The following is a 70,969-nucleotide window of genomic DNA, read 5'->3' on the forward strand; positions in this document are numbered from 1 at the left end:
TCTACCTTGTTGTATAATCGTAAAAAAAAAATAAATAAATAAAACAAAACAAAAAAAAAAAAAAAAACAAACAAACAAACAAACAAACAAATAAGCAAATAAAAATAAAGTTGAAAAAGTCAATTTTAGAATAGATGCAAGAAGTTAGTGCAAAGTGAAAGAGAACAATTTAGAATAAAGAACATAATTTATGTTGAATTCATGGAAATCTAATTTAAAGTGAGTGCGCTATTCTTCCACTACCATGATAGACCCAGCTTGTGTAGAATATCATTCCACAACAGTGTGTAGAGATCCACAAAAAAAGCTCCAATCTTCTCGAATTAGAATTAGAATGTAGAATTAAAACTCCAACCTTCTCAAAAAAATATGCTTGTTTCTTAAAGTTGAGCACATCATAACTCATATTCCATTGTCTACACACATAGTCATATGATCATCAACTTTTCACATCTATTCTAGAACTTCTAGTATTTATTTTGGAATTGTACATTGGGAGAATAAGATTTTTGCCTACGCACACAATTATATACTCATAAACCATCAAATGCGATCAAAACCATCAAATGCAATTGAACCGCAATTCCAACTTGAGGCTTCACACTGCTTATCTACTCTCAACAATAGACAATCTTCACATCACATACCTCATGCTCATAATCTACATTCAAATCTTGTACATTGAAGCCTATCACATAATCAACCAAGCCACACTTGAGGAGGTAAGCTATTGTAAGCAAAAGCCATCAAATGCATGCGATGGAATTTGATCACATCAATGGGCGGAGGGGATACCTGTGCCAAAGGCAATCATGAAATAAGTGGAGAGAGGAGCACCATCGCTACAGTCTACTTCTTACTTAACAAAGTGATTAGCTTTTGATAAACTATAAAAGGGATTGTAAACTCCACAAATTATGAAGTTTTTTCATGAAAACAAAGAAAAAAGTATGCACTAAAGGAGAACCACTACTTGTCTTTTTGAGCAATATTTCCTTGAATGATCTTAATATATAGATATGAAATGTTCTAATGTAAGTTATTGTAACTTGACACAAATTACTAAGGCTAGAAGCATCATATAAAATCCAAATAAAATAAATATGCTTAACAATAAAATAAATATGATGCTTTTAGTATTAGTAATTTATGTTAAGCATATTCATTTTATTAACAAAAAGAATAAAATCTCTTAAAAATAATAATATATGATTGTAATTTTTTTATTCCTAAAAAAATTAATATATAATTTTAATAATTATATAATCAATTTATAATGCAATTTATTTAAATCATTTTTAAAAATATATAAATATAAATATAGTTATGTATAGTGACAACTAAGGTATAAGATAAAGACTTAAAGAAATCTTCTCATTGGCCAAACATGGATGGATGGCAATGCCAAAAATTGTGGTGCCCAACAACACAGGTTTTTGCTAGATTTAAATAACATGAGAGCAATGTGATTTTACACAACCAATCTTTATATTGACTATGTATGTAGTACACAGTGAGACATCTTTAATTTAATTAATTTCTGTTGCTGAAGTTTGTAATAGTTTATTATAAAGAAAAAAAACTTTCTTTAACTGAAACTTCAAACATCTCATTTATAGTTATTCTACAAAATTTCTTTAATTAAAAAAAAAAAAAAAAAAAATCAATCCATCAATCATTCAATCATCCACAAAGAAGTCATCTTGCTTTGTTTTTTTTCAAGGAGAAGTAGGTTCTCCTTTAAGGCAACAATCACACATTCCAAAAGTAGAGGCTGAAAAATTAATATAGAAAAGAGTTGGTAAACAAAATTAGGTTTTCGATGCCCACAAGTCCACGCTATATCATCAACCGTTACACTGTGAAAGCCAATGTCATCACTATCTTGCACAGCCAAAAGGGCCTGAGAACCACAAATCCTGTATACAGTTCCAGTATACAGGGCTGCGGTGGGGTTACTCCAAGCCTTAGAGGTGGCCTTCGCCTACACGATTTCCACGCGCAGAATTGATCAGCCGTTGTTTTGGCTTCTTCGTCTTCCCAATTCGCCATCGCCATCGTTCTGCAACCTGCAGATGCTCAGTAGGTTTCTGTCCTTCTCTAGTACTTTTCATCTTTCTACGTCCTGTCTCGGTTAGTTTCCGATTCGATTCTTTGTTCAGGTTACCTCGAACTGAGCCCAGCATGTGGTGGTTGGTGGTTGGATGTCTGTCGATTGCGCCTTACATATTGTTGAGCTCTTTGCAGCCGAGGGTCTGGTTTTCTATGCATTTGGTTCCTATCACTGTACTTCTACGTTTTGGTCGTTTAGGGTACAATTTGGTAAATTGAGAATGTGAGTAATTGCGTAGGTTGATTCATGTTTTAGTAATTGTATATTGTGTTTGTATATTTTGTATGTATGTATACATGTATATTTTTTTTCATTAATAAATTTGATGAGTTAAGAATTGGATTTTGCGGTCGTATATGCTGTATTTGTTATAAGGTGGGGAGCTGGGATTGTGATGAGATTGATGTTCCATGGGTTGTTCTCAGCAGCTGCTGAAACGCTTCCAAATCACACTGGGTTATTATGTTCAAGTTTTATGGGGGTGGAGTGCGGATTGTCGTTGTTTCCTCGGTTGAACTTTTCCGGAGCTTTCAAATTGCGTTGTCGTTAATCAGAATACCTGAAGCACTTCATCACTATCTCGTATAATTTATTGGTACTACCGTGCTTGACAATTGATTCCAGGGGGTTTGACAGCTTCTAAGATGATTCCTTTCAAGGGTATGCAATCAAGGATATGCAAAGAACATCCTTAACAAGAAAGAGATACAACTGGACAGATGGGTTGGAGGTTAAGCAGGTTGTTCCGCAAACACCATCCAATTAGTTCATTGCCTTCACGGAAATGCGATCTTTTGGGTTTTTCTAAATTCCTGAAGTTGTGAATCACTGGCTATATATATTAGACCTGACTTTGTTCAAATAGGCGCTTTACAAGATGGAGTTTTCAGGATATTTCTCTAAATTAGCTTTGGCAAATCAGACAGACGTGCCATGAACATGACTTGTATCTCCCTATAATCCATTGTTGACAGCAGCAATTTATCTCTGCAGTTAGCAATGGACATTAATCAGGACGAGAAGATGAAGGACAAGGTCTTTGAAGGGTACGACTTGGACCTCGGAGTCCCGTTGCTGAGTGATTCTGAGATCATAGATAAGCCCAACGACCAAGAGGATATTACGGAAGGAACTGTTTCAGACTGCCATAATGCCTCACAGCCTTCGGTCGTGCCTATGGCTGCTGCTCTTGTTGAGCAGGCACGAAATCTCCAAGCACATGACCTGAGCTCTTTGTCCTATGTATCTGATTTCTTTCTCATATTGGTTTTCTTATTTGCATTTGAGTCAACCAACGATTTCACTGTGTGGTTGAGTACTTGAAATTATCTTTGATGGTGCTGAAATTCATTTATTCCAGGCGATGCAAGGACGTTGGATGCCTGTGGAAGTGGTTCAGCACAGAAACTTTGCTAGAGCCAAACAGTCATTTCTTCTGTACCATAGACTTTACCCACTCCGGGCGGTTTCCATTTTTGTGCTGTTGGTTTTGCCCTGTTTTGAGGTAATTGATGTCCTGTATTTATTCTATGATGCATATGATGTATTTATTCTATGCGGTGAAGTCGGTGCTTGCAAGACTTTTGCAAAGCTTGCATTATTAGTAAATTGAACTCACAGATGTAGTTATAAGTTTTTCTCGTGAAATTGTTTTTGTGCGCGCAACGTGGACCCTAGTTCTGAGCAATTTAAGACCAGTATATCTACACTAAGGGTTATGAATCACGCTAGATTTTCCCTAGAAGTCACAAGTTAACTTACCAGGAATGTACGTTGAGATCATCAAGTGATTCTTGCTCACCGAGTTCCCGTGGAGTTCTCCAGATCCCAGTATGGTGTCAGGGACAACTTCCATATCCTTGTGGAGACCCGATGAAGTACCAACTTAGCGGCCTCCCCTATATTGAACGATGGCAATCATTGTTGGTTGAGGTACGAACAAGGAAGGGTATTTTCTCCTTTGCATGCCACTGCGGTTGCAACTAGTGTAATTGTTAGGCATTATTTTTTGGGGTCTAACAGTCCATTTTGATTCTTATTTCTGATGACGAAGTGCGAGTTCATACTCAAGCGAGAGTATCTGCTCTGGTGACAAAGTCATTCCATTTGTATATCTGTGCAGACATTGTCTAATAGAAGTATAATTGAAGGATTGCAACATAAGATCATCAAGTTTCGTTGTGAAGTGATGGTTTCAGTCATAGTTGACTCCTGAAAATGTTGAGTGATGAAACGTTATAGCAGCTACGCTCATTAGAGTATTTAAGCCGAAGGCTTGGACATGTGAGAGCCGTACAATAATCTTAGATCAAAACACGTTTAGTCTTTGCCAATATTGGGGATCTTCCAACATACACATTAGTATGTTGCAAAGTTAATGATTGTTAATATAGTTTTCATTAATCGAAAAAATTACTTCGGGTGGTTCTACGCAGGGTTTGTGTTTAGCGATGCTGACGTGTTCAGTGGCGTTGCAATTCTACTACATGGGTTCCAGTTTCTGGAATTATAGTTCAGCGACCTTCAAGGTGTGTTTCTTCGGAATTCGTTTTGGTAAAACTTTTGGAGGAAACTGCCGTTCTTTACTTGTTTCTGTTCTGTATCTGAGGATGGCTTTGGAGAATATATTGCACTATGAACGTTAAATCATCTTATTTTGCTGAGTCAGCTCAAATTTTATGACGTGGCGATGTTTTTGAAGCTTTAGTGTGAAGAATAATTTTGGTTCGCATGCTTAATTACTCTGTTGATCATTAGCTGCTACCACCTGTACTGTATCAGATGGTATTGTTAAGTGCATTGATCCTCAGTGCAGCCGCCACTGCTGTAGGAGAGCTTGAAGTTTTTCAATTGTCCATGTATTTACGTGTTCTCGTACCAATTGTCTTTACGAGGTAATGTATTGAAAAAAGTATTAAAAGCATTACGAGGTAATGCATTGAAAAAAGCATTGTACACAGCATGGTCTAGTCTCTTTTCTCTTTTCATAGCATATTCTTCCATTGCCACATCCTGGAGTAGTTTTTCCTTGAATATGATTGTGTGCACGACTTGATCAGAATGTTAATTTTAAGGTCAAATTGAATGGTTATAACATCTTTGCCATTGACTTATCTGCATCTTTAGGTTTATGTCGGAATTGCCTGAAAAGCATTAATCTTTGTTTTGCTGGACTGAGTAGTAACTTTTTTCTATTTGAATTCTGACAGGTCTCTGAGAGTTTGCTTCCGCATGACGATACGCATCATGCATACATTCGCTGACATTGCTGTACGTTCTTCGCAACAATACCTGCTTTCCGAATTTCAGAGCTGCTGGTCATTACTTGTAATTGCTACAGAAGGCAATGCCTGCCGCTTTGATATGTCCATAATAAAGTAACAAGCTGGAGACATTTCTATACTTGCCAGATGCTGTTAGGGTTGTTTGTGCTGCTCTCAGCATATCTTGCGACCTTGATATTTCGAGATACTATCTCCGAGTATGAAGACTATCGAACTGCTTTACTTAATTTATTCGTACTCCTTACCACTGCCAACAATCCGAACGTTTGGGCTGGTGCTTACACCTTCGATCGCCGAGCATTCTTCTTCTTCTTCACGTATCTGGTGGTTGGCTTGTTTTTTCTCATGAATCTTGTCTTTACTGTTATCTACAGCAACTACAAGGCTCAGGTATCAGAATTTGATTACCAGTCACTTTGATGATATTACATGAGCCGAAATACCCGCATGACTTAATGGCATAAATTTCTCATTTTTACGATCTTGTTCTGGAAATTAACTGTGGCTTGTAATTGATGGAACTATGCAGATGGTCAATGAGGTCGAGAAACGGACTACAGCACGCCAACAATGTTTGAGAGCAGCCTTTAGGATATTGGACGTGCGGCAACAGAACTGGATTGACGGTGCTACTATGACTGCGCTTTTACATGCGATGAGTAGTTACAGGTTTGTATTAAATGTCTTGTCGACTCATTCCTTCTGCAAGCATAATTTGTACCAAGATTATTGCTTTTCTGTTCGTAGGAACGAGATGTCTTCGTTGCATTAGATCAAATAATTTCTAGAAGTTCTTCCTCACAGACAATAAAGAAGATTTTCTATCTAAGACTCCTAATTTCTGTTCCTTGTATATCTTGAGGTATGTTGGTAGGAGAAGCTCATTCGTCACTATTTTAGGCATGTAAAAACCTGCTTTTCACTTAATAACTTTTATGGTGGAAGAATATTTCATTGCCTCAAAACGTTCACTCTCCCGCAGTCAGATTCCCGACTTCCGTAACAACACTCATGAGGTCTTTTTAGCTCTCGACAAACGAGGTGACTTTAGGATATGGCAAGATGAGTTTGAGGGTCTCTGTGACGTGATTGCCATTGAAATCGAACGTAAAAGTCGCAAGCACCGAATGCCACGAAGCAGAGTTGCAGAGCTATCCCGCGTGATCACTGAAACACGACTCATTTCAGAACCAGTCCATGATCTCATATTTTGGATTCTTACCCTTGCCTCTGTACTGGTTGCCTTTTTTGGAAGTCAGGTACATTGGTGCGACTTGCCACTAATAATTTGTTTTGTCTTTATCAGTTTTTGGGCAGCGAGCTCCTTTTGCATCACTTTACTTGTATCACTTTATAGAGAAGTAGAAACCTGCTGAAGTTGGACCTTGTTGTATAATTGTGCGTGATTGTGTGTGTGTGTGTGTTGCAGGTGGTCTCTAGTCACATCAAGAACCAATTAATAGTTTCTGAAATCGTATTGGGTAAGTTTCATACTCACTCGTGCTTTATCAGACTATCTTCAGTACACTGAGATTGGCAGCGAAAGTGCGGCATTTTTCCTAATCATCTCTTGAAAAGAACAAGGTGTTATTGAAAGTTACTATACTGATTTGTGTGGGTTTCAGTGTGCGTCTTTATGGTCGATGCATTCCTTAAAATATTTTCTGAAGGCTGGACTTCGTATTGGCGCAAATCTTTGAATCAATATGACTTTCTCCTGACATGCTCAACGACTATTATTCAAACCGCTGCCTACTTTCACCTGGTTGAGCAGCATTGGTGATTTCTCTACCCTATTATACTGAAATAGCTGTTGATATAAGGAATACTTTGCTCAGGATCGGGTTGTAAATGACTCCACCACCTTAATGCTCATTACTCAGGTTATTTAATTAGTTGAGTCTAAGATTTGATGAAATTAAAACTACAAAGTTTTAACCTGCGGCTGCACTGGTGATATGTTTGCAGGGTCTCCATCCTCCTCCTTGCACGAGGCCTTCGGCTTTTCTGTTTCATGAGATTCGTGTCACGCTGGAATCTCATGATACAGACTATTATCCACTTGATTCCGGCTACAGCTCCGGTTGTTGCCCTTCAGCTCATTGTGTGTACTCTCTTCTCTCTCGCTGGGGTGCATTTATTTGGTGGAAAGGTGTACTTGGGGAACCGCCTTCTAGAAGACACAGACTACGCCACTGGCCAGCTATATGCGTTCAACTACAACGATTACGGGTCGGCGATGGTGACTTCCTTCAACTTGTGCATTGTAAATAACTGGTACGTGTTCATGGACGCATACGCGGTTGCGACAGGAACTCCTTGGTCTCGAGTTTTCTTCATATTCTTCTGGGCCGTCGCAGTAGCGTTCACACTCAACGTTGTGGTGGCGTTTGTTGTGGAAGCCTTCGTTTTCAGAATGGAGAAAGCTGAAGCTCAGAAGAACAGCCCTAGTCTTTCCAGGTCTAGATCTAGATCTGAGTCTCCTAGTCATGTACGTGGCAAACGACGAGCACTTGGACGAATGCCTCACATCTACTCTTGTTATGACCTCTACGAAGACATGGCTGTCAAAAGCAATGCAACGGGACCTGCAACTGGTAAAATGACATGAGCAAGTTTCACCTAATTGATTCATTTGCAAACGTGTAGTTCAATGGGTTCCTGTGCACGTGAGCACTTGGGGTGACTTTGGTGCATGCCCATAGCGACAGTGCGTGGTTGTAGAGCCTGATGACGAAAGAGATTTGTACAGTAGCAAGTCAAGTATTCCAAAAGGAAACACAATGGTGATCACATTGGCATTGCAGTATCCCTGAGCTGCATTCGTCTCAGTGAAAGCTTACCAGTGTTTTTGCGACACTCCATACAGCTCATTAAGATCATCTTACAAAGAGGTTCGAAACTGTAGCTTTCATTCTGTACTTACTGCCCAGCTAAATGTGGCTCATAGTCGAGATGCGCAACGATGGCACGATGCTGAATGTGTTGAAAAGTTACTAATGAAGCTTGACCAGTTAAGCCAGATTTTTCGGGCTTAAAAATTCAAAGTCGAGTTTTGATTATAGAATCCTTAATTACATTCATATGTTGATTGTAAAAACTCACTTGGACTGCTAGAGCCGACAATTGACCAGTTGTTAAGCTGTCAGCCAATACCAGCAAACTGCCTGTGATCTGCTAAGTGCTTTCATGTTTGCTTGTCGGGTAAAGCATTGTGAACTAAAGCGAGAACTTGGCTTGCAAGTGTCTCTGAGTACCGAGATATAAATCCCTCAACGTCAACTGAAGCAAATGACGAAGTAGAGACCCCTGTCACTGGCCTCGACTGGAATTTTCTTGTACTGCAGCTGCACTCGTCTGCAATAAAAAGTGCTCAAGCTGATTAATGTCTATGCTGACGTGAATTCTACTTGAAACCAAACTTTTAAAATTCAAATATGTAATTCGAAATTTAAAAGCCAGTCTATAACAATATTGCGTACTACAATGTCACACGAGGATAACCACATGACCTTGGTTATATTTAAACTAGGGAATGACCAACCTCTCAATTATGAAAATTGTTAATAAGGTCGTGATCACGTTATTGATTAGCAAGAGCAATCTAAAAGTGCAGGTTCAAACCATGGTCCACAATTCTATTCGGGCTGCCATTATGTAATGTGTTGTCTTCAGCAGACTTGGCTACCATGTGGCAAGACAGTCCACATGCTGCAGCTTCATCAGCCAGCCTTTGCACTGTTTGAAGCGTTCCAGGCAGCAGTCTTTGATAAGTGCGACGCACAGAAAATATATCCGTGGATGCGTTCGTTAGAGTGCAAGTGGTTCCGGAAGGAATAGTTGTGGTTCGTCGACAGATGGATTGGACTTCACCGAAAAGCAAAAATGCTTTGTTAGCTGCTTCCATTAGATCACACAAAGACTTCTGATAATCTTCAAGGGGGCGAGGTAGAGGTAGAGTAGAAAGGTAGTGATCTTCACTCAAAGGCCCCGAGGAAGAGAATGGAAATTGATCATAGTCCTCCATGCCTGTCAATTCACCTGCAAGACATAGAGCTGAGAATGGAGCCCGTCTACTGGGATCTGTGCAGTAACAAGAGGTAGTGGTCTAGCTATTCATTCCACTTCAGATATCACGGGTATACATTGAATAAATCCCACAGTTAAAGCGCATCACTTGTTCAATAGAATTTGGTCCAGATTGTACGCAAAATGTACCGTGAAACGTATTCATGTCAGCACCGTTGTATTTCGGAAACAGCTTTGGCTTCCTTAAGGCGTCTTTGTCACCTGGCATTTCTGTTTCTTGCAGCTGGTTAGTTGAACCTTTCTTCACTAAAAATGATGCCTCACAGTACCTGGCTGAGGACAGAGCGTCTTTAAAAGAAGGAAAGGTGGAATTGGATGGCGGAGTCAAAGGATGGTTGTTTATTTTTGTTTCAGAATTTGTACTTTGACGTCCATTGAGTTCTTGTGGCTCAATACAATTCCCTTCTTCTAAGTTCTGCGAAGTGATATCTGTACTCAGCTCTCTTTCAAGTGTTGAAGTTACTGCAACCCTTGAAGGAATAGTATGCTCTGGAATGACGAGGTTATGATCTTTTTTTTCTGCAAGTTCTGTCTTAAGTGGCTTAGCAAAAGCGTCAGAGGTTCTGCTGGTAGGGCTACGTCCTTGAGACTTCACCACTCGTTCAACGACATTTTTGTCACCTCTATTTGCTAAAATTCTTCCCACCTCCGCTTTGGATGGTATTTTTATGGGCCGACAAATCGAAGGAGCGTGTTCAAATCCTGAACCTTCGTCAACTGAGCTCTCAGCTTGTTTAACACTGGCAGGATTTGTAGCTAAGTATATTTCCACTTCCCCAACGCTCTCAACTTTTCCATCTTCGGGTTCTTTTCTCGCCTTAATCTGCCACAAATCAATCGTACGACCGATCTTGGGAGTCCGAGGAGTTCCCAAGTTACCAGGGGCAGAGGCGTCTAGACTATACAACCCACCTGTAGATAGCCCACTGCAATTTGTCTTACTCACACCTCCTGTACACAAGTTCTCAGTGCCGTTTGCAATCCTATCTTGAAGAGAACAACTCAGAGCTCTTTTGGCACATTGACCAGATCCTGGAAGCTCAGAAGAATTCGGTCTGCAGGAATCTTCATGTTCGACAGCTGTGTGTGCAGCAAGTTCTGACCGCTTATTTGGGCTCTCCGAGGGCATTGAATAGTGGCAACACTCCGGGTACTTTTCGTCTGAGTCCCATTTGTTATCTGTAGTTTCACCATCGTGTGCAATTTCGGCGACTGCAATTCCCAGGTTTACCAATCTCTCTCGCATTCGTTGAACTTCTATGGCCATTTTGTCCTGACGTGTCAAGAAGATCTTAGTTCAACCACGAATAAGAAGAAATAAAGTAATTCTTTACATCTTATGAGAACCAAATTCGCCAGCACTATGAGAACGATATCTTCCTCGACCAATAAGCAGCTGCTTGCAAGAATGTAACTGTCTGTATGGAGGAATTTCTCTAAAAAAGATGCCATATTCCAACTCTAAACCATTGAGAATCTGTTCGCGGTGCTAATGATAATCCGACCAGAGCACAAGAAGGGTAGAATTTCTCTACCTGCCTCTCCCGCAACTTCAGCCGCTCTCTTTCATCAGCCAAAAGCCGCCCAGGATTATATTCCAATTCATCATCCTGAAGAAGAGCTTGAGTTTCGGTACCTGAGAATTTCCTATCCGCTTTTGGAGATGATAATGTGTCAAACCATGAACTTTGAGGGTTCGATGAAGTTGATCGTGCAACAAACCTTGCGGAGAAGCTACTTTCATCTGAATCGTCCACCTGCAGAAAGCACAACAGAATTGGAGAGTTTCAGCTTATATGATGCACACTCTAAAGCTATATCTAGGGTTTCCTTAATATTTTGCTAAACAAGCTAACTTTGGGATGCTTTATCTTCAGAAGTGACTATTCGACATTGTGTAAGTACAACACACTCACATCTCACCTTAATTTTTGAAACAAGATTTGGGAAGTATTCGCTGAAAAGGTCTCTGCGAATTAGAAAGTCATCGTCAGTGTTTGCCTTGACAAGCTCGGAATCGATGTGAACCTTTGGCCATTCCACAGTGGATATCCGGTAACACTGGTCATCTTTCTTCAAATCTTGTTTAAGGGTTCTGTCTACGTGTTTGGATTGTGCAGAGTGGTTCAGAGTTTCTTGATGGAAGCCATCAAGGATTCCAAAAGACTGTTCTCCTGTAGAAGAGACTTCCAACCTCTCTAAGCCACTCTTAATTCCATCACAAGTACGTGGTCTTTCATTTCTTTCGCCCAGTTCATCGGAAGCTTTTGCTTTGACTAAAACAACCGTGGACTTGTGGGTTTCTAAACCTTTGTGATTGTCTAACGGATGAGTCAATACGCCATCTTCGTCCTCGGAATTCCGCATTGTTTGCAAGCTCCTTATTTCCCTACCTACAGATGACTTCTCAGAGACTTTCTCGTCCACTGTGATAGATGAAATGCTCAGTGTATTGGAGTAAGCACTAACATTGCCTGCTCTATTCTTCAGATCATCAGCACATGTTCTGAAGTCTAAATGGCCTGCCTTCGATGGTAATTCATCATGACCGTAATCATTATCACTAAAAAAAACAGTGTGCACTGTTTTCCATTGGATTTCCTTTCTGTATTTGAAATATGGCAAAAGTTACTAGAATAGCAGGTCCACGCTCAAAATCACATTCAGTAACCATAGCTCATACTATTACTATGCGTATTCAACTATAGAGACAGCAATCTAAAGACAACTTGAAAGTCTTGACGAGAGTTTGGGGAAGTATTGAGTAGTTTTGAAATGTTATTACCATTAAATTCATTGCTGCTTATGTTCTCTGAGGTTTTAGCATTGTGAGGTTTTCACGTATAAACAATTCTATAGGTCATAAGCCTTACAGAGAAAACTCCTCACAAGACACTACGACAGCGCTTTGGTGCCATTGAGAATGCTCAATCATCATGGAATGGTAGGAAATGAAACGAACAAGAAGAGAATATATTGATAAAATGAGTACGCTCTGTGACAGTTATCTCAGAATAATTTTCTCTCTTCATTAATGGAATGCATAAAAACCCACCTAGGATTTACTTGCGCAGTCAGTAGATGGCTTTCTTCGTGTTGCAAGGATCGACGCTCACGAGTATTGTCTGGAATGTTGGTATCGAGCTGTTCTGTATAGTTACTATTGACATTAGAACTAGTCAGAGGGTGCTCTACTTCTTTTCGAATTTCACTGAGAGCACTGTACCCGTCACATCCATAGCACTGCACAGACTTCAAATAGTACTACATCAAACACTGCCCAGTTAAACACAAACCCGTTCTAAATCATTGATTCCCGCACATGATGTAGGCAATTCAAAATAAGAAGGTACTATCGGTGGTAGAAGGATCACTCATAGTACCTTCTTATTTTCGCCTGCTTCTGTATGAGGCCTTTCAGCAGCTTCTTGAATCGAATCTTGTCCCACTGAAAGAATTGTGGCTTCTATGTGCTTGATCTCACCAAAGTTTTCTTTCCGACCATTAGTGCATATTTCCTTCGATTTCACAGCAAGAGGATCGAAGAGGATAGTCTGATCAGCTCCTCCTGGGGTACTGTTAGTTGTATCCAAGTATCTAGAAGAATGTACTGGAGCAGACTTCAAGCATCTGGGAGGCGGTCGGGACTCGGAATATATTATACAACGCTTCCTCATGCAACGCGACATGTTGAGCGGAAGGCGCCATATGAAGATGCAGCTGTCTCCACTTACCTATGAGCCACCACATACACAGTAACTGTACATGAAAAAGTAGCACAAGGAGTTGATAATTAATGCCATGAGCATCTGCATATATTGGCAGAAACTATAACTGACCATTTTTATACACGTCGTCACGTTAAGATTCTCAGCACAAAACAAAAGATGATGGAAATATCATTAGGCAAGCCCCTGAAGAGAAGTATATAGATCATTTGATTAGTGAGTGGTTCTTACAATCTATGCACAGTACCTTGTGACAAGACGCAGAAAACATAAATTATGAAACTCCCATTGTGATGCAAAGAGCGGCTAAAATTACTGAAATGAACACTGAAGATCGCCTCCAGTTTTGAAGTAACCACTAAAAATGTCTAACAAAGAAACAGAGGTCCTATACCATGGTGAGGTTCCAACGCGCAAAATGTATTTATTGATTACTTACAGATACAAGCCTTCTCGAATCCGGAAGGAATACCATTCCTGTAATTATTTCTGCGTGTCCCGATGCTTGAGTCAAGAGCTCTCCATTGTGGAAGTCGTAGATTCTCATTATTCGATCTGAATGGGAACATACGACATACGTACCGCTTGGATCTAATCGCACCTGCCGAGCCGAATATCATCAATAGTGTCAGTATACCACATATCATCAGTTTTATATATTACGTATTTAATAAACTGGACCTCAAGATAAATTAACTCCCATTCCTGTTAACTATAGAATTCAAGTGAACTGCTCATTAGTTAAGAATTCTTAAAAGTGACGGTTTTGAGGTCACCTTGAAAGGTTCACCTACATCACCTTCAAGCTTCAGATGCCGTACAGTCTTGCCACTAATCAAATTTAGCACGCTGAGTTTTTTGTCCTATAAGTTAACATTGAACAAAGGGCATTGGTCATGAGAACATAATCGGAGTTTTACACTGCTTGATAGCACATCATACATGATCTATTACATTCTAATGCAGTAGTTGTACAATACCTGCCCTACAGCCACTGCGTGTTTGCTGAATGGATCTGTATCTATGTCATAAAAGGATCCTCGGGGAGACAACTCTTGGTGGTAACGTATGAATTTGCACCTGCCTCCTGATGCCAGTACATTACGAAATATTACAGACCTGCACACAGGCCAATATTACGACATAAGTTTCCCTACATTTGTAAACTATGAATTGTAAAACAAAAAAAGACTATCCTTAAATTTACTAACAAATGTCCACGAAGAACATGAAAAGGAGATATGAAATATTCCACATCTGAAAATAGGGTGAAGGGGATGCACCGTTGATTACTCACTTATCTGCACTACAACTTAGAAGCTTCGATCCACAGCAAGCGAATTTTACACTGGTGATTAATGCTGTATGATCGGCCAGAGTTTCGACAATATCGTAACGACTGCAACACAATGGCTTGGTCAGAGTTACAAATCTCTTTTAAGTAACACGATTTCCAGGCCACATTCTAAAGCCTCTGTAAATTCAATAATGACTTGAAGTCATCAGATTTGTTTTACCTATTTACATCATAGATGTTTATAAGCCGATCCCTGCCTCCAGATGCTAAGAGAGGTATGGAGGTTGGTTCCTCTACCAGAGTGTCTTTTGTGTTTGAAGTGAAGCTTAGCGATAATACTTCGCCATCATGCGCTTCCTGTCAACATTCCTGCAAGACTTTCAGATTCTGACATGTAAACGGCTACCACTGCCTTTATTCTTACACCTTCAAGATATGAAATATATTTGAGACTTCTCTTTTAGTTTATTGACGATACAAAAAGGTTCTCATTACTTCTCAACCTACAGCACATAAATGACATTTGTGGGTTCATGACGATGCTCACTATCCAACGCACACTCACGCAAAGCTCAAACATTCTTTCAGAAGCTTAGAGATACCAAATTGACTGTGCGTCAAGAGGCACGCACTTTGAAGATTATTAGCTGCAACGTATTCAGGTCATAGACACGAAGATTTCCATTTCGATCACCAGCAGCTAGATGCTGACCGTCAGGACTAGCACAGATTGTCCGAAACCCTTGCAAAGAACTGAATGGCTCCTCATCTGATGCACCAATGACAACTTTGTCTTTTTGATCATCCCTCTTATCTGCGGAAAACCATTCCCAGGAACAATGTCAATCCGCATTGCGTTAGAAGAGTATTCAATAAACCCAGCCGCTTTACGTATGTCCATAACTATTGCATGTAGAATTATCATTCTTTCTACCGCATGAGCCATGTTGACTAACCTATATAAAGAACTCCCAAGATCTCCTTGTTATAAATGTTGACAGGTCCTGCAGTTGGAGGTGCGCCTGCATTCAAATTTGCAGTAGACTTCTCTTGACCTGAATCGAGGCACCACAATCTAATAGAACCATCAGCAGAGCAAGTAGCAAAAGTTCCGCGAGGGGAGCAATCTTTCTCATTCATTGGCTGAAGAGTTGGGGCCTGGTGTGGTGATGGTAGAAGAGACACATCCCATATGCAAGCGTTGTGCGAGAGCAACGTGCGATACCTTCCTATCTGTATCAATGTAGGAATCGTTGTGTAAGTACAGCATGATGAATTGCTTCCACCTGCAATTCGGAACGTGTGATATGATCACTCAGAGCATACACAATCAATCCATAGAACAGAGTTACATCCTATACAATACCGCAAGTGTTCGTTCAGGAAATAGATGCAAAAGTCAAAAACATGATTAGCAGGAGTGATCTCTTTTAAAACTCGGGTCAAGTGAATAGTAAATATTTTGAGTAGAAATTAAATAATTACACGCAGTGACCGTTCTTGAACATCTGCAAGGTACTAGAGACTCTTATATGGCAAGTCCTGGAATGTAGAACTACCTTGGAGAAGCTTTGTACATCCCAGACCAAAAGGCTGTGATCTGCATAAATAACAGCTGTAACCAACATGCAGTACGAATCAGACGAATATACCCTTAGCCACAGAATAATAAAGGCTAGCCATGCAATATTGCATGAGAAAAACATTGAAAAGCAGGCACTAAGCCCAGAAATGACACGTGTTTTTGTTAAAACATTATTACACGTCTTCAGAATACGCAAGGAAATGGAGGAAACACTGTCATACCAAGAGTCTGTCCTTCTTGAAGGAAGCTACACGCAACAGCATCAGGGAATCGAATTCCAGGTTGCGTGCGATTTCCAACAGCAATTGTAGCACCAACACTAGCATCCACTAGTCCATGATGACCATAAGGAGGAGGTCTTGGCAATGTGACTGCATATGTGAGGCTCCCATGCATAAAAACACGAACAATCCCATCACTGCAAGCACATCCCACATGGGCTCCGGAAATAGCTAAGGCATATCCGTGCCTGACCTGCGTCGTCATAATACAGGATGTCCCATCGATCCTCAATAATGAATTGTTGGGTAAACAAGATTAAGACATGATTTTGAAGAAGAGACCGAAATGGTGTGGGAAGGGAACAGTGGGAGAACAATGGTGATAAGAAAGTTTATCCGTAGGCCTTATCAAATGGATATCGTTACAGAAGTCAAGACGAATCTATGTCTTAAAGAATGAAGACATCAGATAGGTAAAATATCAGACTCTTTGTATGACTAGGTCATTCCAAATGCATTCGAACAACTAATCATCTTAAAATGCAAAAGTGAAGTATAGTAGTACTTGAGCACCTTCAGATCCACCCACTTCTCAATAGCCAAACCGCAATGGAGCAAGCATAAGATTCCTGTATTTCATTGGAGAAGAAAATCAGCCTTACATAGATTCTATTGGTCCTCGATACACAGATTCCAAAATTGTGCGTTCAAAATTTCTATGAGAATGAGTGGATCTTCACAGACAAAATGTTATGTTTATGAGACCACAAGCATAACTATGAAAAGAAAATCCAGAAATTATTTTGTTGGAAATTTATGGTATCTAAAATATTTCTCAAATTAATCCCATGAGCGGTATAATTCAAAGAAGTTCTATACACATGAAACAGCTAACCTCCAGCAGTTAATGCATAAAGAGGTTGAAAATCAGGAGTCACAGTTGATGCATCCTTTGATGGCGGAGCAGACAAGATGGCAACAAATGAACTGTCCTTCTGGGTACCAAGATTTACAGTTTTTCCTTCCATTCCAGTCGTTCCATTACCTCCCACTGATCTAGCTTTGGGCAGGCCAATTACCCAGTGTTTCAGATGCTTTACACCGCCAGTCACAAAAAAGCTACCATCTGACGCAAATTGTAGAGCACATGCTGGTTGAGACGTAGTGGAAGCGCGAGATTTCGCTAGCAATGTACCACTCCTCCAATCCCAAAGACAAACTTGTCCATCGCTGGGAACACCAACCGATACAAGATGTTTCCCTACATGCGCAGATTCATGAAAACAATTGTATCAGCACATAAAAATGACTAGTTCAGTGTAAGCCATTAATCTCTTCAACGTTCCATTGCGACCTTTGTTGTAAGAAGGGGTGACCAGAAGATGTTCACAAACAATTGGCTCAAGGTCTTGCGGATAATTTTAGCCATCAAGGAATGAACAGCTGAGGTATTTATATGTTTACTGCCTGAAAAGGGTTCAAACCGTATTATAAGTAGGGTATTCTTAGTATTAAAATACTGTCAACTGGAAACGGAAATATCAATTTATTTGGGAGCTTTATTCTTAAGGCACCCTTTTACAACATTTCCTACACTTAAGATTGAATCGACCTACCATTTGGTGAGAATTGAACACAGCAAACTCCTTGCTTATGTGCCCTCAACTCAGCAACACGCGCTCCTACGGCAACCTCCCAAATAATTATGCCCGGCTGGTGCCCTGACTGCATTCCGAAAATACGTCAACTGAGCAAATGATCGAAAAGTAATCTACAAATGAAAATAAGATAAAAAAAAAAAAATTACAACATAACAGTTTCTAAACATTATTGGGCCTCTAACTGCATTTGCAAAAATGTTTAATTCTTGGAAATCCATGGCATATTTTAGTATACGGAAGTAATGTCTACCTAACAAGAGGTTGAAAATCAGGAGTCACAGGTTGTCCGTGAGAAAAAAAATAAAATGTCTAATGTACGTTGTTAGAAGCAATGGACATTAGCAATGGACGTTGGGAAAATACCTCGCCAGCAGCGAGAAATCTACCACCTTGGCCTGAGTAAGCAACACATGAGAAAGCTTTAGCAGTTTTTGGAGCCACTAAAAACTGAGTCTGGGAGTTAGCCTTGACGTTGTAGATGACAACAACAGCGCCGGCCAAATAAGCAAGTTCTCCAGTAGTTGCATTGCATGACAGTCCGCTCTGTGACGCCGTTGTCAATCCAATGACTCTTTCGAGCTCTAGCTGCAGCAGAGGAATACTAGAAATTGTAAATCTGGGTTAACGTAAAACAAGTAATAACATGCATGCTGTTGATTGTTGGCATTTTTGGGGGTCGTGTTAGGGATTGTTCTGACTACCAATGGATAATCCACGTATAAGGCATCACAATATTTAACCATAAAATCTAACACTCTGGTAACAGAGAGATTGACAAGTGATTGTTACACAAGTCACTAGCAACGTTTTAGAAAAATGTACTACACTTTTGTTACCTTGCCAAAACCTTCGACCTTCCTGGTTTTCCGTTTTAGTAGCCTCATTGCGATGGTCTGCGAGCGCTTCACTGAAATCACTAACAACGTTTAGCGACTATCGCTCCTGCAATGACAGGCGCCAACAACACAAAAATGCCATAAGAAGTACTAAGTTGTTTTTTTAGGTGAAGCTACAATGACGGCCCTTTAACGTAACGCCATGCGTTATCTATGAACAGAATGACCTCAGTGTCTCAAGACATATGACTTAAAGAATTTTTAAGTCACCAATATCCACATGCACACATCGAACCAAGATTGGGAGGAAGAAACGCACGCACAGAGTATCATGAATTTAAGGCAATGAAGCAGAATTTGAGAACAATATGATAAGTCGGAGTCTACCGCATGTTTTCAACATTATGAGGCTTGTGCAGCGGTTTACTCAACGAGCGTGAAACCATTCACATAATAAAGGCTGTCTCCTTATTACAGAAACCGGGACAATTGATAGCTCATCTGCAGCAACCAAGGAGGAGTGCATCTCAAAGACCTCACCTTGAGTCTTAAGAAGATCAAGATATCTTACTTTTCGTGCACCTCAATGCAAATCGCTGTAGTTTATTTGGGGCGTGTGGAAATAACCCAATTGTCCTCTGCATGAAGCCACTACTGAAGCTCTCGTATCCAACCGATTTGTCCGACAGTGCTCTCGCAGCTCACACACATCCTCAACAGTAATGCAGTAAATTGATTACATACCTCTTGTTGCTGTTACTCATGTAAACTTTCAACTCTAAGAGGATTGCGCGGTTTCGCCTCTACATTTTGATGAGAAGAGGAGACTGAAAAAGAAATCGAACTGCATTTCAAAAGTCAAACAATTATGAACCAATGATTTTCAGGTTCACACCATCACCGTTTAGCAATTGTTCTGTTCAAAATTCAGGTGCTTATTGAGAAGTAGATGTACATGGTCAAGACTTAACCGTCTTGAAAAACAGAGACGTCCTTCATATGTCCAGTAAACCTCTGAAATTCAACCTGAAGACCGCCATTCCCCTCGAACACAGCGCATTTTCCCAAATCTGCCCAATTCCGAGTGGGCACTCAAAAAAGGGTATCCTTACACCCGTTGTGGCATTTGATGTCGAGGGTCATCTGACGAACGACCTTGAGTAATCAAAAGTTCCTACAAGTAAACTCGTGAGCTCGAACAAGTACTTATAAGAATGTGGCCCGCAACAACGGCAGCAGATAAATGTAAACTGCGTGTTATGTCTTGAATGCTGTTTCGAATCATTCTGATATGAACTTTTAAACGAACACCGAGATGACTGTCCTCCGCAATGAAGTGATGTATGGTATAAATACTACAAATCCCCTCCAGAATTGAAGCAATTAAGCACGTCGCTGATCGAATGCAGCACAATCGGTATAAAATTGACGGCAAGGATCCCTCGGCACTTGGTCTAATATCCACGGAATGTTCAAAACCAAGTCGTAACGATGACTGTTTCTCAAATCTCCGTACCAAGAGCTACCAAAGCAACCAAACATCACCTCTCCAATGCTGGCAACTTCTCGCTTTCAGGGGCAGCGACCGGGAGGGTCATGCTGCGACATGGCCTCCGTTCCGACAGTTATCACTACATACAGTGGCGTAGCTCCCTCCACTACCTGCCAATCTCCACAGAGGAGAAGTTGCTACTACACCTAGACCCGGGAATTATAGGAACCACATCTCAATGGTCATAATCACGGTTCACGAGGGGAGGAATGTTAACGACGGAGAAGAGATAATGAGAGTTGCGCAACTAAGAGTCATGCTCCACATGTTGATGGCCGTGAAGTGTAAGCCAACAACAAGGGGTATTGAGAAGCAGGTTTCGGATCAAGAAAGTATGCAGACTGACCAGGCATGACGAGTCCTCTTGTTCGTTTGTTGCATACTGTAGGTTAAGCCTTGATCGGAGGAGAGTCTGCCGCTCTGTCGTGTAATTGGACTATGGCCCTATTGTTCCTTTGGTGACGCGAGAGACCTCCGGAGTCTGCAACACTCCGGACTCCGAAGTGTATCAATCACCAGGCCGTTAGCCTCGCCCTCACCTCCACGTTCATCCTCCACTGCTAACTTACCTCTTCTTCCACACCGTCTTGACTTGCATGGTGTGCCAACTGAATGGATCATGACGTAGAACCATTGAATACTCACACCATCTTACTACAACTTTGTGTTTAAGATACGTTTCAGTGTGTGCCTCACATGGACTGATCGTTGATCGTCGCACATTACCAGCAAACACCACATTGAAAGAACAACCCTGATTCTGTACAAAAGAAAGGTTTTTTTTTCATGTGGATGTGTGTGTTCGACTAGTAAAAAGCACACCCGCGAATCAACGCCACTCAAAATGCTTCCAAATTTTCACGCGAGACGAGCTTCACGCCATTATCAGACAACATTTAGATTCCGGCGTCAACAAATGAGGGCTGGCACCTGTCTCCGAGTTATCACCTCCATTGTTATGGTTTCTTTCTCTCTTTTTTTTTCTATTTCTTCGGTTTGTGTCTCCTTCTATTGACTTCATCTGTGCCATCCATCCTTCCTTCCTTCTTTCCCTTACATCCCCGTCACACCACTTACTGTGGATGGAATCTTCAATAGTACCAAGTCCCCTGCAATTTATATTTTTTTGACAGACGAAATTTGAAACACATACAATATTGATACGTGACAAGACTTTCTTAGCACTATAGGGCAGTCTTACCGAACAGTCTTTATTGCCTCCATTGTTTACTTTGCTATGGTTTGGTCAGGATCCACTCTTTCTCTCAAGGAAATAAGAATACTTGTCCAAGGTTACATGTGGGTGGGGAACAACAGTCAAAACCAAGCTGGGGTGCTCTAGGCAATACCTTGTGTCAGTTGTGAGCAAGGTGGCTTTGCAATCCATTATGTCATATATGTAAAGATTGTCATATACCACTCCATAAACCAACATTTTGAATGCAATCAAATACCAATAAAAATGTGTAAATGTATGTGGAAAATGTTGAGCTTTACTAAATAGCTAAATTACAATCTCCAAGCAAAACTAACAACAATAAACTCTCCAAAATACTCACAAAAGTTAATTTGATAAGAATGCCAAGTCAAGAAGAGTTTCTCCACTATTTCCTCACATTTTAGGTGGATGAAATTTTTTATTAGATGGAAAATGATAAAATGGATAAAAAGTCTAAAAACACAAAGTAGATTAGCAAGACATATAATAATCTAGTATCACACTTATCTAATGTGGCTTGGCACCTAATGCCATGTATTATTATAGTTATTATGTGAATAATGATTTTCATATATAACAAATCATGTACCATAAACCAATTAGAAATACATAACAAATACATCCTCAAGTGTACCTTAGCAGATTAAAAGCCCCTGTAATCAAAGTATGCATTGAATTGGAATGCTTGCTATGGTAATGTTGTTGCAACAATTGTGCACATCCAAGTTAGTATAGTGGCAACTAGATAGGTTAAATAAGGTTAAATAGGTTAAATGCCTTCAGTAGCTTTTTGGTGCCCAATTCCTTGGTCAATCTCTACATCCTCTTTATTCTTTTTGATACTTTTAAATCACAAAAATGAAAAAAATAAAAAAATAAAAAATTATGGCATTCTTGCCAAGTAAGAAATAAACAATTTCAACAATCAAGCATCTCTCACTCTACCACAAGAGACTCAAAGAATACAAATATTATGTGGAAAAAGTAAAACTTTATTAAATGGCTAAACCACCATCTCCAATCAAAACTAACAATAACAAGTTTTCCAAAACACTCACAAAATTTGAGTTGACAACAATGCCAAGTCAAGAATGGCTTCTCCACTATACCCTCAAACCCTAGGCAAATGATATCATCCACCAAATAAAAAAATAAAAAATGAATGAAAAATCCAAAAGCACAAAATAGACTAGCAAAACATAGACTAATGTACTATCCCAATAATCTAGGGTGGCTAGGCACTTGGTGCCTCATATTGTGACAATGACCTTGATCAAATTTAAAAAGTAGTGTAGTATACAAAAGAAAAATCCAGAATTTGGAAGAAAATTGTTAAATCATGAAGAGCCGTAGCCACTAATTTTAATCTCTTATCTCCCACCCATGTTGGCAAGAAACACTGGCAAGAAACTCATGTTTGCTACAATTGGCTACATGTGAGCCACAGTATTTCTGTCATCCAGCTCAATTTGAACATGCATAGGAACTAGCCCATCTATACTGGAGACTAGATAAAAATATACATCTTCCTTTCGTCACACATTATCTCTCAGCTTTTTCCAAGCCCCTCCAAAGTAGTCCAGCCAGCAGTATGAAGAATTTCTCACTATTCCAAAGACTCATTTCCACCATTTGCTGTACAGTCTAAAAAAAACCAACAAGAAGGGTTGTGTAAAGCCAAATCACCCACCTACATCTTTCAGAATACATCAAAACTTAGACCCATGAATAGCAAGATTGCTTCTGTATGGTCAACTCTGGAAGATGAGTGTGATCAACATCCTCAGTACCAGTAAAAATAAATTCTTTTCACTAAAGCATACTCATAAACCCTCTAAGTTCCAATGCCACAGCATGAACTTCCACACAAAAAAATTGATTGCATGATGAGATAACATTCATACTGTGGACAATTCTAATTGAGTGTGATATGCTTTGGTGGATGCAAACTCAAAGGAGAATAGCAATAGCCATGCAAAAGGAATTTTCTCAAAAAATTGACAATTGTTGGAGTAGAAACATCTTTCTGGGACTATGTCAGTCCACAACCAGATTTTATCATTCTGGCTGCAATTCATTTGAAATCTCTCCAGTTAGCAACAGAGGTTGAACTGGGTCAGCTTGTAATCTTTTACTAAGTAGCAAGAAGGGTTTATCTTTTATCTGTTTCAAAAGAAAAAAAAATAAACAAAAACAAGACATAGTATGCCTCCGATATCACACGAGTCTAGGTATCCTCTCGATGCAATCAAGCGACAAAATTCCAGGTTTCGTCGAATCTGTCGCCTCCCCAATTTGCCTTTTCATTAACAGTGACGAGATTGATTCCAAAGTATTCTCTAGCCAAGGCCATAACGGCTGTGAGCTTGGAGGTTTAGGGTTTATATCGTTCGGCTGATTTACCTACTGGGTCTGGATAGTGTGGAGAATTTGAGGAGTTCTAGTGCAGGATTGTTGTGAATTTCAGTTGGCTATGGAGGATGCGGCTGTGGAAAGTTTGGTGCTGGCTCTGCACAATGTGGAGGCGGTGAAGTTCGGCGAGTTCAAGCTGAAGAGCGGGATCACGTCGCCCATTTACATTGACCTGCGTGTGATTGTTTCATATCCTGCACTTCTGCAGCAAGTCTCAGATTCCGTGTGGGCGACCGTTTCGGGCGTGGAGCAGGATGTGATTTGCGGAGTGCCGTATACGGCGCTGCCTATCGCTACCGCGATCTCGTTAAAACATGATGTGCCCATGGTGATGCGGCGAAAGGAAGTGAAGGATTACGGCACGAAAAAGGCTATCGAGGGGTTTTTCACGCCCGGGCAAAAATGTTTGATCATTGAGGATTTGGTGACAAGCGGGGCGTCTGTGCTGGAGACCGTGGAGCCGCTGATGGCGGCCGGGTTGAAGGTCCATGATGTGGTTGTATTGATTGATAGAGAACAGGGAGGTCCTCAGACGCTGCAGAGACATGGGCTGAGATTGCATGCGGCGTTGAAATTGACGCGAATTGTAGACGTGCTTGTGCGCCATGGAAAATTAACTGAAGAAGTCGCTGCTTCTGTGGGTAAATTCCTGGCTGAGAATCAAACTACTGTGAGCATTCCCCCTATTGCACAAACCCCTGCGAAATTGAGACGGATGCCGTTCGGCGAGAGGGCGTCCCTATCCACGAACCCTACCGGGAAGAAGCTTTTCCAGTTGATGGACAGGAAAAAGAGCAACTTGTCGGTTGCGGCTGATGTGAATACGGCCAGGGAGCTTCTAGCGCTGGCTGAGATTGTTGGCCCAGAGATCTGTGTGTTGAAAACGCACGTTGACATCTTGCCAGACTTCACCCCAGACTTCGGCAGCAAGCTTCGTGAAATTGCTGACAAGCATGACTTTTTGATCTTTGAGGATCGCAAGTTTGCAGACATAGGGAACACGGTGACCATGCAATACGAGAGTGGCATTTACAAGATAGTGGATTGGGCGGACATCACCAATGCTCATGTTGTGCCAGGTTCAGGAATTGTGGATGGTTTGAAGCTGAAGGGTCTGCCTAAGGGGCGCGGGCTTTTACTCCTCGCAGAGATGAGCTCTAAAGGCACCTTAGCCAAGGGTGAGTACACACAGGCGGCTGCTAAAATTGCAGCAGATCATCCTGACTTTGTCATTGGATTCATCTCAACTAACCCGGCTGCGTGGGTGGGAGGACCCGGGAGCCCGGCGTTGATCCACATGACTCCTGGCGTCCAAATGAGTGCTGGTGGAGATTCTCTTGGCCAGCAATACAACACTCCTAGCTCCGTGATTGGGGAAAGAAGTAGCGACATTATCATTGTGGGACGAGGCATCATCAAGGCTGCCGATCCTGCTGTAGCTGCGAAGGAGTATCGCAAAGCAGGGTGGGCAGCTTACGAGGAAAATCTGTAAGGTTATAGGATTTAAGTCCAGTTTGTAGGATTTTATAATGTTATTCTTCTTACTCGAATTGTCACCAGGTATGCAATATCCGCACACTGTCGGTATTCACTAATGTGAAAGGGTGCATAGGATTTTTTTGGGGGTCTGGAGCATCGTAACTGGGGCAGATATTAGTCGCTTTAGATTTCATTAGCTCAACTTGAATTTGTGTACGTGAAATCGAGAAGTCCCATTTCGTTTTGAGCCAAGGATTGGGTTGCTACCTGTTTTTATCACAGACGTAAGAAATGACAGCAATGTTTATGTGGAGATGTGTTCGGCGTTTTCAGATATAAACTTAATTCTCTGCAAAGATGGACAGTAGGCAAACCAAGTTCTGTCCTTTGGGAAGTCTTTTGAACGTTGACAGAAGAGAAATTTTGCCAAGTTATTGCAGTGCGATATTTTCTGTATGGGAATCATTGTTGCATAGGGATAAAATAGGGATTTCGTTCCAAATTCGCACATGTAGCCAGAACATTGGCTGTTGTGATGTGTTACACATGAAATCCAATAAGTGTTGCAGATTTTTAGTTTGAAAAATGTCCTCATTGCATTCGTATATTTGAAGATAATTTTGATAGCGTTATAGAAGAGTTTGCTGATCTGCTGTACAGTCAATACGGATTCTCTGGAGTTACAGTCACTGTTAATCAATTCTATTAATTTACGCGTCATGAAGTAACTGTCTCCTTATCACCACCATAGCGCGTCATTTGTGATACGACTTGAACGATTACTCAACAATCATTTATGACATCATTTTAGATGCTTTTACACTTGGTGGATATTCTGAGCAGCAACTACAGAAGGTTTGTCACGTTGAGGTGGTACCTGTTCAAATTTGGCTTGACACGGAGACATTGCTTGTGCAAAACTACCTCTACACTTAGGCCTCTGGCCTCACATCCATGCAATGAAATATCCCTTTTCTAAAACCACCCCCAGATTCGATCTTGTGCATGAACATGATTCCTTAATTATCATCCATGGAATTTGGGGTTGAGCCTAGGGCACAAGGATTTGCCTCTGCATGGGTGAAACCTTATTTTTGTGTATGCTTTTAGATGTTAGTGTCTTGCACCAACAAGAGAGTATGGAGTAAGTGACATTTAAAGATTCTTAACATAATTGAGATTGGGGTTTCGAAATCCTCAGTTAGGAAAATATCATATTCTTTACTTCACAGTTGTAGCACACATGTATTACAGTATTTTGAGGTGAATTATTTTCCCTTGAACCCATCATCTTTGGACTTCAAAAATAAACAAATATACCTTAAGAAAAATGGACCTCCCTAAATCCTTGATTTAAATGCACATTTACTCTGCTGCAAATATGTATCCAACTTGATATTGAGACGTTGCAGATTAATACTTTTCAGTAGCCAAGAAAGTTTTAGAATCTATCTGATTAAGATTTTTTGACCTGGTTCTAATGCCCCTAGCGTCTGTTTTGAGCTTGGTCATGCTGAAGAGGACTTTTATCTGACCCCACATCTAGTGCGATAAAATATCCATAGAAAATCCTGGTTCAGTTCTCTCCATGAATGTCCATATCACAGCATCAGAAAATTGGTGTTACATTGTCACAGAGCACAACTAATGTCAGCTCCTTTCAAAGGGTAATAATGTTAAGAGGCAGACAGTTTGCTACAGGCTCATGTAGCCACTGGTGATTCACTCTCAATTGCTGGGCAATATGTTCTGAGAAGATGTATGCACAGTTCAAGGCCACATCCTTTTCATGTAAACTTGTGCATACTGAAACTCAAATCCCCTTTCAATTTATGCAAGGATGAACGTACAAAGCATGATTGATTTATGAGCAGTATTGCAGCTCATGCAGGCAACATTGCAATCAATCTCACCCTACCCTTAAAATTCAGCCAAACGTACAGAAATTCTTGGTGTAGCAAATGAATTCCTTGTCCACTCTTAACTATTCCTACTTCCACCAATCCAGTTTTGAAAATTTATTTGAAGAATTTATTTCCAAATAAAAAGTTGTCTGATGTCGAAGCGAATCGCGCCGTTGGAACTTGAAAGAAATGAAACATTCCACTTCTGTAGGAACTAGTCAGTACACATCAGTTGGCGAAACGAGCTCTGAGCTGATTTCAAATATGAGAGCCAGAGGAGCTGTATTACTCGAAATGAAAGAGAGCTTCTTATATCCGGACTCACAGCATGAGAACCTTGGGAGGAGGAAGGCTCATTGATCACTTCGGTGGGTGCCAACTGAGACCCATGGTCTTCGAGAAAATGAATAGACTTGACCGGCGGTATGTTTTACTGTTCCACAGTGGCTGCTTTGGAGGCTCGACAAGTCAACTTTGACTGGTCTTGCATCAAGTCCATTCATCTGATGGAGCCCCGCTCTTTGTCACTGGGGAAGATCTCACTGAGAATCTACGAACTTTTTGCAGAAGGGCCGGTCTGCAGAAGGGCCGGCGGTGATTCTTAGCATCGGAACTGCGGTGCCTCCCTATGTGCACGAGATGGGGTCGTACGCCGATTACTACTTTGACGAGACCAACTGCAACCACAAGCCAGAGCTGAAGGCGAAGTTCAAGCGCATCTGCGATAAGATGCACATTAGCAAACGTCACATGGTAGTGCGGAAGGAGCTCCTGGCGCAATACCCCTCTCTGGGAACATACCTCAACAACAGCCTGGAGGACCGCCACAAGGTGTGCATGGAATGGGTACCGAAGTTGGCAGTTGAGGCAGCTGAGAACGCAATCAAGGAATGGGGCGGGTCACTCTCACAGATTACCCATATTGTCATGGCGACTACAAGCGTCGTTAACATGCCCGGAGTAGATCTTCTCGTTGCCAAAGCGCTCGGCCTCTCACCCAAGCTGCGCCGCGTGATGATGTATCAAACAGGATGCTGGGGAGGAGCCGCGATCATTCGGGTGGCAAAAGACATCGCCGAGAATAACAAGGGGGCACGTGTTCTTGTTGTCGCAAGCGAGTGTACTGCAACCTTCTTCCGCGCCCCTAGTGAGGAATATCTCGATGGACTGGTGGGCCAGGCATTGTTCGGCGACGGCGCTGGAGCACTTGTCATCGGCGCTGATCCCAACCCCGACACTGAAAGGACTCTATACGAGATTCAGTGGAGCGGGGAGATGGTGGTACCTGATAGCGAGGGCGCCATCGATGGCCACATGATGGAGGCCGGCATGTACTACCACCTCAAGCCAGACATCCCGAAACTAGTCTCCCGCAGCATCGAGGAGTTCGTTTCCGACGCCACCGCTCAAGCAGGAAATGCCGACGTCAACGACTTGTTCTGGGCTGTACACCCCGGAGGCGTCGCCATTCTCAATCAGATCGAGAACCAGCTGATGCTCTCTCCTGAGAAGCTGCTCGCCAGTCGGGAGATTCTGGCCGACTATGGCAACATGGCCAGTGCGTGCGTGCTTTTCGTCTTGGATCAAGTCCGAAACTGCTCGATCAAAGCCAAAGCATCCACTACCGGGGAAGGTAGGGACTTCGGATCGCTCATCGGCATCGGCCCAGGGCTCACGATGGAATGCTGTGTGCTGAAGTCTGTTCCACTTGATAATTAGCCTTGACGTATTGCAGGAATTTTTTGGACTTTTTTTTAAAACTTAGAAAGTGATTCAGTCTCGGGGATAACTGGTGAAAGCTTCCTATAATTTGTCATCTTAAACGGCTTCAGTATAGTAAGTTTGACAGCTGCGAGGACTGGGCAGGCCATTGCCGAACTCGAGTCACCGTTGTGATGACGAACTGCCAATGCAGCTTGCACTTGACCCATGCTTGTCAAGGATCTCGTATCAATGTTAAGACGCTTTCTTAGAACAATAAAGTATGAACTTTCCTTCAGTTTTTAATTCTAAAACGCAGTTGCCTCAAAAAATGCGTGAAGGTTTTGAATTTACTTGGATTAGAGTCCGTAAACTGGGCATAATAGATCCAGCAAAGAACATAACATGGAACTGCACACATGGAGCCATAATATCAGTGAAGGGGTTTACCGTCGATAGTTTCAAAACTTAAAAAATAATTCCATTGAGGTGAAGTAAATGGATGTGCTTGGAGGAATGGTTCATGGGAATGGTTCGGGGTTCAGGGATTAAACTCTATGTTGTAATGTGAGAAACACGATTGGGTTTTTTCTTAGAAATACATAATGCAGATTCGGTCCATCTGAGCTCTTCGGCTCGGTAGAGGTCGAGGTTTAGGCAAGAGTAGAAGAACTGAATCATTTGGAAAAACTGCAGACCCCCCATCGATGTTTTTAGTCTAAAATTTAGGTTGGTCTTAAGTGGGGATTGTATCATTCTTTTCTTATATCTTTCAATCAAACATTTTTTTTTCCTTTATTCTTTGTTTATTTTTTGTCAAGTACATTATCCTCCCTCTTTCAAGTGATTACTAATCATGTTGGGTTGGGGTTGTGCACTATCACACCAGTCCTTCCAATTCGATTTTATCGAAATTCTATCTTGACCAACTCTAAACGAGGAAACACTGCCAACGAAATTGTGAAGATATAAGATCTTGTTTGCGTCAATTACAAAAATCTCAACGCATTCTCATCACATTTCAGATGCTAATAAAGTTCACATCTGGTTTGTGCAACGTCTTGCAACATTGTGACACCGAATTCGGATACTGAATTGTTCGTGATAATGCTCATTGTTACGTGGGGTAACATATTGATATTCTATAGAGTTATCCAAGTTCAGTTCGTTCATAGCCTTGAGAAAAAATTCATTCTTTATTTTGATTTCATCAAAAATCAGCCATCACTCAAACGCCACTGAAACATCAGTTGTTCCTAAGTAAACTTCAATCGGGCCGTGCTTCTGAAGCACATCCAATTCTAGCAATATTTTTTTCCATGATTCAGTCCTCTCTTGGCAGGATCCATCACACGGTAGCTTCGAAGTCCGACTACACCTTTGGACAAATCTGCTCATGCTGCGAGGAAATAATCTAAGATTCCAGTCTAGAAGGGAACGCTTAGGAGAAGCGTGAGCTCCACGTTGAACCCCGGCCCAAGCCCCACTAAGAATCCCCATTCACAACCCTCACCAGTGGTCGCCGCACCAGTTCGCTTCGAATACTTCCTCATCTCGTCCAACACAAATAAACAGGTAGGGCTCGAAATGTTGCCAAAGTCGCGCAAGATATCCCAGCTCGGCTGAAGCTTTTCCTTCTTTATATCCATCGTCTCCGACACCACTTCCAGAATCCTGTAAGCTCCGGGATGGACAACCCAGAACATGTCGGTAGGGGAAGGAGATCCGATGAGCTCCATGCCTTCCGATACCAGCCCCTTCAAATGCTTCCCTAGAATATCCGGCACTACATTCTTCTGCAAGCTCTGAACCAGCCCAGCATCGCTAAAGGTCCCCACGATTGCCTCCGCGCTACCTTCGATTGCCGTCTGAGAGGACCAGTACATCTCATAGAGTGGTCTCTCGTGGTTTAACTTGGGGTCGGCTCCAAGAATTAATGCTGCCGCGCCATCTCCGAGCGTGACATGCGCCAAGAAGTAATCCACCTTGTAGAAGGTTTCCTCGGTGGGCTTTCTGAAGTTCATGATCGTGTTGGCCTCCGCGGCGATGACGAGCACGCGAGCATCTTTAGCGCTTTCTGCAAGGATTCTCCCCACCCGCATGACGGCTCCGCCGCCCCAGCAACCCACTTGGTTCATGAAGATACGTTGGACACTTGGTTTCAAGCCAAGCTTGCGGGCAATGACAAAGTCAGTTCCGGGAATGCTTAGAGTGGATGTGGTGGCCACAACCATGTGTGTGATGTCAGAGAGAGGGCGGCCCCATTCTTGCACTGCATTCATCGCTGCTTCGACTGCGATTTCTGGTACCACCTTGTTCGCCATGTTGAGTCGCGTTGTCAAGCTTTTGTCAGAGTAGGATGCAAACTCAGGATACTCCTTGACCACCTCCTCCGTGACGAATGCATGGCGCTTTTCAATGCACGACGTATCACCTGCAGTTGCAAATGCAAAGTTTCAGGGCTCAAAGCACTGATTCTCGCGTTCTACATGACATCATCACACAACAGCAAGAACAGGAGACGCATTCACAACACCGATCACCAGCACTCACACATGTACTTTAATTTTTGCAGAAGAGGTTTGTTGTCGCCAACTCCGCACATTTCGAAGAGCTTCTCGGGGTAAGTTTTCTGCTCGATGGTTGTGGGAGGGCACGCAGTGCCTATGGCAAAGACGCAAGTGGGTCCATCGGGCAGGGGCACAAGTCGAGGGTGAGGCTGCTGGAGAACCTTGTGTCCATGTCCATTGGTCACTGCCCCCCTCTCCACATATGATGCCATAGTCACTGCAGAACTTCGGCTTTTTCTGAATCCTAACTTAATACAACGACGCCTCTTCAACTCTTTACTCTCAACAATTCTATCAACCGAGAATTGTAAAACCCCTACACCTTTAATTAGAAAGAGAGAATGTGAACTTGTACAGCCACGAGAGAATGGGAGAGAGAGATGTCGACGCTGAGCCCAGTGGGTTATGGCAGGAGCATACTAGTTGAGAAGCGAAGGTGAAGAGAGACTGGGGCAGATGGGAATTATATATAGTCACCACTGCACTGAAATTCAGCACAAGCATATCGTAGCAGCTGAACTGTGTGAGTCATGACTCAGGATTGAAGTATGACCAAACCAGAGATGCGATAGTAAACTTTGGCGCTGCAGCCAGTTGGGACGGTTTTGCACTAGCCTTGAGGCGGCAGTGGACCCGACCCGCTTGACTGCTGACTCCAGCCAGCCAGCCTAGTCTGGTTGCATCTTAGTTACGAAATCGTTGGCAACGGAATATGCTTCCCGTCCTTTGCAGAATTCATTCATGACACCCCGGTTCTCTGAGGAGACCGGTTCTGTTGACATCGATGAGCACCTGATCAGCGACACCTGATCTGTCAACGGGCTCCGCGACCCACAAACTCAAAACCCAAGCAAAACCCTAAAAGGAGTCGTTTTGGGTCAAAAACTTAATCTTAGATGTGTTCGGAGTGGAGCTTTGTTATCATCATCAGGTCATGAACTTTGATGAACGGTTACTTTGTGGTTCCGATTTGGATTTATTTTATTTTATTTTATTGAAAAGATTCAGGTGAAATCATAAATTCAAGAATTGTTGATGTCCATGTTAGTACCTTCACAAAAGGGAAAAAAATAAAAAAAAAAAAAAAAAATCTTCACAATTGTCTTCACTACCTTTTACTTCAGCTTTAATAGTTTTGTCTCTTATTAAATCTAGAAGAAAACAACTAAAGAAGTCAACTTTATGGAGACCCTATGACTTTAAGACTCAACCTTCATATTCTCAATTAATATTCTTCTAAAAGGTTGAGTGCAGTGTGAATACCACATGCTCAAAAGGAATTAAATTGTTAGTTTTTGCACATGAAAACAATTGCAATTGATTTTCACTGCAATGCTTGAGGTGCTGGTGTTGTCAATTCTGCCATCAGATTTTTTGTTTTTATTTTATTTTTAAATAAAAATACATGTCGGTTCACTTTGAAGAAAATCACAATCTGCCATTTTATGTATATTTTGCACATGTGTAAGAGTAGCACACTTAACATGTCCTATTTCCTATGTCATTTCTGAAACATTTATTTTCATCAAATATTGCATGTGTATTGATTAATATGGAATGAAATTTTAACGAATTTTGAAAAAGTACTTGGGCTTGAAATGATTATAAAACTCAAATAGTCTAAATACTCGACCTATTATAATACAATACTCCTAATGAAGTTCTATAAAATTTTGAATAAGAATCTATATAAGTTTTTCTGAATATTGCAACAATGTATTTATTGTTTTATTCTTTTGCTTTGTATTTTACTTTTCTTTTTCTTTTCTTTTGTATAATAAAATGTTCTGTGCCTGTAAAATATCCTATCCAACACGAAGACCATTTTGGTCCCTTCACTAGCGTCCCTAAACTTTCTGATGTCAACTTTTAAAGTGCTATTTTCAAGCTTGGTACTGGGCACAATTGTTTTTAAACAAATGCATAAATTTTTGTTAATCTTTATTTTAATTTCTTAAAACCAAACCATTTATTCAAAATAAACACCTTGAATTCAAGTAAATTTCCTTATTTATTCATGTAGTTTTGATCATATGTAATATTTTACTTCTCTTAACTTCTTTGAATATTTAATTGTGCACACACTCAGTTTTTATTAATTTTCCTTTGAAGGTTCTAAACTTTAAGATACTAAAAATTTATCATTGAAAAATTGATTGATCTTTGAGTTAAATTATTATTCATCTTCATGAAAAATATTCCTTTCTCCCGTTTTTCTCCCTTATTAATTCCCTTACCTTTACCTATATATGCTCAGCCATCACATAAACCATAAATATTTAAATAAAAAATTTTGCAATTAAAAAGACATCTTCAAACTATGAAATAGGAAAGATTATTAATGCCCAAAATTGACTAGAGTTCACATGACCTATTTTCTCAGTAAAAAATGACAAGTTTATGTTGGTGTTACATCATATATTATAACATAAACAAACAAGATTTGAAAATTTAAGAATACAAGTATAAATTTAACTACTTGTAAGAATCGCATAATTTTTACATCATTTGCACCTTTTTTAAAGTAATGATATAACCCGTAACTAGGATCTTATCACATTTACAAAAGAATACAACTGAAATAATGACTTAATGTAAACACGTTTTCTCAGATTTTTAAACCATGCTACACGCTCCTCACTTTAAAGAATTTACACATGGTCGTTTATTCAAAAAAACAAGGAATCTCACACACATGTAGTGTGTTTTTACAATTTTGTGCTAAAAGAAGTAAGAGCACATTACGACCTTCTAATCAAGATTAAGATAATAATGCCAAGGCAGGAGCAGAATCGGAAGCTGGGCGCTGAGCAGTTAAACGAGATCTTCAACATTATTGGGCTTCTTCCACTGTTTTGCAGAGAGTGTTGTGCTTCCTCACAGGCGAGTTGCAGTTCAACTGGCAGCATCGGAAGCGCTGGTGATTCCCATTTTTGTTGCTATTTTCATGTTTCAGCTCTTGAAAAATGTGTCCACATTAACTTGACATGCTGGTTTGTGACTGACGTAAGTTTTAGAAAGAAGAATTAAGTACAGTTCTACCATTTTCATGAAATTGCAATGCACTGAAATGGGTGGTAAAAGGAGCTACCCATACTTTCAACAAAGAGAAGATAAAAATATTGTGAATTCCTGCAGAAAAAGTGTAACCTTCATCAGATTACACCACAGTTACATGTCATTTTTCTGGATATAGTTGCTCAGAATCGGAAAGACGCCAAGATGTTTGTCGGTCCTCGCTAACAGTTATTGAACTAGAAAGTGATACCAATTGGTAAATTCTTCTCTAAAAACAAGGATTTCTGAGGTGACGTTCGAAGCAGGCTATCACTTTATGCTCTGCACTCTAGATTCCACTGTAAAAGGTGGATGGACATGGCTCACGAACATCAGCACGAGCTTCAAAGAGATGTGCCCAGTTTCCTGAGATGTTGTCACTCTTTTGGGGTCCTTGAACTCATCACAGTGGCATTGAGTCGAAAGGTCTAAGGCGGACACACAGAAACAGGCTCATGGCAAGGACCAAGCTTCAAAAGACTACGACCTAGATCGTCAAAATCCGGATGCATTTTTAGATGCGGTACACAAACTACAAATTGCAGTGTACAGATGACACAAAGAGGATGGGCAATTCAATACCCGATGCTGCAAACTTAGCATCTGGTTCATACACCTACAACCCATCAAACAGTGAGGTGCGGTTTACAGATTGTGCACAGGAACACATAGTCCGTTCACATGGTACTTTAAGAGATGTGCCTGTCCGACATTGCTCTAAACAAAAGACACCTCTGGCAACTCTCATTAGGGTATAATCTCATCTCATGCAGGCAGAAGAATCAGGCACTTGTGGTAAAACCTCAATGGTTCGATGATTTCAGAGAAGGAGCACGAACGCTAGGCATCTCGATTTTCTGCGACAATGGATCCACTCCTACATCGGCTTCAATTGACTTGAAAGGCTTTATTTCCCTGGATTCCTCGGCTTCCTTCGGTGCAAACAAGGTCTCAGGTTGAGGCGTTACATCCTGCACAGTTGAACTTTCTTCAGTGTTCTTCAGATCGTCATGGAAGCGCTGAGACGCTACAAAAGCATCCATGGATCCGGACGGGCCTCGTTCGCGCGACTCCTCCTCCTCTCGATGCCGAGCTTCAGAGCTAGCGGCTTGAGGTTGATCATTTCTATTCAGATCTGCTACACGCAACAAGTTGCATGAAACTCCCTTATTCTGAACCCAGATCTGCAACATTCAAATATCTGATGGACGCGGCTACCGGTTGCCACTTTTGGAACATCCAGCAAGTGATTCATCAGCACAACGCATGCGCTTCACAATTGTCTACTTGTCTATTCTGACTTCGTCGTCGTCGTCGTCGTCTTCATCTGCTACGAATCAATTATGCAATCACTGAGCGGAACACCATTAGCTCAGAAACTGATACCGCAATTCCCACGAGACGACGCTACCTCGACGCATGTCACCCTTGCAGGCATGGGAGTGGCTTGTTGCCGGATCTTCGCTCTGCCTTTTGCCCATTTGTCCATTTGGCATGCATTGTGCGGCATGCGTATCTGCGGCATCGCCACCGCGACTTGCAGGCCTCGACAACAGCACCCACACTGTTCTCCTGGTCCATTCCTGCTTGCTATCCTTACAATGTTGGTGTCGAAATAATAAGAAATATGTTTGGTGTTGTGTATCTTGCATTGTGGCCTGCATGATTCCACATAAATTTTTTAAGCATTTTTGCAACACATTCTACTGTAGTTGTGGAGATGTTTTTGGTGATGTGATCCAATTACTGGCTACATTATTCCAAAACTTCATGTTTGTAACTCTTGTAACATTTGTTGGGAATAGAAAGATTAAACTAGCCATTTTTGGATTATTTGCTTTGAGGGTTGGGAAATGAAGTGTTCATTGGCATTCTGGATTTGTTACCACCTCATGTTATTTGGTTTGAAAAAGAAAAACAGCTCAAAATGCTTGAAGTTTTAGGTGTCAACCAAACCCTGCTTTTGTCTTCTCTGTGTTGTAGGCGGATCTTAAGAGGATGTAAAACGCAAAATGAGGAAATGTGATAACCAAATTGAATTGTACAGCACACCTGGCAAATTCAAGTTAAAAAATAAATAAAAGAAATAAAAAATTTATAGTATGGTGAGGTTAGTATATTTCTTTGTTTTTGAGATATTGTGTAATCATATTTAAAGTTTTGATTAAATAAATCACAACCATATAAAACTTAAAATATTAAAAAAAATCATTGCATTAATTGTCATGAAATTACAATATTAAACACTCCAATCGATTTTATAGTAATAAAATTAATTTTGACTCGAATAAAAATAAATTAAGATGTATATGATAAGATATTTTTAATTTATATAATATTCAATCTTAATTGCACTCCAATTTTTGAAAGCACCAAAGTAATGCAACAGATATTGAGTTATTTTAAAACAACTTTTGTATTTTTTAAGAATCATTTAAAATTTTTTGCAACCCTTTTAAAACATTACAGAATACTTTCAAATTAGATATTTGGACTACAAGTTACCAAAATCATAGATAATAAGGTACAACATTATTTTAATGATATTTGGAAAATATTAAAAGGTCCGTTTGGAGCAGTGCCATGATCGAAGGGGCTTGAATGGTACCTTCCATGCCAATCAAACCCAAATTCATTCAACATACAAACATTTTTTTTATAGTTTGGGAACCAAGTTCTCCGAAAACCCTGAACCCTGAGAGCCCTGACGCTGTGAAGAGTGTGTGTGGGCTACTGTCATTCGGGCTTTAATCTCGTTCATCGCGTCGTCACCGATTGCGAAGCTGAGATTTTGAATTGTGGGTTCTGTTTCTACCGACGCAGATTAGTATGCTAGACATCTTGTTGTTCCGGAAGGAGCGTGGCAATGATCCCATACCCATCCGCGAGTCGCAACGACGTCGATTCGCGAGCGCGGAGTTCTGGACGAGGTTATCAAGCTGGACAAGGAATGCCGCCAGTGCCAGTTTGCGGTGAAGAATATGCGCAAACAGGTGAACCGCGTTCAGGATAGGATTAAGAAGAAGAAAATGGCCAAGAATTTATAGCTGCGGATCTCATAGCTGAGAAGATCCAACTCAAGGAGACGAAAGTTGCCAAGGAGAAGGAGGCCTCGGATTCCAAGGTTGTCATGGAGGCTAAGTTGCGCTTGGTGGGCGACTTGGTTAACGATTCCGTGCCTGTGGACAACGATGAGGTATGCACTGCGGATTTATTGAGTCATTTTTTTATGTCTCGTTGCGGGTCTTTTCGTAATTTTGCGAGAAAGCTGTCTTGAACAGTTAACAGGGATTTCAGCGTTCAGCTCAGTAGCCCGATTTACATAAATGAAATCTCCAACGTGATTGAGATAAACGAAATCTCCAACGATATTTTGTGCGCATTCCAACGAGTGTGACAGTTTCTAAGTAAGTTAAATGACGTGAGAGGGTTTAATACATTAGAATTGTTTATTCCGCTTCTTCTGTTATTGACCAGCTAGGCACTGCTCTACCGCAGGTTACTGGGAAAGGTGATGACAAGTACCTGATTGCAACTGCCGGGCAACCTTTGTGCGCATTGCATCGTGGCAGCTGGATGGACCCCAAGCAGTTACCCATTAAGTAACAATCTGTACCAGCTTAATGCTTTTTGCGTTTGTGATACGCGACTGAAATGGCTAGTCGATGCCACTTAAGTTTAGTTTTTGTTGGTGTTCTTTTGGTTTTACTGTTCTTCAGTCATTACAAGTTGTGAGTGGTTGCTTTACGTGGAGATTAGTGCTCCGATTGCGATAGCTTCACAGATGGTACACGCAGAATTTTGGGCATGGATTGTCGTTGTGATTATCTTCAATACTTGTATGTAGGTATGCAGGGTATTCAACTTGTTTCCGTAAGGAGACTGATTCTCACGGAAGAGAGATCCTTAGATTATATCGAGTACACCAGTTTGAGAAGGTTGAGTAGTTCTGTATCACTGGCCCTAACGTTGACGACTCCTGGAAAATGCACGAAGAAATGTTGAAGAATCCAGAAGAGTTCTATCAACATGTACTGATTTGTATAATACTCACTTATGACTGATGGCTTTAGCATGTGGCGCTTGAGAGAATGGATTTAATGAAGATGATGTTCTACACATCCCATGTTTCGTTGACGAAGAGATTGCGTCAAGAAGTGATGGTCAAGGTTGCGGACATTTTTACAAGGACACAAGTGAAACGATTCCTTCACACTGTCGAACTTCTTAATGACGGTGCATTGGCTGAAATTTGATGTTTATCCCTCTGCGCTGCACAGGCGCATTGCCCACAGGATACAATCTCATGTGGAAACATCATGACTGGTCAGGCTGTATGATATACACAGTTGGGTGTTCCATATCGAGTGGTGTCTATTGTCTCAGGTAAAACCAAACGAAGTTCTGCCAAGAAATTTGGAGGCATGGTTGCCGTCTCCGAAGAAGTTTTGTGAGCTTGTGTCGTGCTCGGCACTGAGTTCCTGCCCTTCACTTGGAAAACTTTTAAGGAAAACACTGCAATGGAAACCGAGGTCTCCACAACAAATAATCTTACAGCTAAGGTACAAATTTTTCTTCACTTTGGAGGCAGTTTCTCATGCTATTTGGTATCTATAAGTAGAGGACACAGTTCTTATAAACTTCTGTTTGATTCTGATTTACTGATCTATTCTAATGATTTCTCAAATTTGATTCCATTGGCTGCGAATTTTAACTTACATACAACTGACAAGAATTTTTGTTTCTTAATTGCAAATATTTCAGGTTATGTTGGTCATGCTCTCTTAACATTAGTATTAATCTTTGAGCAGGTTCCCACTGTTGCAGCTCGAGATAATAAACTTACCTCTTGATGTTCAGTTCAACATTTGGGTTGTTACCACTGTTTTAGTTTTTAATGTTTAGTAACCGAAATTTTTTAACAATTTAAAAAAACTGTTAACTTTTTGGCACGAATGTCAACGACATTCCATCTTATACTTATGTTCCCATTTGGAGAAGCTCTAGCTTTCAGACTCTTGATGACTCCGATGCATAAATAAAATTGTGTTTGATGGAATTTATACATTTCATTGAATTTTGAATCTTTCTCTGCACTCATATAGGCCACGGGTCTGGATTATCTTAGACTTGGATTGTTTTGTCAGCATACTTTTCGCACGTTGTAGATTCATGAGGTCCCCCAATGTCATGTTTCTCACACTAGACATCTTCAATCTTGTCGAAGTCAGATTCAATGCTGACGATGACAAGCCTCAGCAGCAGGGATGAGGAATCATTCCTAGAACAGTTTAGAGATGAACATACCCTTTTATTGCATATATTATGTGTTTCATCCGTTTCAGGATATGTACTTCATGTAAATTGAATTCACAGGGTGTGAAATGTGCATCACTTCTTCCCTCGATGAGTACGTGAAGCAATTCCACAGTCTAAGATGCATATCGAATTCCAAATTTCTTATCACAAAACTCAAAATTCTGTTACAAGATTGAGCGGTGGGCTCTCTTTTCTAGAGTTCATCTTCTCGTTTCTGAGACGCCGCTCGTTGTAACCAGAAGGCGCAGGTTTGTAGAACTTCGTGATTATTCACGTTCCTTGATTAGTCTCACACTCAGATTTCTCTCAAGGGTTTGTGTTTCAGATCACGCTAGATGACGATGTTATTCGAGGGTAACTAGAGCGGCAGTTGTATACGAGTCTCCAATTTTTTCCTGGGCATCCTCGTCTTTGTGGGGGTTCTCTTTAGAATTGTGCAGTGCACCGTATCTTTGGTTCTAGGAACCAAGTTCTGGCTTACCCTATCGTGCATGTGCGGCATTTTGGAGGAATAGCTTGTTTCTACCCCTTCATCAAATTTTAGGAGGTACAGAGTGAGGGTTGGCTCAAGGTAGGGTAACAGAACACCTGCGCGCACTTAGGTGACAATTATAGTCATATTCTAAAAGTTATCTACTACATTTTGGCCAGACAAAGCCACACTTGGGGAGCGGCTTATTTAGTAGACTGTCTCTCTTGTGTCTTCATGGTATCTATAAGATGTTAGCGTCCACTTTCACGACCGCCAGCCTGCTCAAATTTTATGTACAATGGCCACCTCCAACACTTCTTCGTAATTGGCCCTCCAATTCTTCACTATCAGTACGCTATTTGGACCTTGGGACGAGAGTATTCCTGCCCAACAATCGAATTCAATTCTTGAGAGCAGTTGTTAAACCTAGATTTTGCGATTTTCGGAATGCTGAAAAATCTGCTCAAGGCGGCTGCACTATTCACTGCACAGCATTGGCGAAGGTGATTGTTAGGGGTGGGGGTGTATGGGTTTTTGTGCCTGAGTTTAATTTTCAAGAGTACCAGAATTACTTTTAATTAGTAGACACATTCAATGTAGAAATTTCAAAGCTCATTAGTACATGCATGAACCTTACGTGGCTCATAGGAGACCAGGACAGAGATTATCTCTTACTTTGCAAACGGCGTGTCTATAAAACATCCCCGGCGGCTGGTAAGTCTAGACTTTTGGCTGATTTTAATCAATTTTCCTTCTCAATTCTCAGGACTTGCACGTAGAAGCTGAGGAAGGGGCAGTGGTTCAGGACCAATCTAGGGGCGGCCTTCCGCGGTTCCACATTAGTTCGCTTCCAGCTGTAAAGGTATTCTATGACGTTCATGCAGGATCAAATTAATTTCGACATAGGCCTTCTCCATGAGCTTTGGAATATGCTAGAGCAGTGCATTGTGTTTTGAAAGTTTTGCTGAACTTTCAATATTCTTTATAAGAGCTTGGGGCCATTTCAAGTGCAGGGAATGACCGTGCGAGTTGATGGGGATGAATTTTGGCATATGACACGAGTTCTAAGGTTGAATGTCAATGACAGGTACTACATCCTACTCCTTTGAGATAATCCTTTGCTACGAAGCTTGACTGACACGACTTGGTTGTCATCTTTATGCTCTTGAAGTGTTTCCTAGAGGTTCTTCTAAATTGTATGTCTCTTTGAAAGATGTTGCACTGTAAGAACTTATTTTTCCATTTAGTTAGCCAATTAGTTGTTTTAGATTCAGTTGAGATTTTCCCGAGTTGTACCAGCCGTGATGAACTCTTCCTTTGTTTGAGTTGTATTCCAACAGATGTAATGTCTCCATGACTCTTGGGTATGTGATTGCAGAATTGAACTTTTTGATGGAAACGGGGGACTTGTAGAGGGTACCTTGTTGAAGGTAACAAAGAACTGTGCAGAAGTCGTAGCAACGACAGCGAGACGAGTACTTCCACTAACTGGCCCGAACTGGCACGTGGCCGCCGCTTTTGGTGTGTCTTGTTTTATAACAGCTCCGAGTTCACATTTTTTCTTTATCCTCCTGATTGCATCAATTTAATGCGCGCACTTCCTCAGAAACTCTGTTTTCAGCATCTGGATTGTTTGGTAAACTTTAAGATGAAGTTGGAAATGATTGGAATCTGTTCCCTTGAATAGATAATCTGGCTCCTTTACAGGTTCGACATATTCATTGTCGTGCCCCGGTGTGTTGCGTCGACAGGTAATTTGAAGGGTGGCCGTGCAGATTGGCTTGTCGAAAAATGCACGGTATGTTGCTGTGGGATTTTCACGTTTTCTTGTCTTAATTATAAATTGAATTTATTTGGTGCATTTCCATGTATATTTGAAGCTTCCCGTAGCTTAGCATCTCATTGTTCCCTGTGATTATTATTAGTTAGTTAGTTCCTCTTTTGCCGAAAAAAATCTCCTGTGGCAACAATGATCTCCAGGAACTAGGTGCTCAGACTCTCACCCCTCTTCTCACTCAAAGATCGGCTTCTGTGGCTGAGCAACGTAATGATCGGTGGAACCGTATTAGCATGGCTGCTACCAAGCAATGTATTGACCCTTTTCGTCTTCTCCACGTCCAAGTTTGCCTGTGTCATTAAGAATTTTTTATTCTTATTTAGTGCAATTCGTGTGCAATTCTTTCAGCTACTACTGCAGGTGGTAGTTCACTGGGTAGTGTTGTACAATTTATTTATTTGTTTATTTCATATCTTGGGTTTTCTCATTCTGTCAGTTTCTATGATGTGATGGAAGATTTCTAATACTGTCTTAGGCTAGTAAGTACAAAATCCGACCAATAAAGCATTTGAAAATGTTGATTCCTATATTTCCCTTTTGTGAGGTGCAGGCCAAAGATTACACGCCTTGGATGTGCGTGAACCTACTCAACTGAAACATTTATTGGCAGAAGTAAGTATCAGATTAGAGATCATTCTCTTGAATTTATCGGTCATATCAGGTGTGTTGTCAGCATATTGGGATAGGGCATTGTCAAATACCTCACTTTTATAAAAGCAACTTAATTTTTGACCATAACGGTTCCATAGAAAACAATTTTACCCAAGTCATGTCAATGCTTCAGTTTGAGTCACGAACCCAAGTCATCTGAGAGTTGTCTAAATGCAATTGTGAGGTGCAGGTAAAAAAGGCGGACGTAGCGTTCCTTGCTGCTGCAGGAGCACCTCCTCTAGCACAGTCATTGTTACAAAGGCCAGAGTGTCTGCGTGGAGGTCTACTATTGATTGGTCCAGAAGGAGGTAAGTTTGACTTCATGTGCGGTTTCTTTCCAATTGCAAGGGTGGTGATTAAAAGGAGGGACTATATGGGAGTGAAGAGGTTGTGATATGGCTGACCGACGTGCGTCCTATTAGCGAAAGTTCAGATACATGTAAATTTTTTGAGAATGCTCGCTGCAGTGGTTTTGATTTGTGAGCATAGGTTGAATCTTTGGTGCAATTATCTTACAGATTTTGTTTAATTTCATTCTTGTAATGAAACTGGGAGTTGTGCAGATTTCACACCAGAAGAGATTGAGTTGCTGATTGATGCGGGAGCAATGCCTGTAGGTCTAGGTCAGTTACGGCTTAGGGTGGAAACAGCTGCTATTGCCATTCTCACGACAGTCATACTTCTCTCAGAAGGTCACCGAGAGGACTTGAAATCAGAATAGTTAGTATCGAATCATTTAGTGGATACAGAAAATTCCGAGAATATTTTCAAAGATGAGCCCTGCTCTTTCATCTATTCATTTGACGAAGCTCGAGTGTGCACCTGTATACGTAGATTTCTGTCAGCGTATCTTGTAGTAATTTTCTGGTAAAAGCATCTAGACTTAGAAATGCTTATTACATTACCATTTTTTTTTGTATGGAACCGTTTCATGAATGCTCCCTCCTAACAGCGCTCAATTTCGTACCACATAACCATGCTTACTTGGCGAATGAATCAAATCAATCATTTAGTCAGCAACCTCGACTGAACAAAGATCAACCTCAAATTTCCAGCACCTCCCTTGAGCTCTCTAAACTTTCCTAGATTGAACAAAAATCATGTGTTCAGTACTGCAGCAAGTAGATTGTATTTCAAATCCATTCGAGCACCAGATCATCGTAGCCAAAACAAAGACCCAGCTACCGCATAAGATGTCCTTTTCTTGCACTCTACATCGGGTTTGTCACAGAATCATGCTATGCAGAGGGATAACATCTTTATATGACTATACTAAACAATATATATGTTTGCAATCAATAAATACTCTAGCAAAAAATACCCAATAAGAATTCATATAATGAGGGAATAATGCATGCACTACCAGTTACAACCAATTGTTTTGTGAAATATAAGGAAAGATTAAAATTGTGTAAAAGTATAAAAACAAACAAACAAGCAAGCAAACACTTTTATTGATTAAAAGTACAACTTTTTATTCAGTTTTATGAACTTGAGCTCCAAAAAAACGTTTCCAAAACATGAGAAAAAGAATTAAAGTTTTCAAGAACTTTAGAAGGAATATCTCTTAACTCCACAAAGTAAGCAATATTATCCAAAAGTCTCCATGAATAAGTTGTTCACTGGCATAAGTTTTCACTAGTGTGATTTTTTCTGTTGGCCTTTCAAAAGTATATGATGATGATATTCAAACTTACCCAATTATGCTGCAATTTGAATAGAATCATGGCACAGAATGCACCTGGTGGGTGATTGTACCAGACCTTTCCAAATTACATTTTTATATTTGCATGTGTATATGTATGCGTATAAATACATCAATATAATACTCATTAATTGCAGCTGTAGCTTTTGAAAAGCAGCTGCGAAGGAGCGTCGTGACATGAACATGATACCTAGAGGCATAGGTGCTAATGCCACTACTACTACTACTACTTATACTACTAGTGGTGTTTCCACCTGGAGTTGTGCACAAAAAGTTTGCTGCCCCAGGCTCTGAGCGTGCCCTTAAAGCAATGCCGTGCTTTGCTTTGCTGGACAGGGGGAATGGGGGCGGCATCTTGTACACCGTGATGGAAACGCGTCTCCCCAGGACCAACTCTTGCTTCTTCTTCACCTTCAACTTCAATATTTTGTGCTTCTACTTCGAGCTCTGGCTTGCTTTAGAACCAGCAGATGCCAGCAATCGCTATAGCGAAGATCAGAGAATGGTGGGACCATACTTCAGTAGGAAAACAAAAAAAGTAAAGTTTAGGGTGGGAGAGGGTACTCATTCTGGTGAGGGATGTGAGGAAGTAGAGGTGGAATCTCACTCATGCTTTCTGTGCATATTACTCATGTGGGCGGTCCTTTTACAATGACTTTAGGCAATGAATGCAAACGTACTCCAACTGTGTGAGGGAAAAATATTATATGTTTTGGGGATCAGTGAGTTGTACCATATCTGGATGGCATCATCAGCCCATGCTGGTGCCGGTAACTTGTCACTTGGCAGACTAAGTTCTTCGCATGGACAATCCTTCAGGGGTTGGCCTCGTGGGATATTTCTGTTCTGGTCCACCACCGCAGGGTTGGAGATGGTGCGATACGTGGCTTCGGTGTCGTACAATCTGATTGTGGTGTTGTTCACTCGTCGTGTTTGTGTTAGTGTTCGTGATCATGCTTTAGGTAGTTAATCTATCGGTAATGGTATCAGGTTGTATCAGACGCTCAGAGATTGACTAGGTTTCATGATGTTCACCTCATCGAGGCGGTTGACGCCGTGTTCATAGCTGGATGATGCGGCACGAGATGACTCCAATCGTTTGTGGGGGATACTAATAATCTTACTGTCGTTTCTGGGTTTGAAACTCCAAAAGTGGGGACAATCTGGATAATTTCGGAAAGCGACGCTGTGTCACTTGAGTTGCATTCCTTCATGTTATATTCTGGTCTGTCACACCGAGAGGATTGATCAATGAGAGTGCCGGCTCATTTTCGAGGGCCGGCACTGCAATCAGGCGATGTAGGATCGGTCCGCAGTCGTCCTATCTACAGCTGCTTTTGAATTAGATGTAACTAGTCAATAGCGTCATTTTGACTAATTTAACAAGTGTGATATACGGCCTCACCTACTTTTTTTAATTTCAACATCATTGCAAAGTTCCACGCCAGCGACACCTCAAGTTGCTGTGTCCGCCCTTAGGTGGGATTTTAAGGGCTACTCGAAACAACTGGAACATTGTTTGCCACTACAATCATTACACTCTGTCGCATCAATCCAACTTGCATACTAGCGTATAGATATACTTGCAGCTCGTTGTCTTTGCCACATCAAATCGTTTGTTTATTTGGGTGTTGCTTTTCAAAGACTTGCACGGTAGTCGGTAGTCAGCATCATCACTCGTACTAGAGGTAACAGAACTTATTCACTGAGGCAAGCTACTTTCTCGCACTTCGCTGCTTTGTAAATCTCTGAATTTTTCTGTGTGTGTGATACCTCGGGTCGGTGGTTATTCTAAGATTCAGATCGTCTAGGTTGCAGGCTAGAAGGCATCGAATTCGTCGAGTTTCATTTCAAAGTAGACTAGCATAGCTTCATCCAAAAACCGGTGGATCCATGTACTGTAATTTTATGTTTAATGATGGTGCGCAAAAGAAGAGCAACCAATAAATCAAGGAGAAGCATCGACTTATGAATGGAGGGAGCGGACTGGGCGTGCTTGTCGTCCGATCTTATTATTGACGTGCTGCGAAAAATCCAAGGAAGTGCTGAGAGTGAGGGAGATGGCAGACGAATTGTTGCGTTGGCCGGTGTTTGCCGCAGCTGGCGGCGTTCTGTTCAGCAAGAAATGCACCTACATCCGCCAGCTTTACTGTGCTTCTCTTCAGCTGTTCGCCAACCTGCACCATCTGGATCGTATCTCCAGTGCATGCTAAGGAAAACGGGCGACACTTTCCAGTTAGTCCAAGTTGTCCAGGGGAAGGAGTACTTCCTTCTCGGTGCCAGAAAGAATTATGCTCTAGGCTCCACGTACTTCAAAATTAGCACAGATCATAGAATTTTGTGGACGCAGGGACACGACGTCATTATCATGACCTCAAACTTCTGGAGAACGTCGTTCGTATTAAAAGATTCAGGTCCCAAGAATGAATCCACCTCGAATCTCTCCGTGCAGTTCGAGGAGGTTGCCATCGACCGGAACTGCATGCGAAAGATGCGATGCCACCTCGGCCCTCCAGCAAGCTACGACTCCACTTCACTGGACACATCCAAAGGCAGCACACACAAATGGTGGCGAACGTGGTGGAGTGGGTTCTTCCGAAGCAATCATCTGCTCAACCCCGTCACTCCAACCAACTTTTCTCCCAAAACTTCCAAGACCAGCACCTCATTCTCACCCCGAGGCACCAAATCCAGACATCGCTCGTCAACCACCGATTCCTCAACTCCGTCAAGCAGCGACACGATCCTTTCCTTGACAAGCAAGACTCCCGTGTGGAACGAGCAGCTACAGTGCTGGTCCCTGGACTTCAATGGCAGGGCCTCAATCGTGGCGTCGATCAACAACTTCCAGCTCGTCTCCACCGACTCGAATGACGCAAGATTGATTCTCCAGCTGGGAAAACTCTGCAAAGGTCTGTTCGCCGTGGACTTCTGCGCGCCGCTGTCGCCCTTGCAAGCGATGGCCATCGTGCTCCCCAGCTTCGCCACCGCCGTCGGAATAGACCCATAGACTCACTCTAACCCACAAACTCTAGTGAAAAACGCGCAAACTACAACCAGTCCCTGCGCCATGAGTCGTGGTCACGCCGCACCACTGCATTGAAATCTACGTTGCTCATTCATCGCACGAATGGTGCCGCGTTGACGTGCTCGCACCGCAATTCGACGCCCGCAAGTTTGCGATCAACAATCAACCAAAACTTCCACGCAACCGACGTCGTGACTCGCACTCTCGTGCTTGGTGCTCCCGACGGCACTGCCTCCATTGTGGTTCTTTCTTCATTAATCCATTTCTGTTTTTCTTAGTTGACGGAGTCTGTCGATCATCCATCCAACCGACTTCTAGAGTTATGAATTGGTTGCCAAGTTGTTATGGAATTATTTTTTGATGAGTTGGGTAAGTGTGTTTAGGGTTTTGGGGTTTGGATTATAGTTGAGGTTGTTGTTGGATTTGAACTGCAAGAAGAATTTTAAGAAATGCAAAGTATTTTAGTGGTTGATGCGAATGTGATCTAGAGATGATAAAGTGATGTGTATTAAAGGTTAACTATATATCATGAGGAGGCTTTCACAAGATTTGTGAATATTAAACAAATTTAGTAGTATTTTTTTTTTTTTTTTTTCACATTATTGGGATATTTTTCAATTACACTTTTTAGCACTTTTAAATATTAGAAAAAAAAAATCAAGTATAAGAAATGTACATTAAGATTGTTTAATATCAATAAATAAATTTAATAATTCAAAAATAATAGAAATAATTATTATTATATATGTTTATATATGTAAATATATAACAATATTATATTAAAAATAATTATATATAATAGTCTTCATTTAAGACATATAACTATAAAACATGTATAAAGTCAAATATATGTCTATGAAGCTTCTAAAAAGCTATCCCACAAGATAATATCAAATCTACCTATAATTACTTTCTACCTAATACTTATTATATAGATAAACATATATGTCTTTGATATTATCTTCCATTTTAGAGACAAGTTCCATAAGGAGAGGTCATTATATATTGAAGAAATCTAAGATACATTAAATTATATTTGCCACATACTCTGATCTTTGTTCCCTTTAAAGGTGGTTGATAGGTCCTTTCAGCCATCAATAGTGTCTCATACTAAGGTAAAAAGACCACCCTATTATTTGATCATTGTTGAGGCCTTTGTAACTTCTTTCAAATAAAACATTTAGAACACTATGACAAGTCATTTTTACCTCCAATAAAATCACCAAACATCAAGAATTTCTTCCAAGTTCTTAATACTAAATGCATTGTATTTTGCCATCTATTCAAAGAAAAATATGATGTTCTTAAGGATCTTCATCTCTATTATGTCATCTTAAAAGCTATGATAATCACAATGTCTCATCTAATAAGTTAGCAAATAATAGCTCTTGAAATAAATCTATTGTTTTTGGTTCTCTTCTTCTTAGTGCTACAAATATACAAAAACTACAAATAAAAAAGAAGGTAGAATGCTATTTTTTTTTAATCTTATTTTTTTTATAGCAAAGATTTATTATTTTTTATTTTAATTTGATGGATGTTATCAATGAAAAGTATCAACCTTCTTTGCTTTATTTACAATATTCTTTGATGGTTCTTATGTGCATTCACTAATATCATATCCACATCAATAAATAAGATATTCTAATCTATTTTTATATTACCTTGAATCTAAGACTTCTTCTACGTTGAATTCTTAATTATTATCCACCTCTATAAGAAAAGGTGGTATTTATCTTCTTGAAATATTAACTATCTCATATGGTTAAAAAAAAATATGTAGAATATGAAATAGATCTTTATAGATTTTGATAGATGTAATTAATAAGTAATTGAATTAATTTATTTACAAATAAAAAATGATCTAAATTTATAATAATCTAGCTTATCAGAAGGATTACTAGTTTTAATATTGTGACAAATTATCCATACTTTTTCGCCAATATAGAATTGAGATTGTTCCTTACAATAGACATTTGCGTTGGATTTTTGTAGTTCTTGAGCTTCTTTTAATTGTGCCTTTATTATTGCATGTAGCTCAAATAAATAATTTTTTGCCACATGATTATCAACTTTTGTAAAGTCAAAAGTATCAAGTCATAGATAATAATCATAATTGGAAAATAAAGGTATTTATTGCATAGAAGAATGTATTATATTATTATAAGCAAATTTTGCCAATAGCAAAAAAATTGCCTAATCATCTTATTTATAGTCTATGTTACATGTCAAATACTACTAAAAAACTTGGTTTACGTACTTTATTTATCTATCAATTTAAAGATGAAAAGTCAAAGATAACTTTATATCTATTTTTAAAATCTTAAAAAGAAATTTTCAAGATCTTGATATAAATTGAGTCCTCATATTTGATATAATATCTTTAGACAATTATAATAATAATAGATGTTGTTAAGAAAAAATTTAGTTGTTTCTTTATTTATGATAGATTTTGTACTTGATACAAAGTATGCTATCTTGGAGTAGATTAAAATTTTCTTAGAGTAGATTTAAATATCATCTAGAAAATAGATAAGAAAATCATCAAAAAACTCACAAAAGATATTCTTAAACGTAATTTTTTTATTCATTTTCTTCTTTAATGTATATCAAGTTATATGCTCCTTGTAGATCTATTTTTTTTTTATAGATTTTTACTTGATTCAATTAACCAAAAAGTTTTAAAATTAAAAATAGAAAATACCTATTTTCTATTAAAAATAGATATGACACATACAATAAAAATTGACTCTTCTTTTGTAGCATACATAAAAGAACTTATACCTATCAATAAAAGTTTAGATATATTGAACTTATGGATTTTTACTTGACTATCAAAATCTTGGATTAAACTACAAAAAAATTAAGGTTATAAAAAATCCAATTTATTTAAAAATTATACTTTTTTAGCCACCACAATTTAAAAATAATTAGATTGAAAGGAGATTTAATTACATTAAATAATTCTAAGCTATTTTAACCCTTAATTATTTTATCTAAAAGAACTATTTTATAGGTAATGTCTCCAAAAGACAATAAATGACCATCTATGATTTCTGCATGTACAAATTTATTTATCTAATAAATGATGTCCAAGATTTTGCTAGTCAAGTAAAAATCTTGGACTAATTGATTAAAGATATTTCTTGTTTTTTAACAAAGGCTTCATCTATAAAAACAAGTTAAGGCTCTTGAATCTAATAAAGCAAAGACTTTGTGTTTTTTTGGTCATAAACAAACTTCTATTATAAAACAAGGTAAAAAATTTAATAAAAGAATATGATCTTTACTAGGTCTCATGTAAGATTCCAATTACATGGTTTCTATTGTAGTTGAAAAAACTTTTTTATCAACTCATCATCTTCTTTGGTAACTATGCTCTTTATTTTGTGATTACATTCCTTATTTGAATAATGTTGAGTGGTGTGCTTAGGTTCTCTACAATATAAGTACAATATTTTTTAACAATGTCAAATCTTTTTTTGTTTAAAAAGAGGTTTGAAACATACCATGTTAATTTGCATTGATTTCAACCTTGATAAATAAACTTCTGCAAACTTAGAAGTTATCACCATGATTTGACTTGTACCTCTTAAATTAAACCTTTGTTCTTGAAGTCTTTCAAGAGTTGATTGTCACATGCAACAGCTTAGGCAATAAATTACTCCACTAAATCCACTCTCAACATTGTCAATAATAAATCTTTGACATTATCTTTCAATCCATATGAAAATTGATTGATAAAGGCTTTGTCATTCCAATCTACGTTATAAGCAAAGTTTAAGAATTTTGCAATAAATTTTTAGTAATCCTTAATAATCCTAATCAAAATTTAATCAATCCAAAGTAAATTTTTAAAAAATTACAAAAGAAATACAAAAAAGTTATAAATTAATCTAAAAAAAATATAATAAATTAATTCTATAGAAATATAAAAATAAGCCTTAAAGAAATAATAATAATATATTTTTAAAAATATTATAAATAAAAACTTTTAAAAAATAATAAAATATCTTAAATAAATATTTAAAATATAAATTTTCAATATATCTTAAATAAATCCTAATTAAATCCTAATTTAATCTTAATTAAAATTTTAACAAATTTTAATCAAATCTTAAATCAAATCTTAATAAAATTTTAATTTTAATCCTAATTAAAATCTTAATTAAAATCCTAATAAAAATCTTAATTAAATCCTAGGTAAATTTTTAATTAAAAACCTAATTAAAATCTTTATTAAATTTTTAATCAAATCTTAGGACAAATCCTAATAAAATCCTAAATCTTAGATCCTAGATCTTAGATCCTAGACCAATCTTAATCAAATTCTAATAAAATCTTAAATCCTAATCAAATCCTAAACCTTAGATCAACTCTAATTAAATTCTAAACAACCTCAAGAAAATTCCAAATAAATTTTAATTAATTTTTATAGCTATTTGAAATCTCAATAAATATTAAATAAACTAAAGATCTTGATTATAATTTCATCAAGACTCCAACCAATAAGCAACTAACAAGCATACAAAATTTGAGAAGAATTAGACTTACCAATTGCAAGAAAAGCTCTCAAAACCTCTTGGTTGTTGAATGTGGATCTTTCAATAAAGATTTCTCATTGCTAAACCATTAAATTGCTCCAAAATTTAAGTTATGTTTAAATATTTAAGTTTCAATTTCTTTTACTAATTTTTACTTCAATCAAATTAGAAAATAATGCCAAATTATAAAATCCCTTATTAATCCTTAATTTCAATTATTTAAGACCACATTCGATAAAAATTCTTATACTCTTTAATTTAACTGCTTAATTGATTTCAAATTTTTTATATGCATTGACAACAAATATAACAATAAATTTTCAAATATTTACTTATAAATATACTACAAAATTCTTAAAATTTTAAAATTTATAAACTTATTTTTATTTTTTAAAATATAAGCCCACCAAATACATCATCAACTTTGAAAATCTTTCAAAACCTTGATATTAATCTAAATGATATGAAACAAACTTTTAAAAATCTTTTCTCAATTCTGCTGTCTAATATCTTTTTTAATTGACAAAAGAATCGTGGAGTTGCCATAGGTGCATGGTTTTGTGCCTCAAGGTCTAATTTCAACATATGTTGACATATCTCTTATAAGCTTGTTGTAAGTATTTAGATAAATTCTTCCATTGTTGAATTTTTGGTATCAATGGGATAATAGAGAGTTGTTGGCATACTCAAATGCTAACCAATATTAAGGAAGAATGGTGAAAGATCGATACTTGCTTGAATATTATCATTATAAGCAAAATCTAAGAACATCAAATGTTCATCCTAATCAATATTATGAATTGCCACAAATGTCTGTAGGATATCTTTTAAGGTCCAATTTGCACACTCTATTTGTCAATTTTTTTAGAGATAAAAGACTATAGATATAGCAAATTGTGTACCTAGTAGCTTAAAGAAGGCATACTAAAAACTTTTCTTGAAGCATGGATCTCCATCTAAAACAATGACATGAAGTAATCCATGGTCATAAAAGATAATATTGAAGAAGTTCCATACAAGTGTTGACGCATTAATATATGAGTGTATCACAATTAAATGAAGTTGCTTCAAGAGTCGGTCTACAAAAATAGTAACCATTGTCATAATACATATTATCTTATTTGGAAATGCATCAAGTACCTTGCTATGGAAGGTGAAGTTGTACTTTACAAATATCTAAAAACCTTAATAAGTTTCATCTATATATAAGAAAAATGTAATTTGAATTTTTATTCAAAAGTACTTAAAGTCAATACAAAGTGCTCCAAAACGCTCTTCTTACTAACTTCAATCATATATAAATCCCAATTGCCGTATTACTTTCATAATTAGATAATTTTGAATTCTCTTTGGAAGCCTTAATCCTAATCAGTGAGCTTTGGTGAACTGTAACTTCTAATCTAATAGTCCACTTGATGCAAAAGTTTGTATATAAATGCTACTATAATCCTTCTATATATTGAAAAAAATCAATCTAATCCAATTTACAAATTGTGTGAAAAAGTCAAAAAACCGCACTCATATTACTTAGTCATCAACTTGAAAGTTGATACAAATGTTTTAGTAGTAATTTCTCCTTCTCCAATCATTAACTTCAACTCAAAATTGGTGTATAGCTTGATATTAAAGTCTTATAACATCTTTCCATATTTCACCTTGATCCAATTGTTGATCTTCAGATATCATACAAATCCTATCCAACTCCAAATTGCCAATTTCTAATACCTTTTTGTACTAAGTTTTAGATATCTCTCAATTGCACTATTAGATTAACACAAAGTTTTACATATACTTTGCACATCCAATCAAATAATTATTGTCAAATTTTGAACCATAGATGTAATACCAATTATACAAACTAGCTAAGAGTGCTAGACTTAATTATATTGCATAAATTCCAAATCACCAATCTAAATTGTGACTTTGAATAATAATTACAAATCCATTTCAAACTCTTTGAAAACAAGCATTATATGTTTGAAATTAAATTGAAGTTAGCTTCTAAATCTTAATTTTCAATCTTCAAATGCTTCTCTATTTTATCCTAGGCAATCGTTTTAGTGATTAGAGATTTAATTTTGACCCTATCCCACAAATGTTCGATTCTATGATATCAATATAACCTATCCTAGGAAATATTTAGTCCAAATCTATCCTCAATTTAATCCTAATATCAATCATGTTAATTATTTATCTCTTTTAATTTGGTTTTATTAATTTATGGCTTTTTTAAGATAGTAAAAGAATTTTTATACTCTAAAAGGTAAAATTACTAACCAACCTTTAATCTACTAACTATTAAGAGAAGAAAATAAATTAAGAAGTATTTATAAAAGCTATTTTTAAATAATTTGAATTATTATTGAATCAAGATGATTAGATATTAATTAGAATCTTTTTTTTGATTATATTTCTACTATATAGTTGTATCATAATATGATACTATGGTGTGATTGTGAGGCGTATATGGCAAGTACATAATTAGATCTATAATCATCTACTTACTTTGTTTTGTAGGTAGTAGAACTGGCTACAATAGTCTAGGAGATGCTATGTTGCATGCTTTTTTATGGTCGCATGACTCGCAAGAATGTACAAAAGCTCAAACATTTTGATCCAAACCTATCCAAAATCATATTCTTAAGATTTGTTCTAGAATCTTCTCACATCTTAGATGTTCAAATATTAGAATATCATATCTTACTTAATGTATACACGTTTAGAATATAGCATTGTTAGGTATATAAATTGCTTCTTGAAATAGAGCAAGTCATCAATAAGACTATAATCTTAATACTGTACATCATCCAACTTCACTCAATTGTTAATCATCTTGAAATATGCATCTCAATGTTGTGATATAAAAAAATTAATAAGTAAAAAAGATAAAAAAAATTATTATATTATAGAAGATCTTACTTCAAATATTATAGCAAATTATCTTAGAAAATAGATAATAGTCCAAAAGATAGTAAAATTAAAGGTGTAAATGCTATCTTTTTATAAAATATGCTTCTACTTACTTTGTAAGGCCATAAATAAAATAAAAAAAGATAGATTAAAATAAAATAAAAAAATAAAGAATATCAACATATATAAGAAGAAATTAAGAGTTGATTTTAGCAAAAATTAATTCAAAATGACAAAATTTGATATCCTACTAGGACTAGTTAACAACCTGGATCAAAATCTGACCTTGAGATACAAAACTTTGTACCTACGGTACCTCCAGTATTCTTTTACAAATCATAGAGCAAGATTTAAGAGCAAACTTGTTAGAATTTCTTTAAGTATTGATTTTGAGTGATTTGAGTATATAATGACTTTGTAAGAGCTTTGCAAAGTCATAGTTATTTTGGGTGATTTTGGAATTTGTGAAATAAAAAAGTTATTATATTTTGATGAATTTTATGAGTTTGGTAGTAGATCTATAATTAAAATTGAAAAGACTTATATAAATAATTGTCTAAAGTATAAGTTATAAGATTAAGCTTGATCAAATGGTTGAATTAAAGGTTCTTGAATTTCAAGTAGGTTGAGGTCTTGAAAATTAGACTTTGAGGGGTAATTAGGATTTCTAAGATCTTTAGCAATCTACTACTTGGATTGGAGTAAAATTTATGTATAAAGATAATATATTTGATTTTCTACATATATGTGAAATTTAAAAATAGTTGAATGGTTTGAAAAGGAAATATTAACATAGGAAATTTAATATTTAGATATGAGTAGGAAACAAACCAAAACTTGAGTGGATTTTATGATTTTCCTTCTATTTGGTAAGTACAATTATCTTCAAATTTTCTATGCTTATTAATAACTTAGTTCTAGAGAAGTATATAAAATTTTAAGTAAGATCAATAATTTAATCAATAAATATTTAGGTACTAAATTATATGAGGATAAGATTGAATTGGTTAGGTTTTGATTTGGATGTGGTTTAGGATTAAGATTGGATTAGGATTTAAGATTTAGTTAAGGTTTGGTTAGAATTTAGGATTAGAATAGGATTTAGGATTGAACTAGGATTTAGAATTTATTTTAGGATTTATTTAGAATTTAGGATTTAAAGTTTACTTAGGATTTAGGATTTTCTTAAGGTTTAAGATTTAGGATTTATTTAGGATTTGGAGTTTGGCCTAAGATTTGATTGAAGTCCATTAGGATTTGAATTAGGATTAAATTAAGAATTAGTTGAGATTTATTTAAGATATATTTGTGATTATTCTAATTTTTTTTTAGAATTTTCTAAGAATCCTTTTAAGATTTGTTGTAGATTTTTTTTTTTTAAATTCCTTTAAGATTTATTTTGACTTTGATTAAACCTTGCTTAGTATTGTTAAGATTTATTTATAGTTTATTTAATATTCTATTAGAACAAAGAATTTTTTGTTATATTTTTTATTCTACCTTCTACAGCCAAGTACCTTGTGCATTCTTGAGCAAGACTTCACATAATACAATATTGATGCATAGTTTTTTTTCTATTTTGCTTCTTTGGTTAGATTTGAAATGATATTGCTAATAGTAGCAAATTTTGTCTTGTCTCTTGATTTTGTCAAGGACAAAAACATGATAAAGATAAATAAATAAATAAGACTTCTTTTATAGAAAGATGACAAAATAGAAATAACTTGATATATATATTAAGAAAGAAACTCGAATGGCTATAGCCAAAAGCCAAGAAAACTAGAGACCCTTGAAACTAGACTGGAAGCAAGAAAAGAGTTGACAATAGTAAAGAAGGCTTCACTTTTGTCTCTATATATACTATCTAACTATGGGCTACGTGGCGACGTTCTATAGGATCTCCAATATGTGTTGACTTTGTAGGACACATGCCTTGACTTACAAGGTAGTTTTTCTACATGTGGGCTACATTGTTAGCTTGGTCTTCAAGCTAATAACATGTGTGGCACATGGCCAACTTGTTGACGACGTTTCTAGTCCCAAAAAGTCAATTAAAGACACCTATAAAGTCAAAGCAGCGTCTATGAAGCTTTAGGGAAGCTTCCATATCAAATACTATAGAATTAACTTACTTTTATCTAATTTTATTTACTTCTACCTATTTATACATGTAATTATTGGCTTACATGCATATATCTATGACATTACCCCCCCTTCTAAGGATGAGTTCCACGAGGAGCGGTAATCATATATTGAAAAAATCTATGATGCGACAAATTATATTCACCACATACTCTGATCTTTGTTCTCTTCGAAGATGATTGATAGGGCCTCTCAACTATCAATAGTATCTCATACCAAGGTGAGAAGACTATCCAGTTATTTGATCATTGTTGACGCCTTCATAACTTTCTTCGAATAAAATATTTAGAACACCATCAAAAGTTGTTCCTATCTCTAGTAAAATCACCAAACATTAGGACATCCTTCCAACGTCATAATACCAAACACATTGTATCTCGCCATCTATTCAAGGAAGAACATGTCGTTTTTGAAGATCTTCATCTCGATTGCGTGGTCTTGAAGATTGTGACAATTGTAATCTCTCATCTAGTAGGTCAGCAAATGAAGGTTCTTAAATCAAATCCGCTGGTTGTTGGTTCTCTATTTTTAGAACATCACAACTACAAAGAAGCTACAAACAAGAATTGAAAGTAGAATGTTATCTTGCTTAGATCTTGTTTCTTTTATAAGAAAGGTTTTCATCTTGATTTTGATGGATGTCGTCAATGAAAAGCCTCCACCACCTTTGCTGCATTTATAAGATTCTTTACTGGCTCCCATATGTGTTCACTAATATCATATCCGCGCCAATGGACAAGATATTCTAATTTATTTCGGTGCCGCCTTGAATCTAAGTCTTCTTCCACTTCAAACTCTTCATTATTATCGACTTCTATGGGAGGAAGTGGAGCTTCTCTTTTTCTTGGTATGTCCACTATCTTGTATGGTTCAAAAAGAGACACGTAGAATACTGGATGGATTTTTATTGACTTTGAAAGATGTAAATGATATGCAACTGGATTGATTTGTGCAGAAATAGAAAATGATCCAAGCCTTTGATAGTCTAAGTTGTCACAAGGATGAGTGGTCTTAATATTGTGACGAAGTAGCCATACCTTATCACCTAAGTGGATTGGTCGTTGTTCCTTTTGATAGACATCTACATTGACCTTTTGTTGTTCTTGAGCTTCTTTTAACTGCACCTTCATCGTTGCATGTAGCTTTGACAAATGAATTTTTAAATCTTTTGCAATAGGATTATCAATTTTTGAAAAGTCAAAAGTATCAAGTCGTGGATGATAACGATAATTAACAAAGAAAGGTGTTTGTTTTGTAGAAGAATGTACTTTGTTATTGTAAGCAAACTCTACGAATGGCAAAAGAGTTGTCCAATCATCTTGTTGGTAGTTAATGGTACATCTTAAATACTATTCCAAAATTTGATTAACACGCTCCGTTTGTCCATCAATTTGAGGATGGAATGCCGAAGATAGTTTTATATCCACTTTTAGAATCTTGAAAAGAGTCTGCCAAAATCTTAATATAAATTGAGTTTCCCTATCTGATATAATATCCTTGGATAATCCATGATAGCAATAGATATTGTCAAGAAAAAGCTTAGCTATTTCTTCACCTATGATAGATTTTGTACATGGTGCAAAATGTGCCATCTTGGTAAAACGATCCACTATCACAAATATAGAGTCATAAGAACTTGAGATTAGAAGATCCGTTATGAAATCCATAGAAATAGAAGACCATAGTTGTTTTGGAATGGGTAATGGATGAAGAAGTCTGTAAGGTCGATGACGAGGAATTTTTGATCTTGAGCAAACATCACAAGAGTGTAGAAAATCTTTAATTGCTTTCGACATTTGTGGCCACCAAAAGTTCCTGGATATTAGTTCCAAAGTTTTATTATACCCAAAATGTCCTGCTGCTGAAAGTCATAATGAGCTTGAAGAACACGTAATCGAGCTTCACCTTGTGGAACATATAGGCATCCCTCAAAATAAAGTAGATTCTTTTTGAATTCAAACTTGGAAGTATCATGAGACTTTGAAGGATTTCTCTTCATATCACAAATAAAAAGATCAAAAGACATACTTGATTGAACTTGCTTAATGAAAATTGAATCAACAGTTAGTAATGATTTCATTGCTCAAAGATGAAGATTCTTTGGCTTCAAGAGAATTTTTTGTTGTTGATCAAAAGCAACATTTCTTTCCTTTGGTGCAAGATAAGATCATCTAGAGAGTGCATCTAACAAACCTTGTTGTTTTCTTGGTCGATAAGTGATCTTGAATTTGAATCTTGACAAAGGCATACTCCAACAAGCTTGGTGACGATTCAAAACACGTGCTGACATAAAATATTCAAGGTTCTTGTCATCTATATACACTGTGACTGGGCTATAAGCACCTTCTAGATTATGGTACCATTCTTGAAACGAATCCACAATTGCAAGAAGTTCTTTGTCGTGGATCTCGTAGTTAATCTCGGCTATTGAAAATTTTTTGGAATGAAAAGCTATTTAGTGAAGTTTATCATCTGTTCCCATTTATGATAATACGGCACCCAAAGCAAAGTCTGATGTGTCTGTTTTCATAAAAAATGGCTTAAAAAAATTGACGTGATACAAGATTGGTGTAAAAATAAAGGCTGTCTTCAAAGCTTCAAATGCTACTTCTACTTCTTGATTCCATTGAAGTTTGTCTTTGCAAGACAAACGTGTAAGTGGAGTTGCAACTTGAGAGAAGTCTTTGATGAAGATGTGATTGTAGTTGGCAAATTCCAAAAAGCATTGGACATCTCTTACCGTTTTTGGGATCTTCCAATCTATAATAGTTTGAACTTTCTTAGGATCCAATATAAGTCCATTATTTGAAATGATGTATCCTAAGAAGTTGACTTAAATAGTATAAAATATACACTTTTCTATCTTGGCATAGAGTCATACATCTCTTAGTTTTTTTAATACTTGACAAACATAAAATTCATGTTCTTTTGGATTCTTAGAATAGATTAAAATGTTGTCTAGGTAACAGACAACAAAATCATCTAAAAACTCCCGAAAGACATCATTCATTAAATGTTGGAATGCTGCTAGTACATTTGTAAGTTCAAAAGGCATGACATTGTATTCAAAATGTTTATACTTAGTTTGAAACGCAGTCTTTTATTCATCTCTTTCTTTGATGCGTACCAAATTATATGCTTCCAAAGATCTATTTTTGTATAGATCTTAGCTTGATTCAACAAATCAAGAATTCCAGATATCAAAGGTAGCGGATACCTATTTTTGATAGTGATTTTTTTGAGTCCTTGATAATCAACACATATCCATAATGATCTATCTTTTTTCTTCACAAATAGAATTGGAGCTCTTGTTGGAGATTTGGAATGGCGTATGAAATTCTTGGCCAAATTCTCTTCAATATAATCCTTGAATTCAGCTAATTCATTTTGAGATAAATTGTAGATTGGTCCAAATGGCGGTTGTGCTCCTTCTTGAAGGTCAATTGAACAGTCATAGGAATGATATTCTGGAAGAATATCCGCATTTTTTTTTTCAAATACATCTTAAAAATCTTGATATTGGCTTGAAATGTCACGTGAAGTCTTTCTACAAATAGAAATAAGTGTGGCATAAATGACACAAGGTGATCCTTCTTTTGCAGCATGTAAGAAAGCACTTGTACTTACAAATATAGGTTTAATTATACTAGACTTATGACTTTCTACTTGATTAACTACACTCTTAGTTATACTTTAAAAAAAGTCAAGACTATGAGAAGTCTAATTTATTTTAGGATTATATTTTTCTAGCCATGATAAACCTAAAATGATTGGATTAAAAGGAGATTTAATGATATTAAATATTATAAAGCTACTATGATCATTAGTTGCTATTTTTATAGAAAGGATTTCATGAGTAACATCTCTTGAAGACAACGGATGACCATCTATGACTTCTACATGAACAAGTTTAGTTTTCTTTACTAAAAATATGCTATATCTTTTAGCAAATTTTTCATCTAAGAAACATGCTAAGGCTCTTGAATCTAGTAAGGCAGAGGCTTTGAGATGTTTAGGTCCTAGAATAATATTTATTATAAAACATGGAGAGGGTTCTGAGAAGAGTATAGGACCTTCACTAGGCGTTGTACAAGGTTCCAGCCCCATGGTCTCTATTCTAGCTGAACAAATTTGTTTTTCGACATGCTATCTTCTTTGATCATTGTACTCCTTATTGTATAGTTGCATCACCTCTTTGGATAATGTTGAGCATTGTGCTTAGGTTCTCCATCATATAAGCACAATCCTTCTTGACAAGGACGAGTCTTTTTCTTGCTCAGTAAGAGGTTTGAAACGTACTGCATCAATTTGCATATCCTCTACTTTTGAATGTATGTATTGAAGATCTGTTGGTATTGCCATTGAATTATAATAACGTTGAGGTCCACTTGTATGGTTTTCAGATCGAAATTCAAAAAGGTGATTGTCGCACTTTACAGCAAAGTCAATTGCTTGACTCAATGTTTGAGGATCAGATAAGTTGAGCATTAATTTTTTTACCTCATATTGTAATCCGTAGAGAAATTGGCTAATAAGTACAGCATCACCCCACTTAATATCAATTGCAAGTTGTCAAAATTATGAAGCATATAACATTACTGATCGATTGCCTTGTCATAAAATACAAATCTTATTGGTTGCAACACGAATTGCATCATGTTTTCCATACATGGATCAAAACTTCGCCAAAAAAGCCTCTAGATTATCCAATATTAGATCTTGTTGTTCAAAAAAAGATGAAAATCATGATAGTACTGAACCTGAAAGAAGCATATTAATGAATCTAACTTGCGATCTTGGAATTGGATAGCTTTGGGATTGAATTTCAATCACAAGTTGCACTTGAATGATAAATCTTCGAAACTTGGATTTGGTGCCATCAAACTTCTCAAGTAGGATAATTCTTGGTTCTCTAATATTGGAAGGGCGTTCCACCATAAGAGAAAGGATATGATTTGGTGCAGATGTTAAAACAGCTCTAATCATTTCTATATCTTCACTTCTTGCCAATCTTGTTGCTCCTTGTGGTGGTAAATTGAGTTGATGCATCGCAAGCATTAACTCCCTCAATTGCTCTTGCATTTGTGCCATTGCACTCTTCATTTCAGCAAGTTCTGCCATGATAACATTTAAAAAAGGGAAGATGTCTAATATCGCTTAAGACAAATAGAAGAGAGGATTTAAGAACAGAGAAAATACTAAGGACAATATCAGTTTAGAAGAAGGTAAACCGCAACTTCTAATATGGTTGTGTCTTATCAAGAAAAAGAGATAATCCACTCTTAATCAAGATTAGACAAAGCTCTGATATTGTACGTGCACTCTTCTCAATCTGTCAAGGATAAGAACATAATAAAGATAAATAAATAAGTGAAACTTCTCTCATAGAAAGATAAAAAAATAGAAATAATTTGATATATATATTAAAAAAGAAACTGGAATGGCTATTGCCAATAACCAAGAAAACTAGAGACCTTTGAAACTAGACTAGAAGCAAGAAAGAAATTGACAAGAGTGAAGAAGGCTTCACTTTTTTCTCTATATATACTATCTAATTATGGGCTACGTGGCGACGTTCTATAAGACCTTCAATATGTGTTGACTTTGTAGGACTCATGCCTTGACTTATAAGGCAAGTTTTTCTACGTGTGGGCCACATAATTAGGTTGATATTCAAGTTAACAATATGTGTGGCACATAGCCAGCTTGTTGACTATGTTTCTAATCCCAAAAAGTCAATTAAAGATACCTATAAAGTCAAAGCAGTGTCTATGAAGCTTCAAGGAAGCTACCATATCAAATACTATAGAATTAATTTATTTTTATCTACTTTTACTTACTTCTACTTATTTATACATGTAATTATTGGCTTACATGCATATGTCCGTGACAAATTTGGCCTTCATGTCTAATCCTTACAATAAGTTGTTTGGTATAGTATGTTGTTGCTTTTCTTTATACTCAAGCTGAATGTTGAAAAGCTGTAATTATTCTTCTCAACAATGATGTTATGATTTCATATTTTTCAAATAGAAATTATATAATTGTAAATCCAAACAATCACTAGTTTCTCTAATAGTTAATGTTACTACACTTTTGTCGTATGTACAATTGCTAATTTTTCTTGACCACATGCAAAGTAATTACATTTTGCCCCTCTGAGCTTGTATAATTCATATGCTACAAATTGAAGGCCCCTACTAAAATCTTATTGAAGTACTGCTCTAATAGCAAAGTTAGAAGCATCAATGTCAAGTGTACAAGAAAGATTGAAATTATATAATTACAATATTGAAGCAATAATGAGTGCCTCCATTAACTTATCAAAGATACTTACTGCTCTAGTTTTCATTCAAAATAGGTACATTTTTCTTATAGGCTTATTAGTAAGGCAACAATGTATGCAAATTGTTGAATGAAACGACAATAGTATCTAGCAAGGCCTAAAAATGAATAGACTTTACAAGCATCTTTAAGTGTTAAAAAATCCTCCACTGATTTTATCTTATCTTGTTCTTTGCCAATGCCTTTGGATGATATCACATATTCCAAAAAAGTGATCTTTGTCTTTCAAAGTTTATACTTTGATAATTTGCAATAAAAGTGACTATCTTATAACTGATGCAACACTTTTCATAAGTATTATTCATGCTCCTCATGGATTTTACTATATATTAAGATATCATCAATAAAAATAATTATATACTTATATAAAAGGTCCCAAAATAATCTGTTCATGTGATCCATGAAGGAAGTTGGAGTATTGATCAAGCCAAAAGATAAAAACAAGCCATTCAAAATGTCCATAGTATGTACAAAATTCCATCTTTTCTACATCCTCTCTTGCAATAGGTATTTATCATTAGCTATTCCAAAGGTCCAATTTGTTAAAGATGGTTGCACTTCAAATTTGGTCAAGAAGATCATCCATATATAGAAGTAAATATGCATTCTTAATAACTTACTTATTAAAGCCTTAATAGTCAATGCAAAGCCAAAGTCCACCATCCTTCTTCGGTACAAAGAGTAGATGTGCTTGTGAAAGTGATGTGCTTTTTCAAATGAGGCCCTTCTCCAAGAATTCATTCAATGTCTTCCGTAGCTCTTCAAGTTTAATTGGTATTAGGTAATAAATTAGTCAACTTACCAATTTGACTTCAAGTAATACTTCTATTTGGAAGGAGGCACTACAATCAGGAGGCATGTTATTGTATAGCGTGATTTACAATCTAAGAATACATGGAATATCTAGCTATAGAAATATTAGTTTTAACTTATAGGCTAAGCTCCAATAAGTAATTTATTCCACTTTGAACTTATATACAAAGTCTTGGCTCTCAAAAATCCTTTTATTTTGCATAAAAGCTCAAAATATAGTAAAATTATTTCAAATATATATATATATATATATATATATATATATGTTTTATTTTTTTTCTCCAAATTTTACAATCTTATATCTCTTAATTCAACCATTTAATTTTTTTAAAATTTTTATATAATATAGCTATTATTCTTAAGTTTTACTACAAAATAAATAAATAAATAATTCAATACTGATCTTTTGGCATCTTAAAAATCCTAGAAAGTACTCTTAATCCTAACTTACAAGCATCTGAACTCATATTCTTCATATCTCAAAAATCTAAAATTCAAATGCTACAAAATTTGTGCATAAAGTTTATTAACATGATTATATACATTCTTAAAAAAAAATAGCCAAAATTTTATAAAATTGCTCAAGATATTGCTCAAATCACAACGACTAGTAAATTGGATCAATTACTGCCTTTAGATTGCAAGCATTGACTTAAACTTCGTATAACTCCTTCATTCTAGCTTAGAATTTATTCAGCTCTATATGAAAAGTGTAGTTGAAAAAATATTCTCTTTAATCCTAGTTGCCGATCCTTCATTGCTTTTCAAATGCACTCATTGTGACCAAAAGAATAATAGTAGATACAAAATCCACATTTTAACTTTGAACGCCTATATCTTTTTCATAAAAACTCCAAATCATCCAAAATCTATACCAAAACTATAGCCAAAATCTTAAGTTTATTAATCATAACCTCTAAAGTTCAAATGGCCTCAAAAGAATAATCCTTATCCCTAATAAGGCCTAAGGTAGCTTCCTTGAAGTCTAATGGGCATGATTTTTGGCCAAAAGGAATAGAGATTTTTATCATCCATCTCCATTCATCCATATGAATGTCCTTACTTTTTTTTTTGCTACCAAGATCCTTCTCCAATCTTTTTTTTAATTAGTTTTATATAATATGTGTCCTAAACATCAAATAAAAGTAATAAAATAAGACTTCAAAGGTCATTAATAACTAACAAAGATGATTTTAAATATGTAAAATTTATTATCAACCAAAATTAATCTTAGAAGCTACTATCAAAAAAAATAAAGTTATATAAATTCTAATAGTCATTTTTTTAAACAACCTTTTCATATGAATTGTTCTATCCATTTTATTCCTTTGCCTATTTTTCTACCATTGATGCGAGATTTAAAACAACTAAATATATCAGTTGCTTATGTTGTATTTGCTTCTTCATAAAGGCCATTCCTACTAATAAATTTTTAGCCGTGGATCATTTTTTTGCCTCATTTGATACAAAGATACAAAGAATTATCTTCTATCTATCATCTTTAAAGGACATTATCCTTGTAAGCCAATCAACTCGCTAATTTCTCACTGCTAACCATGGCATATCAAGAATAATATCATATCTTAGCTTTATTACCTTGAACTTTTTTCTTAAGACATAGTGTCACTCAACCTCAAAGTTTCTTCTTTTCATGTCTTATTCAATATATTCTCTCAATCATTTGTAAAATATATATTCATTCTTTTTGTTATCTTCATTTTAATCCTAAGTTGATTGATAATTTCAATCAAGATTTAATTTTTATGGAGCCACAATACACAAGTACTCAATATAATTATCTCTTTAGTTATTCCATTAGATATACCAGTCAATCTTTTTTATAGTTGTCCAAAGCCATATAGTTTGTCTCTAAGAAATAATAGCTAGTCTGAATACTAATTTTTAATATCTTTACTAAAAATACCTATTTCTATGTTTTATTTCATAATTAACTTTGTGAGTTTCAAAACTATGAACTTGCTTTGATTTCTTGGTGCTTGAATTTTGATATTTTAAACAACCTCTGATTTAATAGTCTAACTCTCAATAAATAAAATATAATCCCTTCAATTTCAATATTTTTTGTCTTTGTACTATCAATGATCTTTGGAAGGCATCAATTTCTATTGATGTTGGTTGTTATGCCATAGTATTAAATAGTAGTATAAGATTTCATGCAATAGGTTGTGCTCTACGATTTGTGAAATCTATAGCATCAACTCTCTCTGCAATTCTAATTACTTCTTCAAATGTTTGTGGATTGCTTAGTTCCACCTCTTGTTAGATTCTTTATTTCAATCCTCATAAAAATCAATCCATTATCTCTACCTTTAAAATATTACCAATTTAGAGACATAAAGACTTAAATCAAGAGATGTAATCATACACCAATCTAAATTAAGTAAGATTTTTTAACTACTTATTTGCTATCTTTTCTGCATTGATAGATCAAAATTGATTCCTAAATTCAATCTTAAACTCCTCTTAATCACAAAATCCACCTTGAGTTCCATAGCTTTGAACACAATATTGCTACTTAATAGTTGCCACATCTTTAAATAGTTGGTTGCATAAAAAAATTCTTTTGATGGTATTTGCTCCAAATAATTGGAAGTATTGTCGTATACTGAAGAGCCATTAGCATACATCTTCTTGTCTTGAAATTCTAAAATATATACTAGGCTTACTCAATTTTAGCCTAGCAAATATCAAATCTTTTATCCTAGAGGCTTCTATTTGTCCTTGCAAAGGAGCTATCTGGCCTAAGAGGTATTGTATTTGAACCTCCATCTCAGATTATTTTGCCACATCTTCCACGTTGTAATTTCCTTGCTAGACACTACTATTGTAATGCCTTCTCTCCTTCTCATTGACTTCTTAAGAATAGTTCATAGTAACCTCAATACAATATTTAGAGTGACCACAAAAACTAACCTCAAACTAGATAATGGCCATCAATATGCTACCAAAGAATAGCCTAATACTTACTTTGATATCAATAAAATGCGTTTGAACTATTTCAAAAATCTAAGACCTTTCTAATCCACAATAACATAAATTCCATTATAACATAAGATAAAGCATACCAAAATAAAAAGAAAATAGAACAAAATTGAATAAGAAGATATAAAATCAAACTTTACTAAGAGAAAGAATCCAAAGCCATACATGACCAAATGTCCAAATGGCCTCGATCAGTCCTATTTATACCTTATCTAACCATGTTGGAACTTTCTAGAATGTCCTTAATAATGGATCCTACCTAAATAATAGTCTTAAATTCTTTTTAGAATATTCTATGGTAGGCCTTATTTAGATAATTGCCTTAAGCTCTTCTAAGATATTCTATGGTAGATCTTACATAGCCTACTAATCTAGCTCTAATTCTATAAATTTTTGTAAATTTTTATAAACTTTTCAAATATGGCTCCAATTATCTATCTCTATGTGTCTAATACAAAATCTCATCTATATTCCATTATATTTAAGCTTCACCACAAAAAAATTAATTATAAATCTATTCTCAATCATTTGGCATCTTAAAAAATCTAAAAGGTACTTTAAATTTTAATTTACAAGTACTTAAGTGTTATTCTTTTTACATCTCAAAAATCCAAAATCTAAATGCTAAAAAAATTTTATGTATCTTTACAACATATTAATACATATTTAGAGAAATTTTTTACCAAAGATTCATCCACATGCCTAAAATATGGCTAGAATCAGATCCCTCATAAAATTAGTTCACTCACAAATCTCAATTTAAAAGTATTGTATTTAATTGGTCATTATTCCTTCAAATCAATTCTTAACCTTTTTTTTAATATACAAAATGTAGTCCTTTAAATCACCTTTCTAATTGTACAATCTAATCTTCAAAAGCCCATCATACACATACACTATACTCTAAAAAGTGAAAAAAAGGTATAAAATTAATATAGGTATAAAATTGACACCTTGACTTTAAGCACCTATATTTCTTTAATAAAAACTATAAATCACAAAAATTTTGTACCAATACTATATCTAAAATCCTAAACTTTATGATCTTAATCTTTGATATTCAAAAGGCCTTAAAAGAATAATCCTAATTTCTAATAAAGCCTTGGGCAACCTCCTTGAAGTCCATTAGGCATGAATTTTGGCCAATAATAATTAAAAAAATTATCATCCATTTCTATTCATCCATATCATTGGTCTAATTATTCTTTTTTATATAAAATTTTTTCTTTAATTCTTTTTTTAATAATTTTTATATAATATGTGTCCTAAATACCAAATAAAAGAAATAAAATAAGATTTCAAGAGTCACAAATGTCTAATAAAGGTAGCTCTAAATATACAAAAAATATTATTAATATATAATCAACCTCAATAATAGCCCTTTTAAATTAATTACTTCAAAATAAAAATTTAATTATATTTTGTAATCAACTAAAATTTAATAATATGGCTCTCAATACATTGTATAATAAATTATATATTAAAAATATATATGTGCATTATTTGTACATGGTAGTTGAACCACAATAAGACAAAATATTTTAACTTATAAGGCAAGTTTTCTATACGTGCACCACATAGTTAGCTTGTTTTTGCAAGCTATTAATAAATGGTTAATTTATTGATCAAATTTCTAAACTACTAATCAATTACAAATACATGGAAAGTCAAAATAGTATCTATAAAGCTTCTAGGAAGCTTTTTTTTAAAATATTATAAAATAAATATATTTTTACTTACTTCTAATTAATCATATAAGTAAATATTAGAGTAAGTATGTATGTTTGTGACATCTTGCCAATTTGATTTGAAGATCTTGCATCCCACGTATAATCTCTTCAATTTTCATATCTTCTTTCTTTGATGTAGACAGTGGAAATTAAACAATAGGTATTAATAGTTGTCTTATATGCACTTGAATTTTAAGTGCTTATATTATTCTTAAAATATTAACCCTATCCTTCTTCTTTCCTTCTTTTGTAATTAATATTTTCTTAAAATATTAACCCTATTCCTTCTTTTGCAAGCAAATACATTGCATCTTCAACAATTCTCTACTTATTTATCAATGATTTATCTTCTTTTTTGTGTTTAAGAAGCAACTTCAATTTTTCTTGTAATTCTCCATTAATAGCTTAATGAAATAACTCAACCTTGTTGGCTTCAATGTTAACTTTTTCATCTTTGATAATTAAAAATATTAACTTTAAAACTATTTTAATAGCTCTATTGTTTGTAAATTCTTGTAAGATCATTCAATCTATTTTAAGAATATTTTCTTAATAATCCAATTAATATCTTTCAAGAAATATTTGTCTTCTAATGTATATGAAAATATCTCCCATGAACTCTCATAATGTTTCATAATTGATATAACATATTCATGTATCTTTAATATTGTGGCAAGTCCAAATAACTCAATCATCTTCTTTTCAAAAATACAATATAATTTTATTTTTTGTTAATAATATCTTAGATACTTTGAAATGTCTCTTCTAATAAATTGGTCAACTTTATTAACCATTTCTTGCAATGCTTTGGTTGCCAAAGCCTCCTTGCAATCATTGCTTTATTGTTGCTTAGATAATGTAAAATCTTGGGACATGCTTACAATAATTAAGTCTATATATATAAATAACTTTTTTTAGTATAAATTCTACTAGAAGCTCCTCTTGAAGCTCTTCCTATAACTCTTTCAAAATTCTTGCTCTCATTCTTCATTAAATCAAAATAAAAATGAAAAAATTTCAATACCTTATAATCAAGCCTTCATATTAAGTTCACCACTTATTTTATATTATGTGTATTCTTACTTCAAAATGTACTAGGTACTTAAATGTAGATAATAAATAGAAATGCAACACCAATCCTACCAAATCTAAAAGAAGCTTAAATAAACTTTAAATAATCCTTAATAATCTTAATCAAAATTTATTTAATTCAAATAAATTTAAAAAAAGTTACAAAAGAAATTTAAAAAATTAATAAATTAATCTCAAAGAAATATAATAAAAAATAAAAATTAATCCTTAAAAAATTAAAAAATATTAGAAATATAAAATTAAAAATAATAATAAAGAATCTTAAAAAAATATTATTAAAAATAAATCTTAAATAAATCTTAAATAAATCCTATGTAAATCTAAATCAAACTATAATTTAAACTTAATTAAAATCTTAATAAATCATAATCAAATCCTTGATCTAATTCTAATTATATCTTAATTAAAATCTTAATTAAAATCTTAATTAAAATCTTAATAAAATTTTAATCAAATTCGAATCAAAATCCTAATTAAATCTCAAATAAAATTCTAATCAAATCCTAAATCCTAATCCAATTCTAAATCCTAATCCAATCTTAAATCCTAAATCAATTCAAAATCTTAAACTTTGATCAAATCTTAAATCAAATCTTAATCAAATCTTAATCAAATCTTAATCAAATCCTAAATCAATCCTAATCAATTTTAATCAATCCTTAATCAAATC

The 70,969-nt window shown here is 36.8% G+C and overlaps 7 protein-coding genes and 1 pseudogene across 30 annotated transcripts; 6 read left to right on the top strand and 2 right to left on the bottom strand.

Moving 5' to 3' along the window:
* The first annotated feature begins 1,940 nt into the window (after positions 1-1,940).
* Positions 1,941-8,444, top strand: LOC112279983 (two pore calcium channel protein 1). Of its 9 annotated transcripts, none has more exons than XM_090248810.1 (15): positions 1,941-2,082; positions 2,738-2,852; positions 3,107-3,313; positions 3,474-3,617; positions 3,938-4,045; positions 4,549-4,641; positions 4,895-5,007; positions 5,323-5,383; positions 5,524-5,787; positions 5,927-6,066; positions 6,380-6,656; positions 6,827-6,878; positions 7,023-7,176; positions 7,366-7,674; positions 7,800-8,444. In XM_090248810.1, the coding sequence occupies exons 2-15, from the start codon at positions 2,790-2,792 to the stop codon at positions 7,825-7,827; spliced, it is 2,013 nt and encodes a 670-aa protein (XP_090104936.1). In that variant the 5' UTR covers positions 1,941-2,082; positions 2,738-2,789; the 3' UTR covers positions 7,828-8,444. The 9 variants fall into 9 exon arrangements, with proteins under 9 accessions (XP_090104936.1, XP_024370608.1, XP_024370611.1 ...); XM_024514844.3 differs by lacking the exon at positions 1,941-2,082 and adding an exon at positions 2,113-2,253; XM_024514840.3 differs by having other exon boundaries at positions 1,942-2,082; positions 7,366-8,444.
* LOC112279981 (uncharacterized) lies at positions 8,422-22,417 on the bottom strand. 15 transcript variants are annotated; one of them, XM_073532712.2, is made up of 24 exons: positions 20,713-22,414; positions 19,559-19,658; positions 19,202-19,315; positions 18,815-18,885; positions 18,342-18,563; positions 17,934-18,042; positions 17,213-17,578; positions 16,891-16,946; positions 16,318-16,570; positions 16,071-16,126; positions 15,468-15,744; positions 15,144-15,325; positions 14,732-14,868; positions 14,512-14,613; positions 14,195-14,333; positions 13,991-14,077; positions 13,654-13,815; positions 12,870-13,220; positions 12,542-12,738; positions 11,410-12,091; positions 11,022-11,243; positions 9,616-10,759; positions 9,022-9,438; positions 8,422-8,754 (listed from the first exon to the last, which is right to left on the bottom strand). In XM_073532712.2, exons 3-24 carry the CDS (start codon positions 19,215-19,217, stop codon positions 8,585-8,587), a joined length of 5,418 nt encoding a protein of 1,805 aa, XP_073388813.2. In that variant the 5' UTR covers positions 19,218-19,315; positions 19,559-19,658; positions 20,713-22,414; the 3' UTR covers positions 8,422-8,584. The 15 variants fall into 15 exon arrangements, with proteins under 15 accessions (XP_073388813.2, XP_073388812.2, XP_073388811.2 ...); XM_073532711.2 differs by having other exon boundaries at positions 19,786-22,414; XM_073532710.2 differs by having other exon boundaries at positions 19,770-22,414.
* Positions 22,418-23,790: 1,373 nt separating this feature from the next.
* Positions 23,791-25,832, top strand: LOC112280381 (uridine 5'-monophosphate synthase). The gene has a single exon (XM_024515824.3). It carries the CDS (start codon positions 24,059-24,061, stop codon positions 25,487-25,489), a length of 1,431 nt encoding a protein of 476 aa, XP_024371592.1. The 5' UTR covers positions 23,791-24,058; the 3' UTR covers positions 25,490-25,832.
* Positions 25,833-27,805: 1,973 nt separating this feature from the next.
* On the top strand, positions 27,806-29,099 carry LOC112279843 (chalcone synthase). Its single transcript, XM_090248603.1, has 2 exons — positions 27,806-27,847; positions 27,948-29,099. The coding sequence occupies exons 1-2, from the start codon at positions 27,806-27,808 to the stop codon at positions 29,097-29,099; spliced, it is 1,194 nt and encodes a 397-aa protein (XP_090104729.1).
* An 849-nt stretch (positions 29,100-29,948) lies between these two features.
* On the bottom strand, positions 29,949-32,511 carry LOC112279776 (chalcone synthase). The gene is made up of 2 exons (XM_024514445.3): positions 31,635-32,511; positions 29,949-31,515 (listed from the first exon to the last, which is right to left on the bottom strand). The coding sequence occupies exons 1-2, from the start codon at positions 31,861-31,863 to the stop codon at positions 30,509-30,511; spliced, it is 1,236 nt and encodes a 411-aa protein (XP_024370213.1). The 5' UTR covers positions 31,864-32,511; the 3' UTR covers positions 29,949-30,508.
* Positions 32,512-37,407: 4,896 nt separating this feature from the next.
* Positions 37,408-38,800, top strand: LOC112280571 (serine--tRNA ligase, cytoplasmic-like; annotated as a pseudogene). Its single transcript, XR_016502101.1, has 3 exons — positions 37,408-37,904; positions 38,207-38,310; positions 38,556-38,800. The product of XR_016502101.1 is annotated as a serine--tRNA ligase, cytoplasmic-like (transcript).
* A 1,267-nt stretch (positions 38,801-40,067) lies between these two features.
* On the top strand, positions 40,068-43,894 carry LOC112280570 (uncharacterized). The gene is made up of 9 exons (XM_024516209.3): positions 40,068-41,002; positions 41,266-41,361; positions 41,513-41,586; positions 41,878-42,020; positions 42,251-42,297; positions 42,480-42,588; positions 42,887-42,948; positions 43,178-43,295; positions 43,551-43,894. Exons 1-9 carry the CDS (start codon positions 40,748-40,750, stop codon positions 43,706-43,708), a joined length of 1,062 nt encoding a protein of 353 aa, XP_024371977.1. The 5' UTR covers positions 40,068-40,747; the 3' UTR covers positions 43,709-43,894.
* Positions 43,895-45,951: 2,057 nt separating this feature from the next.
* LOC112279413 (tubby-like F-box protein 6) lies at positions 45,952-48,198 on the top strand. The gene is made up of 2 exons (XM_024513822.3): positions 45,952-46,380; positions 46,504-48,198. Exon 2 carries the CDS (start codon positions 46,665-46,667, stop codon positions 47,700-47,702), a length of 1,038 nt encoding a protein of 345 aa, XP_024369590.1. The 5' UTR covers positions 45,952-46,380; positions 46,504-46,664; the 3' UTR covers positions 47,703-48,198.
* Positions 48,199-70,969: the final 22,771 nt, after the last annotated feature.

The sequence above is a fragment of the Physcomitrium patens genome, chromosome 3 (assembly GCF_059467195.1).
Source record: "Physcomitrium patens ecotype Gransden chromosome 3, ASM5946719v1, whole genome shotgun sequence".
In the NCBI taxonomy this organism is placed as follows: Eukaryota; Viridiplantae; Streptophyta; class Bryopsida; order Funariales; family Funariaceae; genus Physcomitrium; species Physcomitrium patens.

Bases quoted from the DNA above. Each gene is read 5' to 3' on its own strand.
- LOC112280381 (XM_024515824.3), top strand. From the start codon at position 24,059: ATGGAGGATGCGGCTGTGGAAAGTTTGGTGCTGGCTCTGCACAATGTG.
- LOC112279776 (XM_024514445.3), bottom strand. From the start codon at position 31,863: ATGGCATCATATGTGGAGAGGGGGGCAGTGACCAATGGACATGGACAC. The intron at 31,516-31,634 runs GTGAGTGCTGGT...TTGCAACTGCAG, and splicing joins GCAAAAATTAAAGTACATGT to GTGATACGTCGTGCATTGAA.
- LOC112280570 (XM_024516209.3), top strand. From the start codon at position 40,748: ATGTTAGCGTCCACTTTCACGACCGCCAGCCTGCTCAAATTTTATGTA. The intron at 42,021-42,250 runs GTGTGTCTTGTT...TTGCGTCGACAG, and splicing joins GCACGTGGCCGCCGCTTTTG to GTAATTTGAAGGGTGGCCGT. The intron at 42,949-43,177 runs GTAAGTATCAGA...TGTGAGGTGCAG, and splicing joins TGAAACATTTATTGGCAGAA to GTAAAAAAGGCGGACGTAGC.
- LOC112279983 (XM_024514840.3), top strand. From the start codon at position 2,790: ATGCAAAGAACATCCTTAACAAGAAAGAGATACAACTGGACAGATGGG. The intron at 3,314-3,473 runs GCACGAAATCTC...CATTTATTCCAG, and splicing joins CTGCTGCTCTTGTTGAGCAG to GCGATGCAAGGACGTTGGAT. The intron at 4,642-4,894 runs GTGTGTTTCTTC...GTACTGTATCAG, and splicing joins ATAGTTCAGCGACCTTCAAG to ATGGTATTGTTAAGTGCATT.
- LOC112279413 (XM_024513822.3), top strand. From the start codon at position 46,665: ATGGAGGGAGCGGACTGGGCGTGCTTGTCGTCCGATCTTATTATTGAC.
- LOC112279843 (XM_090248603.1), top strand. From the start codon at position 27,806: ATGTTTTACTGTTCCACAGTGGCTGCTTTGGAGGCTCGACAA. The intron at 27,848-27,947 runs GTCAACTTTGAC...AACTTTTTGCAG, and splicing joins CTGCTTTGGAGGCTCGACAA to AAGGGCCGGTCTGCAGAAGG.
- LOC112279981 (XM_073532713.2), bottom strand. The intron at 16,127-16,317 runs GTATGACAGTGT...TGTTGGTTACAG, and splicing joins TCAAGAAGGACAGACTCTTG to CTGTTATTTATGCAGATCAC. The intron at 14,334-14,511 runs GTGAGTAATCAA...GCCTGTGTGCAG, and splicing joins CTAAGTTGTAGTGCAGATAA to GTCTGTAATATTTCGTAATG.